At 50.6% G+C, this 71,905-nt stretch overlaps 1 protein-coding gene and 1 pseudogene across 1 annotated transcript; both read right to left on the reverse strand.

The window, feature by feature from the left end:
• Positions 1 to 38,005: 38,005 nt before the first annotated feature.
• Positions 38,006 to 38,704, reverse strand: LOC126456904 (nucleolar protein dao-5-like). Its single transcript, XM_050092808.1, has 2 exons — positions 38,422 to 38,704; positions 38,006 to 38,337 (listed from the first exon to the last, which is right to left on the reverse strand). The coding sequence occupies exons 1-2, from the start codon at positions 38,702 to 38,704 to the stop codon at positions 38,006 to 38,008; spliced, it is 615 nt and encodes a 204-aa protein (XP_049948765.1).
• Positions 38,705 to 39,500: 796 nt separating this feature from the next.
• Positions 39,501 to 39,615, reverse strand: LOC126429482 (5S ribosomal RNA; annotated as a pseudogene).
• Positions 39,616 to 71,905: the final 32,290 nt, after the last annotated feature.

Consider the following 71,905-nt stretch of genomic DNA (forward strand, 5'->3'; position numbering starts at 1 on the left):
ATTTTAACCGTTCCCGTTCTCTTTTTAATCTCCCTGTTTTAAAACTAGGAGACACTGTTCTCCCCTTTATGGAAAAAGTGAAATATCTCGGGCTTATTTTTGATGAGAAGCTCACATGGTTGCCACACTTAAAGGATCTAAAGGTCCGCTGTTTCAAGGCTTTAAACGTCCTTAGATGCGTCAGTCATATATCCTGGGGCGCTGACAGGGCACGTCTGCTCCAACTTTATAAGGCCTTTGTGCGACCTCGACTGGAATACGGATGTCAAGCTTATGGCTCTGCAAGACCTTCCTACCTCAAAATGTTGGATGTGATTCACCATGAGGGTATTAGGCTTTCACCGGGGGCTTATCGCACGAGTCCAGTTGCTAGTCTGTGTGTCGAGGCGGGAGAGCCTCCGCTGTCCTTTCGGCGTCTTCTCGTCGTGGTACGGCACGCGTACAGGACCAGGTCCACTCCTCTTTCATTGGCGTCCGACACTTTTTCCCAGCCGGCACTGGCACGTCTCTTCCGCCACCGTCCGGCGGCGACAAAGCCGTTTGGCATCCGTGCAAAGGAGAGTCTCGAGTCGGTACACCTGGAGGGCATTAAGGTCCTCCACCAGGGATGGAGTAGGGGATCTCCCTGGCGACTACAAAGGCCAAGATTACTTCTTGATCTGGCTGCTTACAGGAAGTATAGTACCCCGGACCACCTTTTTAAAATTAAACTTACTGAGATTTTAGAACGCCATTTCGATTTTACTATTGTTTACACGGATGGTTCTAAACAGGGGGATTTTATGGGCTGCTCTGCTGTGTTTCCCGATACTGTCCATCGGATAGGGCTCCCAGAGCAGTTCTCAGTTTCCTATGCAGAACTGTTTGCCATTCTGCAAGCATTAGAGCATATGCGCCGACATCTTGGCACGAAATTCATCATCTGCTCCGATTCCCAAAGTGCTCTACACGCTCCTGAACAGATGTACCCAGCAGATCGGATGGTGCAAGAGGTGCAGGACGCACTCCTGCTCTTGCAACAGCAGGGTAAGGATGTGATTTTCTGCTGGGTTCCAGGGCACATAGGGATTCCTGGAAATGAACTTGCAGATGCGGCTGCCAAGGAGGCTTGCTCCATCCCACCTCCTGCTCGCTGTTCCGTCCCCCTGCAGGCCATTACGTCTTTCGTGACTCGGAAGGTCATGCGTTGGTCGGAGGCTCAGTGGCTGGACGTGAGGGATAATAAGTTGCGAGCGGTGAAGGATTCTGTCCGACCGTGGCTCACCTCCTTCCGACAACGACGCGCTGAGGAAGTAGCCCTTACACGGCTTCGAATAGGACATTGTCCTTTGACACATGGTTTTCTGTTACCTCGTGAGGAGCCACCAACGTGTCAGACATGTGGGACACAGTTGTCGATACGGCATATTTTAACTGAGTGTGTTTTATATGCAGGTTTGAGGGAAGATTTCAGTTTCCCACCAGACCTACCCTCTCTTTTAACTAATAATGAGGCGAGTGTCACTAGAGTTTTACGTTTTTGTGTGATGTCTGGCCTTCTTCCCAAAATATTGGGATTGAAGTCTTAATGTGCTGTCCAGTGGTTTGGTCACCCATTATTTGTAAGTGGTCACTCAGCCACCGTTACTTATTTTTCCCTGTTTGTACTGCTATTTTATTTTTAGTTTTATCTCCCTGTTTTGATGTGCTGTGTCCAATCTTGCAATTTGAACAATACCACTTCTCTCACGATTCGGCTCTGAATTGAACTTTTGGGAACGGGCGCTGATAACCTCGCTGTTGTGCGCCCTAAAACACTAATCATCATCATCATCCTTACCTCTTCTCTTTACCCTTTACTCCGCTGCGGCGTTTGAGACCTCTCCTCTTTCCTTTCCCTTTCTTTGTTTTTCCCTTTCTCTTTATTCCTCCCTGTGCGTGTCTGAAGGCCGACCCACGCATTTTTGTGCGTAGCCAGTGACGGGGTAACGCGTAATTCCCCGCCCCGGGTAGACAGGTAGGACACGTACGTACCCCCTGGTAACGGCCAGGCCCAGGGAGGGGTGATTACCCGAGCTGATACCTTCCGAAAGTGCCGATTGGTCCCTCCGTCCGTTTGTCGGGAGGTGTGACCTGAGGTGTGAACAATCACCTAAGGCGGGAGTGCCCTCAGAGAGGGCCCCCACAAGGGAGGAGCGCGCCACCGGAGACGCCGGTAATCATGGGGGATTCTTCCGCAATGGTTTCCTCACCTTCCACTATGTCTGCTCACAAGCGTAAGTTCACTGAGTCTCAGCCACAGACAGTTCTTCCATCGTTGCCACAGTTCCTTGTTGTTTCTCGGTCTGACGAAGATCACGACTTCTCCAAGGTCAACCCTTTCATTATTCGGAAAGGTGTCGACGCAATTGCAGGTCCTGTAAAGTCTTGTTCCAGATTACGGAGTGGCAACCTGTTGTTAGAAACAGTCAGTGCCCTCCAGGCACAAAAATTGCTGCGTACCTCACTACTACACACCTTCCCTGTCCGGGTGGAACCGCACCGTACCTTAAATTCCTCGCATGGAGTCGTTTATACACGCTCCCTCGATGGATTGTCTGACGAAGAAATTCAGCACTACCTGTCTGACCAGGGCGTAACGGCTGTTCATAGTTATGAAAAGGGTTGACTCGAACATCATTCCAACCCGCACTGTCTTCTTGACATTTGACAAAGTTCAACTCCCATCCAAAATCAAAGCAGGCTATGAGATAATTTCCGTTCGCCCTTATGTCCCAAACCCTAAGCGTTGCTATCGGTGTCAGCGCTTCAATCACACCAGCCAGTCCTGTTCCAATCCGGCCAAATGTGTTACATGTGGCAAGGATGCCCATGAGGGTGCTTGTCCACCTCCATCCCCTCGCTGCATCAACTGTATGGGTGACCACGCTGCTTCCTCTCGAGATTGCCCCGTTTTTAAGGACGAAAAGCTCCTCCAGGAAATCAGAGTGAAGGAAAAGGTGTCGACCTTTGCTGCTCGAAAATTATTCGCCAGTCGACAGCCCACCGTGCCTCAGAAAGGAAAATACAGCACTGTCCTTGCTTCTCCTCGGCCAACAAAGGAGGCGGCCACGCAGACTTGCGACCTCACCTTTAGTGCCACGGTCGTCAGATCAGCCAGCGCAAAGATCGCCCGTTCAACCTCACCACTTTCGCCTGCCCACTCTATGGCTCACCCTTCGTCGGGTTCTGCTAAATCTCGAGCCCAAAAGTCAGACACCAAGACTTCAGAAAAAGAGCATACTCGTGAAGATTTTTTACGTACCCCAACTTCACAACCATCAGTTCCTCCTTCATCTAAACATCATACTTCCAAGAAGGCTACAAAGAAACCCAGTTCCTCTCCTCCTCCGCCAAGGCGTATCCCATCTACAGCACCACCTGGCGGAAATCGCCCTCGGCCGTCTTCTGTGTCGCCGAGGCGCACTGCTGGCGGCCGATCAACCGGCCGATCGCTGGTAGCGGGAGCTGCTCCTGAACAACGTATGGATCAGGATCTTCTACCTTCAGCTGAATGCCATTCCATGTTGTCGGTCGCAAGCTCTGAGCAGTCGTTGAGTTGACAGCAACCTTCGTCACATTCCTCCATTTTCTGTTCACCCTATGTCCATTATCCACTGGAATATCCGCGGCATTCGAACCAGTCGGGATGAATTGTCGATCCTCTTACGATCCTACTCGCAGGTCATCTTCTGTCTTCAGGATACAAAGCAGCTTCCCCATGACTGCTTTGTTCTCCCTCATTTTCAGTCCGTCCGATATGATCTCCCCTCTGTTGAAGGTACTCCAGCCCATGGAGGACTCATGATTCTTCTCCATGATACTCTCCATTATCACCCAATCCACTTAAACACTTCCTTCCAAGCTGTCGCCGTCAGTCTTTCCCTTTCTGGATACACGTTCTCTCTTTGTACGGTATACATTCCATCGTCCACACCAATGGCACGAGCTGATCTCCTTCATCTTCTTGGTCAGCTTCCACCCCCCTATTTTCTGGTTGGGGACTTCAATGCCCACCACCCGCTTTGGGGATCTCCACATCCTTGTCCACGTGGCTCACTATTGCTAGACGTCTTCCACCAAGCGGATCTAGTCTGCCTCAACACTGGGGTCCCCACATTTTTGTCTGCCTCCACGACAAATTTATCTCATTTGGACCTTGCGGTCGGTACTGTTCCGCTAGCTCAGCGCTTCGAATGGTTCGCCCTTGATGATACACACTCGAGTGACCACTTTCCATGTGTTCTTAGACTGCAGCCTCAACTGCCATATATACGGTCGCGACGCTGGAAGTTTGCCCAAGCCGATTGGACACTTTTTTCGTCTCTAGCGACATTCGATGACCGTCGCTTTCCAAGCGTCGACGATGAGGTCACACATATTACCGACGTTATTCTCACAGCTGCGGAACGTTCAATACCACGCACCTCCGAATTGCCCCGGCGCCCCCCAGTTCCTTGGTGGAACGAGGCATGCCGTGACGCAATACGTGAGCGGCGACGTGCTCTTCGCATTTTCCGTCACCATCCAACTTTGGCAAACTGTATCCGATATAAGCAGCTCCGTGCGCGATGCCGTCGCGTCATCCGCGATAGCAAGAAGGCAAGCTGGAAATTCTTTATTAGCTCATTTCACACCTTCACTCCCTCCTCGGAAGTTTGGAGTCGGCTTCGACGGTTCTCAGGCGCACCTAGTTTCTGCCCGGTCCCCGGGCTCACCGTCGCGCATGATACATTAGTGGACCCCGTCGCAATTTCTAACTCATTGGGCCAGTACTTTGCTGAGATTTCGAGCTCTTCAAATTACCCGCCAGCGTTTCTCCCGAAGAAACGTGCAGCGGAAGTGCGACATCTTGCTTTCTCCTCTCAAAATCACGAAAGCTACAATACTGTTTTCTCCATGCGGGAACTCCAACATGCCCTCTCTTCTTCTCGCTCCTCCGCCCCAGGACTGGATGGTATCCATGTCCAAATGTTGCTGCATTTATCAACCCATAGCCTGCGTTACCTCCTTCGCCTTTACAATCGAATTTGGACCGACAGTACCTTTCCCAAGCGATGGCGGGAAGCTATTGTCGTTCCCGTTCCGAAACCTGAAAAGGACAAACATCTCCCCTCTAGCTATCGCCCCATTTCTCTCACGAGTAGTGTCTGTAAGGTTTTGGAGCGTATGGTGAATTACCGTTTAGCTTGGTGGCTGGAATCCCGCAGTCTTTTAACACCAGCCCAATGCGGATTCCGAAAGCATCGTTCTGCCGTTGACCATCTTGTTGCTCTCTCCACTTATATCATGAACAATTTTCTCCGGAAACGCCAAACGGTAGCAATATTTTTTGATCTGGAGAGAGCATACGATACCTGTTGGAGGACAGGCATCCTCCGCACACTGTTCTCTTGGGGCTTTCGAGGCCGGCTGCCCCTTTTTCTTCGCGAATTTATGGCAGAGCGCACATTTAGGGAGCGGGTGAACACTACTCTCTCCCGTACTTTCTCCCAAGAAAACGGGGTACCCCAGGGCTCCGTGCTGAGTGTTGTACTGTTTGCCATCGCCATTAATCCAATTATGGATTGTCTCCTTCCTGATGTCTCGGGCTCCCTCTTTGTGGACGATTTTGCGATCTACTACAGCTCTCAACGGACCAGCCTGCTTGAAAGACGTCTTCAAGGATGTCTCGATCGCCTCCACTCGTGGAGCATCGAAACCGGCTTCCGTTTCTCACCCAGTAAGACCGTTTGTGTTAATTTTTGGCAACGTAAGGAGTTTCTTCCGCCCTCCTTACATCTAGGTCCTGTCAACCTTCCGTTTTCCGACGTCGCTTGGGTCTTATGTTTGACAGAAAACTGTGCTGGTCCTCCCACGTTTCCTTCCTTTCTTTCGGCTCGCTGTCTGCGTTCCCTTAACACCGTGTCTTGAATGGTACCTCCTGGGGAGCGGACCGAGTGGTCCTTCTCCGCCCCTATCACGCCTTAGTGCGCTCGAAATTGGACTATGGAAGCATAGTCTGCTCCTCTGCTCGGCCGTCTATTCTTCGGCGTCTCGACTCTATCCACCACCGTGGATTACGTTTAGTGTCTGGAGCTTTTTACACCAGCCCTGTGGAAAGCCTTTATGCTGAGACTGCTGAACCTCCGCTGTCCAATCGGCGGGCAGTCCTTCTGAGTCGTTATGCTAGCCATCTGTCTTCCATGCCTGCTAATCCAGCCCATGACCGTTTTTTCGACGCCTCCTTTGATGTAGGATACGCAAGCCGCCCCTCCTCCCTCCTACCCCCGGGAGTCCGCTTCCGTCAACTGCTCCATTCTCTTTCCTTCCGCTTTCCTAAAACCTTCTTGACAACTTGGGGTACAGCACCGCCTTGGCTCCGTCCCCGGATCGACTTGCTCAGAGACCTATGTCAATTTCCCAAGGATGGTACCCCTACACTTGTTTATCGTCGGGCATTTGCTGCTCTATGTGCACAAATGACTGACGCCACATTTATTTACACCGACAGCTCGAAAACATCGTCAGGTGTAGGGAGTGCCTATATTGTTGGCGACACCCCAAATCACTTTCGGCTTCCCGACCAGTGTTCGGTTTATACTGCGGAGCTTTACGCTGTTCTCCAGGCTGTCCACTACATCCGTCGCCATCAGCGGATACAGTACGTAATCTGCTCAGATTCTCTCAGCTCTCTCCTAAGTCTCCAAGCTCTTTACCCTGTGCACCCTCTGGTCCACCGGATTCAGGACTGTCTGCGCTTGCTCCACCTGGGGGGCGTCTCGGTGGCGTTCCTCTGGCTCCCGGGACACGTAGGTATCTGTGGAAATGAGGCAGCCGATATTGCAGCCAAGGCTGCAGTCTCTCTTCCTCGGCCAGCTATTCACTCGATTCCCTTCGCCGATCTTCGGAGCGTTTTATGTCGACGTGTTGTTCATTTATGGCACACGCATTGGTCGACACTTACCCATAATAAATTGCGGGACATGAAAGCTCTTCCTTATGCTTGGACCTCTTCCTCCCGAACGCGTCGTCGGGAGGAGGTAATTTTGACTAGACTCCGGATAGGGCACTGTCTTTTTAGCCATCGACATCTTTTAAGCGGCGATCCTCCCCCACTCTGTCCCCACAGCTCTCAGCTGTGGACGGTAAGACACCTTTTAATTGAGTGCCCCTATTTTAATCCGTTACGCTCCCGTCTACAGCTATCGCCTGATATATCGTCGATTTTAGCAGATGACACGCGCTCAGCCGACCGCGTTCTCAAGTTTATTAGTGCCAGTGAAATGACGTCAGTCATTTGAAGCTTTTTTGGGGACAACCAACCCCTTTCTGTAGTGGATTTTAAAGCCTTCCTTCTGCTTTTAGTTTCTCCAATTTTATGACTTTCGTTCCCATCGCTGCTGGTTTCCATTTTCGGTTTTTTACTGTTTCCTAAGTCACGGACCGGGCGCTAATGACCATAGAAGTTTTGCGCCCTAAAACCAAAACAAAAAAAAGTTCCAGATCAATCAGGGCGTAAACCGTATGTCCAAATAACCACACAGTAGTTGTATGCCTTGCACGTGGAAAATACTTAAAATCAGGGGTAATAACGGAATCGACGGTGACATTTGCCGGTACAGTTCTGTGAATAAGTGCGAGCATGATCTGACAAGGCGACCGCACGTCTGCGACAGCCCGACACTGCAGCCGGGGCTCCCTGGTGTCAGGCGCGCCACACCTGCCACAGTTGGGGGAGGCGAGGAGGTGGATGTCGGCGAGGCGTTGGTTGGTCGATAAGGTGTTGTTCACCAACTTGAACCACAACGCCGAAACGTCGGTTGGCAACACGCTGTCATTGATGTTCGCCCACACCTGTTTCCAGTTCACAGTAGGGAGGCGAACCTCCCCCCAATTTGTGAACCGGCGGCCGTCCGATCAGGTCGGCGTAGAGACACCGAGCCGTACAGTGTGGATCGCTAGCCGTTCGTAAAACGTAACTGCGAGTGAGATAATATTCTCGCAGGAACGACAAACGATACGGGATGTCGGCAACGGAAACGGGGGCGGACTCAGACGCCGGCCGACAGATCTCCAATAAAACAGCCGTGGAGCCACCCGGACAGCTGGTCTGCAGCGCAGCTGTGCGGTTTACAAGCAACGCCGCACATTTACGTCCAAAATCAACAAGTCCTAGGCCTCCCAAGGATCTGTCAAGGACACAAGCCGACGCCCGCACTTTAAAAATTTCATGACGCCACAGTAACTAAAATACAACACGTGAGATGGAACGTGCAATCAATTTCGGGACGCTGAGCAGCTGCGCAACGTACCATGCCCGCGAAAGAATAAACGTGTTAATGAGGTCGACTTTTTGTAGCAAATTGAGCCGTCGGGAAGCATGTGTACGACAAAGAATGCGAATACCCATAAGCAGTGACCGCCAGTTCAGAGCCTGCATGTTCTGCGGCGACGCAGTAACAGCGAGACCCAAAATGGTTTGGTGTGAAACAACGCGGAACCACGGCCTACGGTCGTCAACACCGTGCAATCCCAGTGGAAGGAGCACAGTTTTCCGTGCATTTATCCGGGCACCAGAAGCTCGTTCGTAACATTCCAATAAAGCTCGAGTTGCATCAATATCCGCCGTATGCGCCACAGAAACGCCCACATCATCAGCATACGCTGAACATCGCAACGACATATCGCCAATTTGAATCCCATGGAGTGTACGGTCGAGAACTCGTAGCAGTGGATCGATGGCAAGCACAAAGCAAAACATCGACAACGGGCAGCCTTGCCGAACAGAACGACGTATCGGAAGAGGCACGGTCGGCCAGCCATTTACGATGACGACCGAACGACCGCCCGTAAGTAAGTTGCGTACCACTTCCAGAAATCGGAGACCAAAACCCATGCGCGACATGACCTGAAGGAGGTAGTCGTGGCTGACACGATCGAAGGCGTTGGCGAAGTCAATGGATAAGATTCCTGCGGAGGAACCAGGAGCCGCCGCTGAACAGACAACGTCCCTGTGTGCAGAAGCCGCAGTAAAGATGTTACGACGCCGTACTCCACACGACTGAGGAGCAGCAATAACGTTATCCATGACAGATTTCAACTTGTCAGCCACGCACCTCGCAACGATCTTATAGTCGGCATTCAATAAGGTGATAGGCCGCAGATCTTGGACGCGACAGTCTCCTTCCATCTTAGGAATAAGCACCACCCTACCGTCCATAAAACGGCTGGGTACTGCCACACCACGAAGGACTTCGTTAATCAATGGAGTGAACATGCCCCCAATAATGTCCCAGACGGCGAGATAAAATTCCGTCGGTAAACCGTCGGGCCCTGTAGACTTCCCTTTGGGACACGCATTCAATATCGAAAAAAACATCTTGTGGCAACAACGCTGCAGTTAAGTCGGCGCGATCGTCGTCCGTTAAAAAACAACGTAGCTCGTCTAAACAGGCAGCAGTGGCGATGCCGTCACCATCGTAGTTGGAAAACAACGCGGAATAATAAGCAGTGACGTGAGCAACCATATCCCGTCTGCCACTGAGGCGATCGCCTTCATCCGTTAACAAACTCTGAACTCGTTTCGCAGACGCCAAGCGTCTCTCCTTATCCAAATAGAAAGTCGTCGGATGCTCCTCATCAACGGTGCCCGCAAAACGACTACGGACTATGTGACCTTTCGCCCTTTCGCGATGAATACCCAGAATCTTGCTTTTAATGCGATTGAGCCGCAGACGGAGGTTACCAAATTGGTCAATAGGGGCGTCGAAAGCATCCCTGAGACACTGCTGGTAAAAGTCGAGCGTATGGTTCCTCCAGCACGACGTAGCTGAGGCTTAGCTAACGCCAACCACCAATCAAGCGTCGAGGGGTAATTGCCAACTTTTTGAACGCAAGATTCCCACACAGCCGTAATAGTTAGTCGGAAACAGTCCTTCGGCAAGTGAGTGACATTGAGCTTCCAAACCCGCGGGACAGGAGCCGCAGCTCCACCCTGCAGCCGCACATCACAAACGTAGCCACAATGAACACTGAACGCCACGGGGAGCGCGTCAACACGAAGGACAGCATCCTTGAGGGCGCGAGAAACGTAAATACGGTCAAGGCGACTGCCCCCGGTGGTTTAGAGGTGCGTGAATACAGTGCGACGTGGGTGGAAATGTCGCCAAGTATCACACAAATCAGCAGCAGTAATCAACGCGGCAAGTTCTTGACACAGTGTGGGAGCGGTACTCATAACTGCAGCATCAACAACACAGTTAAAATCCCCCCCTACCACACGTGGACGACCAGTTGTTAGAAAAGGACAAATCTCAGAGCTGAAAAAAAACGCGACCGGTCACGGCGCTTGTCCGCGCCCGACGCCGCATAGACATTGACAACACGGACTCCTCTGATCGTACACGCAATAGCGCGGCCGTCAGGCAACACCTGAACGTCTTGAGGCTCTAACGAGTCTTTGTATAAAATGGCAGTGCCACACTTAGAATCACGGTCCACATTGTAAATAACACCATAGCCAGGAATATCACTAAAAACTCTACCGGCCACCTCCTGAAGGAGAACAACATCGTAACGGCCAAATTTTAAGAGGTCAGTGAATAATAAAACTTTGTACGCAGCCGTTACGGTATTGACATTCAACGTGAAGATCGAAAATAAACTCATTGGTGTAGAGGCGGAGTGCAGAGAAAAACCAGCCGTCCGACGGTAGGCGCGTCACGTAACATGGGAGGAAAGTACACACAACGATATCCATATCGTGGGGATACAAATGGAAGTCAACAGGTAAAAATGTAAAAGTGGAAAGAGACACGACATGCATAATAAAAAATAAAACGTAAAAACACAAGTGGGCAGATACCACATGGCCACCCCGTAAATAGCACAGTAGAACAACTTGTAAAAAAAAAAAAAAAAAAAAAAAAAAAAAAAATGACAGAACTGTGACCGGAATTTTGCCATTCTAGAAGTTGCAAACACGCAGGAAGTTGCACAAAAAGAAAGCGGCAAACAAAGACCCCGCAGCAAAGCAAGACCCACCTGATAATTGCAACAGATAGGACATTAGTCACGCATAATAAAAGTAACACAATGCGAACAGAAAAACATGCACCGAGTTGTGCGTTGAACATGCGCACAGCGCAGACCGAACACAGAGGAACACAACAGCTGCGCGAAATGACGACATCCAACACCACATAATGCAACGTGCGTGTACAATCTTTCCGTAAAGGCGGCGGAAACACGCGACAAACATGGCATGCCAAAGTCATTAATATAACGCGTGATAATTACGCCAAACTGACTACATCGCTGGCACATTACAAAACTTCACGACGACATCAATACAGCAAGGTGGACATGAATATTAAGCGGCAGTGATAAACCGTCGATAGAACAACAGTCATCAGACAGCAAGTAAACCCAGGAAAACGCACGGATTTCTAAAAATAAACTGCTGCAAAGAGGACGCCAAAAAGCAGACAGCAACCGCCCCTCAACATGGCAACATTGCCACAAGACAACGTGACAATAGATCGAAATTTTATAACAGTACAAGCACGACACTGAAGTCAGATTGTAACGGCGGCAACAGGAAGTCAAATTGCGATACTGCACCGTTCAGAGGCCGACAAACACGTCACGGCAAACATTCACAGTAAAAGGTAACACCGTTGCTACACTCTGAAACCTTTGGCAAGCCACTGAACAAAAAGAGCAAAGGGGAGAAAGCTCTATCTCAACCGTAAATTATTGTCCACGTGCAAGACACTGCGTGAGTAGTACAAACACAAATAAACATTGACAGACACAGAAAGGTAACATTAAAACAACTACTGAGTGGTTTGAACAGGAATGCATTTACGTAGATGCGGGTGGGGGGTCCGGAACCACCCCCGACAGTGGGGCGTCCTCCGGCGACTTCCACCAAGCGTCATCCTGCTCCATACGATCCCTGTCAACAACTTGCGAAGATTCTGCTTCCATCGGTTCCGCACGTGCGGGGGAGGCCGCAGTCGCCCCCGAACGCGTGCGTTGCCGTCTCAGTGACTGATCGCCGGGCTGATCGCTTTTCCGTTTAACAGGCGGCTCAGCCTTATCGCCCTGATCGCCCAGTAGCTGACGCAAATGCTGGGTCTGCTCCTGTATGCGCGTCTCCCTCGTGTCTTTCGTCCCACCCCCTGAGCACGACGACAGTGTCTCAGCCCAGATGCTGTATCAGGGCACTGTGCCAGGACACTTTGGAGTTTTTTTAAAAAAAAAATTCTTTATTAAATCCATTACATGATACATAATAACCCACTACCTAACTACATTAGTGGGTCCTAATGATGATACATAGAAAATGCAGCTATTTATTCTACACTACAGGTATCTTTTTATTATTATTGTTATTATTATTTACTCTAATCTTACCGCTATGAGGCTCTAACTACTTAATCTACGAGGAAACTACGTACTACCTGCAGCGTTACAAGTGTGCCAGTGCTACTATAAACCTACTGGTTGTTGGCCAGGCCCACTGAGCTAATCCCAGTAGGCATGCCCCTGGCACTGGGCTGGCCCTTCACTTGGTGTCGCTGCAGTCTATTCTAAGGTATTATCCTATCTTCTACATCTACTCTAATTATATTAGTCATGATCGGTGTGCGTTTAGTCCGGTATTTTTGTGCCCCCCTCCCTCCTAATCCAGGACAAAGGCGGATTCCAGCCGTGAAGCGGCTGACCAGTCCTTACCCGGCGGTACAGGAAGGGTACACTAGTCAAAGTCGGTGAAAGTTTTGGTTTCTAATGGCGATTGTCCCTTAAAAAGTTCTTAATTATCTTTTTTGATATCTCATTTGTGAGTTTGTTTAAGGTTTCAAAGGTGTTGTCATGTCTTAATAAGTGGTACGTGTCATTGTTTGGTAGTTGTCTTAGCTCTTGGGCTACATCATCGAAGAGGTGGCACTCACACACCACATGTTCTGGGGTGCCTTGCACTGCACCACAGTCACACGCTGGTGTAGCCTGCTTCCCAAACCTACATAGGTATGTTGGATATGGTCCATGTCCAGTAAGAAAGTGCAGCATTCCTCTCGTAGGCGTGAAAAACGTAAGTTTTATTCTTTCTTCTATATCCGGTAGCAACTCGTATGTTCTGCGACCTGTATCCTCGTTGTTCCATTGTTCTTGCCACAGTTCTATCCCTCTCTTTTTGATGGTATACTTGTCCCCTGCGTAAACCCCAAGTATCTCCCTAATTTTGTCCCTGTTATCCTTTTTTACCCAGTACCAGGCAGCCTGTTCACGAATTTTTATGTCTAATGGACAGATTCCCATTAGCACTAACAGCGCTCCCCCAGGTGTTGTCCTATAGGCTCCTGCTGAACGTAAAAGCATATTCCGCTGCACTCTTCTTACGGCCATGGCAGGCATGACCCTCGTGAGTCTGTGCGCCCAGACTCCTGATCCGTATCCTACTATTGAGGTCAGTATGCTATTGTGGTATAACTTGATTAGGTGGAAGGTGAAACCGCTTGTGACCAATTCCGATGAGATTGTTTAATAGAGGCAGGGATTTCTGAGATACGGTGTCTATATGTGATGCAAAGTTCCACCTCTCATCGATGATTACACCCAGGTATCGGGCCTCGCGGCGCCGAAGAACTGGTATGCCATTCATTCTTACCGTGGGGTTTCTGACCAATTGGCCTTTGAGGAGTAGGTATGTGGATTTGTTGGGTGCAATCGTTATTTTACTTTTATGGCACCACGATGTAAGGATAGTTAAGGCTCTTTCCACTTTCGGCTCTAAATCCTCGCGGCTTCTGCCGCCGACCAGCAGGAGGAGGTCGTCAGCGTATGCTATGACCTCTAGCACATCGTCACAGTTCTTTAGATCTTCAAGTAATGGCTCCATATTGATGTCCCAAAAGAGAGGTCCTAGGACAGAGCCTTGAGGACATCCTTTGGTAACAGTCTTCCTGACTATGCCGCTAGGGGCCGATAGCCAGAGCTCCCTGTCTACACAATAGCTCCTCAGACAGCCGTATAGTAGCCCTGGGCAGTTCTTCTCCCGCAAGCAGGAAAAGAGTGAGGGCCACCACAGGTTGTCGAAGGCGCCACTGATGTCTACCATGATGCCGACGACATACTTGTGCGGGGTGGAGCCACAGACCTCGGCAGCCAGGGCGATTGCGTCAGACGCAGAACGCCCAGACCGAAAGCAGAATTGCCTGTCACTCATCCCGCACAGCATGCGGTGTGCTGTCAGTCTGTCTGCCAGTAGCCTCTCAAATAGTTTGCCCATTACATCTAACAAGCAGATAGGTCTGTACGATTTAATTTCTGTGGGATCTTTGTCTGGACTCTTTTTAATGATAATTATGTTAGCTTTTTTCCATATTTCTGGGAATTTCCCGAGTTTGACACTCGTTATATAACTTAGTGAGAGGAGCTACGAGCTGGGGGGCAAGGAATTGCACCACTTCCGCAGTAATGCCGTCTGGGCCAGGAGCTTTTCCTCTTTTGAGGGCCTTGATCTGGGCAGCAACCTCCTCCTCAGAGAAAGGGTAGATTCTGATGTTGTTGTAGTCCCTTTGATCTTCTGTCCTTATTCTTTTTTGTTCTTCTGTCTCACTTTCCTCCACATCGTCAGGCAACAGGACCCGAAGTAGGGCCTCAGCAGTTTCCTGCCACGTGCCCGTCATTCGGTCCCCGTCCCTGACGGTGGATAACACCATAGGTGATCTTAACTTTTCTCGAACCAGTTTGTACGGGACTCCCCATGGGTCTGTAGCCAGTTGGCTTTTTACGTAATTTTCCCAGCTTCTGAGTCTGACTGCCCTTAACTTCTGTTGGAATTGTTCCTTGCTCCCTCGATAGATCTGCAACCATCTTTGTTTTTCTCTCCAGACGACACTCCGCTGGTAGTACCTCCTTGCCCTCCTTACAGCCTGTCGCATCTGTCCTAATTCGACCGACCATGGTGTGGGGGTGGCCGCTACGGCTCTCCTCCTGGTTGGTACAGCAGCTCGCACCGCCCTGGTGATCGCCTGTACCAGTCCTTTGGCGCATTCTTCCACGTTTTCGTCACCCTCCAGCAATGTCGGAATGTTGCACTCCCTCGCGAGACGGTCCCAGTTAGTCTTGTTGTAGTTAAGCTGCAGCTCCCACCCCATGTCCCAGCGGCACTCCCTTTCCCCAATGATGAATGTAATTAGGTTATGATGACTGGTGGATGCTTTGTCCCACACTTTCCAGTTGTCAACTTTTGTAGCCAGGTTTGGTGTCACTAAAGTGACGTCAATATTTGTGCCTTCTCCCCCTCCGCCAATATAGGTGGGGGGGTTCCCTTGTTGGTTGGCAACCACCAGTTGCAGTGCCATGATAATCTCCTCAGCCTTTAACCCTCGATCGTCGTGCGTGCCACTGAACCACAGGGGGGACTTTGCGTTTATGTCTGCCGTTACGAGCATTCTGCGTCCCCGCAATGCCGTGGCAACTTGTGCAAGTAACTCTAAAAACTCGTCTATTCCTCTACCATATTGAAAGTATATATTGCAGATGTAAATCACTCCTGTGGGTGTTTGAAGTTCCACGACATTGCAGTGTTCGCCTGAGAATTGCGCAAGGACTGTGGCTCTAATTGATCTATTAATAATTACAACTGCAGCTTTTGGCTCTATATCAGAGTGTATAATTTGCCAATTGGCAGCCATGAATGGGATCCGCCCCGCGTGGGAGTACGGTTCCTGTAAACAGAGTACATCTAGACTCTTTTCCTCCACCACCCTCCGCAGTTCCTGCAAGACTAGTTTGCTATTGCGAGTGTTTATCTGACCCACGTTTAGTTGGCTCACGTGGGTAGTAAGTATGAATGTGTGATTCTGGCCAGTTTTTAGACCAGTCGTGGGCTACTCTGCCATTTGTTATCACTGATTGACAATATAGTTCATCCAAGTCAAACTTCTCATTTCTTCTTTCGAAGACCTTTTTAACCAGTTCTCGCAGGGCTCCGAAGTCGGTGGGGAGATTCATTGTCTTGAGGTGGATTCTGTCCACCGCCTCCATTACTGTAAAGGTGACATCTCTACCATACTCATGGTCGACACGTACCACATGTCTCAGTGCAGTTGAGGATTGCCGGCTCCTCTAGTCTTGATAGCTGCAAAGCATGCTCCAGGTTGGGGTATATTCGTTGGGGATCAATTCCCAGTACACCCCGGGATGGTGAGTCAGAGGGTGGGTTTGAGCTACTCACTTCATTATACTGGACATGTTTGGTGGTTACTACTTCTTCACTGTGTAATTGTGAACTCCCAAGTACAGGATGCCTGTGTGGTCGAGAATGCTCTTGTTTCGACCCAGGTGCCCAGCAAGGAGAGGGAACGTCTTCTTCACATGGGTCAGTCTGTACGCAAACATCGTTTCATAGATATCGGTTTCAGTTAGTGCCACAGGTACGTCATACAATATTACCAGAGGATTTCTTTTCTTGGGAGGTTCACATTTAATGGCCTTACTGAGTTTGGAATTATTTAATATTTTGTCCCTGTCTTCCTCTGTTGCGAGATCTACAACAACATTTTTTGTGGCCTTTACTTTGTTTATTTTTATTTTGTCCCTTGCTGGGTCAATTGTTGTTGTGAAGATCTCCTGTACCTTTTTAATAGTCTGACCAGGCAGGGGTCTTAAAAAGACTGCCGTGTCTGGCTTTTTTGAGATCTTCGCAATTGTTTCTTTAGTTGTTTGGGCTTTTGTGGCGGCTTGCGCCACCACTCCGGCCCATGTCTTGGCTGGCTGTTGTCTTAATCTAGCATTCTCCTTCTCCAGCTCTTCAAGACGCCCCTCAAGCTTGGGGGAGAGATTCAAAAGTGTCAGCAGAGGAGAACGTTTCCCAGTTTGCCTTTCTAAATGCCCATCTAGGCAGGCGCTCGTGGGATCGACGCTGGGGTAGTGAAAGGAAGATCGGAAAATGGTCACTACCACACAAGTCGTCATGGACTCTCCAGTGGACCGATGGTACAAGCCCTGGGCTGCACAATGACAGATCTATGGCCGAGAACGTGCCATGCGCCACACTGAAATGCGTGGCAGCGCCAGTGTTTAAGAGGCAGAGGTCGAGTTGGGAGATGAGATCCTCGACATCTCTGCCTCGGCCAGTAATCTTCGCTCCACCCCACAGGGGATTGTGGGCGTTAATATCCCCAAGGAGAAGAAAAGGCGTGGGAAGTTGGGTGACAAGTGCAGCCAATTCGGTCAGGGAGACTGTACCACCTGGAGGGAGATACACTGCAGACGGTTATGTCCTGGGTAGTCCTTACGCGGACAGCCACAGTTTCCAATGATGTTTGAAGAGGCACAGGAGCATTATATACAGAGGTAAGGACATACACTCAGGCTCCACCTGACACACTATTGTAAGTGCTACGGTTGCAGTAATAACCCCTGTATCCACGGAGGACAGGGGTCCGCATTGCCGGGAACCAGGTTTCCTGGAGGACAATGCAGAAAGCAGGTGTCATGCTTAGAAGCTGACGTAGCTCAGGTAGATAGCTAAAATAACCGTCACAATTCCACTGGAGGATTGTACAAAGCGTGTCCTGTAGGGGCATTCAGGCACTGAAAAGGCAAATTACTTCGCAGGGTCACATGCTGCCACCGACTGAGTGACGGACGTCGCTACGGCCATCGTTTCTGAGGAGACGGCGAGATCCAGGTGTATCAGGGGATGCAAAGAGCTCGACCTCATCCTCAGAGGCTGAGCTGACAGGAAGCTTTGTTGCGGGAACCACTGGGTTCTTATCCTTCTTGGAGAGCTTCCTCTTCTCTCTCGTCTTTGGGAGGAGGGTTGGCATGCTGGGATGGCTTTCCTGATGCATTATCAGGAACAGAGGAAGAGCTTGAAGCCCTTCGACCAGCAGCTGGTGGCTTCTTCAGCCACTGGCTAGTGTCTTGTGAGACACTGGGGAAGTCCTTGGAAGGGACTCCCCTAAGGGATCCCTTCCGAACAAGTGAGGCCGGAGGAGGCTGTTGCGTCTCCGGCTGAGCAGCCGGAGAGAGCTGTCGCTTCCCCGGCCGAGGAGCCAGAGACGGCTGTCGCCGCTCCGGCTGAGAGGTGGGGACTGACTTCCCCGGTTGCTTGGGGCGCACTGCTCCCAAACTGGGTGTTTTGGGAGCAGTAGAAGAGAGAGTGGCCTGTCTCAGCGGTGGGGCAGACGTTACTTGATTTCTCTGTGGGCCAACGGAGAAGGGAGCCTGTGCAGGAGCTGGTGGCGGCAATGTGACGGTAGCATAGCTCCTCAACATAGGTGTGGGGTTGAGTCGTTCTAGCTTCTTCTTTGCCTCTTGGTAAGTTAAACGGTCCAAGGTCTTAATTTCTTGTATCTTCCGCTCTCGTTGATAGACTACACAGTCTGGTGAGCAGGGAGAATGATGCTCCCTACGGTTAACGCAGGTGGGAGGCGGAGCACATGGAGCATTAGGATGCGGAGGTCGTCCACAATCACGACACGTGGGGCTGGCAGTGCACCTGGAGGACATGTGTCCGAATTTCCAGCACTGGAAGCATCGCATAGGCGGCGGGACATATGGCTTGACATCGCACCGGTAGATCATGACGTTGACTTTCTCAGGCAAGCAGTCGCCCTCAAAGGCCAGGATGAAAGCACCGGTAGCGACCCTATTATCCATCGGCCCCCTAAAGACACGACGGACAAAGTGTACACCTCGTCGTGACAGGTTCTCACGTAGCTCATCAGACTGTAGCAGAAGATCTTTATGAAAAATAATCCCCTGGACCAAATTTAAGGACTTAAGGGGAGTGACAGTAACGGGGATGTCACCGAGCTTCTCACAGGCGAGTAATGCCTGGGACTGTGCAGATGAAGCTGCTTGTATCAGAATGGCCCCACTCCTCAGTTTGGAAAGAGACGCCACTTCCCCAAACTTATATTAGAGATTGCGCACAAAGAAAAGAGGCTTAGTCCCCAAAAACGAATCCCCATCAGTCCTGCTGCGTACAAGGTATCGCGGTGAATACGGCTCCTGTCTGTCTGCAGCCCTACGTTCCTCCCATGGTGTGGCTAGGGGAGGGAACGACTTCGGGTTATATGTCACAGCGTTAAATTCCACCTTACCACGCTTAGAGACATTGGCGGTCGGGCGACCACCAGATTGAGATTTCACCTGCTTCATTGCGGGGCATCCGCCCCGATGCCACCCACTCCGACCAGGGGCTCTCCCCACGGGCGACACCCAGCCACAGCAAAGGCCACCTGGCAGGATGCTTCAAAAAATGGCTCTGAGCACTATGGGACTTAACTGCTGTGCTCATCAGTCCCCTAGAACTTACAACTGCTTAAACCTAACCAACCTAAGGACATCACACGCATCCATGCGCGAGGCAGGATTCGAACCTGCGATCGTAGCGGTCGCGCGGTTCCAGACTGTAGCGCCTAAAGCCGCTCGGCCACTTCGGCCGGCCCTGGCAGGATGGTCGTTGCCGGGAGTCCCGATGCCCCAGAGAGACGGATATCTACTTCTTGGCTTACGTGGGGAGGAGTCAGCTCTGGCATCGGCAGTACGATCCCTGTGTTGTCAGGGGGCTACAACCTAGAGGGTACATGACGACCCCACCACAACGGGCTGGCTACCGTGCTGGATTTTGGGTGCCATGGGTAGTCCATAGTGATCGTGGGTGCAGATGGTGAAGCACGAAGGGCGGAACTTACACAATCCATCAGGTGTGAAAGCCCAAAATGAGGGATGGAGGGTGCAGTTACGACGCCAAGACGATAACGAGTGCCAAGGTCTTAGGGCACAGAGGACTCATGGTGCACCACGTAAGGTGTCCTTCCCCAAAAGGCTCGTATTTCTGTTGAATTTGGAAAAATGGAGGTCAAACCCCAATGGGGACCACCACATTAAAGGCCGAAACAGTTGAGACTGCTTTTAGTCGCCTCTTACGACAGGCAGGAATACCGCGGGCCTATTCTTACCCCCGAACCTGCAGGGGGGATGCAAAAATAAAAGCGCTTCACAAGTCACCTCTTGTAAAAAAAAAAAAAGCGACATGAGTTACCATACAAAAATTTTTTTAAAATCATAGCCTTCTGCGGATTGCGCAACTTATTAAGATTGACTGTTAAAATGATCCACTGGCTACAGTCGTTAACCATATACACGTAAAACACAGTTGAAAAACAAGAACATAAAAACAGGAAAATGTTTAAAACACGATAAAACATACCAACGTGCTAGGAGGGGGAAGGACATATAAATAGTCACACTAATGGTGATCACCGGCCTCAACGTCCTCCGAGCAATCCTGTGGTTGACTAGGAGGGGGGGAGGGGGGGAGGGGGGGAGGGAGCGAGGGAGCGGTGGGGTCCCGGAAACTGTGACGGCACCCTCTGTGACGGAATGCTGCACGGCGGGCATTTCGACATCCGAAGAGAAAGGCGGCGACAAGTCGTGGGTGGAAGGGGGGGCACGACGATGGTGCGAATCTTCGGCCTTTCTTTTAATCGGAAAGGGGGAAGGGGGAAGGTGTCACAGACAAAGGCGGATCCACCGCCATGCCGGAATCGGTAGCAGAAGTCGGTTAGCTCAGCAAAGTTTTCAAATGTTGCACCGCGATGTCACGTTGTTGCGTTGCAGTAACGACATCACCCTCCGTCTGAGTGCGGGAAGAGGTCTGCTCCCGCAAGTAAGTTGCGTACCACTTCCAGAAATTTGAGACCAAAACCCATGCGCGACATGACCTGAAGGAGGTAGTCGTGGCTGACACGATCGAAGGCGTTGGCGAAGTCAATGGATAAGATTCCTGCAGAGGTACCAGGAGCCGCTGCCGAACAGACAACGTCCCTGTATGCAGAAGCCGCAGTAAAGATGTTACGACGCCGTACTCAACACGACTGAGGAGCAGCAATAACCTTATCGATGACAGATTTCAACTTGTCAGCCACGCACTTCGCAACGATCTTATAGTCGGCATTCAATAAGGTGATAGGCCCCAGATCTTGGACGCGACAGTCTCCTTCCATCTTAGGAATAAGCACCACCCTACCGTCCATAAAACGGCTGGGTACTGCCACACCACGAAGGACTTCGTTAATCAATGGAGTGAACATGCCCCCAATAATGTCCCAGACGGCGAGATGAAATTCCGTCGGTAAACCGTCGGGCCCTGGAGACTTCCCTTTGGGACACGCCTTCAATATAAAAAAAAATCGTGTGGCAACAACGCTGCAGTTAAGTCGGCGCGATCGTCGTCCGTTAAAAAACAACGCAGCTCGTCTAAACAGGCGGCAGTGGCGATGCCGTCACCATCGTAGTTGGAAAACAACGCGGAATAATAAGCAGTGACGTGAGCAACCATATCCCGTCTGCCACTGAGGCGATCGCCAGCATCCGTTAACAAACTCTGAACTCGTTTCGCAGACGCCAAGCGTCTCTCCTTATCCAAATAAAAAGTCTTCGGATGCTCCTCATCAACGGTGCCCGCAAAACGACTACGGACTATGTGACCTTTCGCCCTTTCGCGATGAATACCCAGAATCTTGCTTTTAATGCGATTGAGCCGCACACGGAGGTTACCATAGTCGTCAATAGGGGCGTCGAAGGCATCCCTGAGACACTACTGGTAAAAATCGAGCGTACGGTTCCTCCAGTACGACTCCTCGCGACTGAAGGCCGGTTCCCACTAGGGCTGCCGCGCATCAAAACGGCGCGTCAGCGGCGTGGTTGCCATGGAAATGGCGTCAGCGGCAAGGCGCGGCGGGCTCTGCGTCACGGTTTGACCATGTCGAACCGCTTCCGCGTGCCGCGCTCCAGGTGCGCGCCGCCAATCGCAGAACGCGCTGAGCGTGACGTCAGGTACGGACCCCCGGGCCACACGAACTTTCGCCGAACCGCTGGCGCGGACGCGGCGGCAGCTATGAAATACTTATCATCAGATTCCAAGGAAACTATTCGGGAGAAAAATTTGATTCTTGGTCATGTTACAGCCTGATATCTTCTCTCGATAAAGGACCGAATTTCTTTTCGTTATTCGTCGTGGTTACTTGCTGTATCGCATTTACGTAAACCTTTACACGAAATTTGAATGAGTGTGCAGAGGTAAAAACGCATTGCGTGGTCTTTGCGTACAGTTCATTTTAGGTAATACGCTAAGCAACTGCGCCATATACCACGCCTTAGAGAGGATGAAGGAATTGTTTAGTTTGACTTTCTGGTGCAAGGTAAGGTTCCGGGTTGCGTGGCTTTTGCAGAGGCCCTTAATGGAGTTGAGAATTCTCCTCCAATTTCGTGCTAGCATCTGCGTATGCCACACATTTAAAGGAAGCATTGTGAATTTGTACACCTTTTGACGTCCTGCCTATTGTTCTGAGAAGCGGGTCTATGGCGATCACGAATAAGAACATTGACAGCGGACATCCTTGCCTGACAGAGCGGCAAATAGGGATCGGTTTAGTTTGCCATCCGATTAATGTGACTACTGATCTTGCTCCCGTGAGAATATTTTCAATAATTTTGATAAATTCTCGGCCGAATCCCATTTTTGTCATGACCTGTAGCAAGTATTTGTTGCTTATGCGATCGAAAGCGTTCGCAAAGTCAATGGATAGAATAGCTGTCAATAATTTATGGACTGCCGTGTGAGCTACTATGTCTCGGTATAAGGACGCTGCGTGGAAAATATTGTGGTGTATTACTCCGCACTTTTGGTAGGAGCTGATAGCTTTGTTCATGACTGGCTTCATCTTTGCTGCAAGGCACCTTGCAACGATTTTGTAGTCGGTATTGAGTAACGTGATGGGCCGGAAATCTTGGGCACGACATGTATGTTGCGGTTTTGGGACGAGCACAACTCGACCTTCCAGAAATTTTGCGGGAATTTCGGTGCCACGAATTACTTCATTTACTATGTCGGTGAGTTTTTGCCCAAAGATGTCCCAGTAGACCTGATAGAATTCGGTTGGCAGGCCATCAGGTCCCGGCGACTTTCCTTTACAGCACGACTGTACAATCGGTTTTGTGTTCTGTATTGTCATCTCTGCTATCAACTGTTCTCGGTCCGCGTCCGAAATGTCAGTCTGCAGGTCGCATAACAAATAATTTAGCGCTACGTCGTCTGTCGCAACGTCTCGAAATAAGTCCGTGTACTGGGCTGTAATATGTTGGAGAATGTCTGTTTTCCGCGTAAGGCGCTCGCCTGACGCAGTCGTTATCGATTCTACGTGTTTACGTCTTGCCCGTGTTTTTTCACGCGCGAGATGATAGGACGACGGTTCTTCGTCGTCCAGAGCGCACAAGGCGCGACTTCGGACCAAAATTCCTTTCGCCTTTTCGTTATGTATACGGAGAATCTTTGCTTTAATACGATTTAAGCGAAGGTGGAGATTTTCATTTGGTCCGACGGGGGCGTTTAACGCGTCTTTGAGGCATTGTTGGTAAAATTCTGTTGTGCGCTGCGTCCAGAAGGATACCTCCTGGCTATAACATTGAGCAATCATCCTAATTTGCGGCTTTGCGTAGAAAGTCCACCACTCTAGTGCTGAGCTGTAGTTTTTCTCTTTCTGCAGGCAAAGCTGCCATACAGATTGCATTTTCGAGCGGAAGTCTCTCGCGGCAAGATGTTTCGTATTAAGCTTCCACAACCTGGGAGTAGGTGTTTCATTTGTACGCTGTAGGTGGATGGCAGCAACATAACCGCAGTGGTCGCTGAACGCGACAGGGATGATGTCTACACTATTTAGGTTCTTTGCAATCTGTTGAGAGACGTATATGCGGTCTATTCTGCTTGCTCCACTATTCTATATGTGCGTATACTGCGTTGTATGTGGGTGGAGGAGACGCCACGTGTCTCGCAGATCTTTGGCGGTCAACAGTTTCACTAATTCAGGACACATAGTGGCCGTAGGGTGCTGGTCGGATGGGTCTGTTACACAGTTAAAATCGCCACCGAGAATTATTGGACGTGTGGTATCAAACAAGGGAACTATCTCGTGGTTGAAAAATGCTGCGCGCATTCGTCTATTATCTGTCCCTGAGGGGGCGTAAATATTGATAAATCTCATGCTTTGTATATTGCACGCAATTGCGCGTCCGCTTGGCAACGTTTGGACATTGTCTGGCTGTAGGGAATTTTTGTATAAAATCGGGGTATCGCATTTTATATTATTGTTAATGTTATAAATATCATATCCATTTATGTTACTGAGGATGTTTGCGGTAACTTCCTGAAGGAATATTACGTCAAAACGACTGAAATGTACAAAATCGACTAGGGATAAAATTTTGTGAACTGCAGAAATCCCGTTTATATTTAAGGTAAGAATAGATAAATCTTTTATTTGCGTATAGCAGACAGGCATTGGAAGTGGAGAAAGAAACAGAGAAACATTAGCTACGGGAGACGGGGTATAAATGGAGATAATTTCATTCTGCGAATGGTTTGTTTTGTATGTGACGAGTATTGCAACTAATTTTCAACCGAGTTTATACTCAAACATCTTCAGACCAAACAGTACTGCGTTGTTGATCTGAGCGGGGAGGATCATTGTTGGTTTCCATCGGTACGTGCATATGTGGCGGATCGATTTGCATGGCATGGACGGCACGAATGTCGTCCGTCGGGACGTGGGCTGTGTGCCGAGCACGACACTCGTGCATTTCGTCTGCTTTTCTTTTAATTGGCGCTGATAATATAGCCTCAGTTACGAGCGGTTGTACGCTGATTTTTCTCTCGCTTATTTAGAAATTCCTTTAGATGTCGAACAGTTGCCTCGCGCCGGCGTTCTGCTTCTGTTTCATGCGACGCAACAGGGACGATTGTCACAGGGCATTGTTGATCGGATTTAGAAGTTGCATCCGAATTTCCGTTTCCACGGCCGCGTCTATGTTTCCTTTTTGAAGATTTATTCGGCGAATGGCTCATCGATATCCTGCTCGGGGATGGACTGGGGTCTTTACGTGAAACACGCTTTTCTCAGGATACAGCAGCAGGGCTGCGTCCACTCTCTGAATTTTGCGTGTTGATCTGAAAAATATCTGATGCAGTATCGTCACTTTTTGGCGGCTCTGGGTGAACGTCAGCCACAACCGTGACGTTTGTCGCATTATTGCCGAGAGAATTTTCTGGAATGGCGGCTTTTTCATCAATTTCTGTTACGTCCATGACATTGTCCGTGTTCGCTGGGGTCGCAGCCGATTCGCACGCAGCCTCTGTCACAGGGAGTGACGAGGGTCGAATCGGAGCAACACCCAACGCTACAGACGCATACGAATTTTTCTGCGTTTGTGCGCTATCACCGCCGAGCGGGAGCTGCACAGGGCGACGTCTGTTCGGACAATTTTGTCGAAAGTGGTCAGTTGCATTGCAGTACGAGCACGTCTGTGGCTGTCCATTGTACGATATAAAAGCCCTGTAACTGCCTATGACAAGAAAAGACGGGATGTGCTGTTTCAGTTCAATAAGAACACTTCTTACTCCGTTGTATACTTGTAGGCGGAAACCACTGCCCCATTTTTCATTCATCACTGAAAGCACATTGCCATACGGCATGAGACCACAATCAATCATTTGGGTCGGTATTTCGAAAGGAAGATTGAAAATACGCACTTGACGAATACCGTAACCCGCGTGGCACACGGTCACGTCGCAAAAGCTTCCGTCACGATATTTAAACTTGCGTTTTCCACCGTTTTCATTTACGATTTTTTCGCACATTTCCGCATCATTGAATTTCATGAAGAGGGTTCCGGTAATAAAGTCCCACTGGACTCCGTACGTTTCGGTTTAGGTAAGACCGAAATCGTCAATAATCCAGTCGTGAGCTTCGTATGCCGTTGGGCGTACAGCTTCTTTGCCGAAAATAACGTTCAGTGTGTTCGATCTGTTTACGTTTTCCATTTTCAAACTGTTACTTAACTACGCAAAAAACGCGCGAAAATGAGAAACTCGACAGCGGAACGCAACGCGGCGAAGCCAACAGAGCGGCCGCTAAGCATGGTATGGCCGTTGGCGTCCTTACACTGTAGCCGCGCCACAGAAGAAGCTTTCGCCCCTTCTCCCAACACACGCGATCGCCGATTTCCGTGGCACATTTGACGCAAAGCAAGTGGGCGAGACACACGACACAGCTGCTCGTTGCACCGCCTGTCATTCGTTTGGTGCGTGCGGCCTCCGACACTCGCGGGCGACGCATCTTGTAGGGCTTGCGCGCGGCCGGGCGCTGGGGGGACTGCGCGGGGTGTGGCAGTGTCGTGCTGGACCGACGGAGGCTTTCTCACCTGCCTGACACGCGCCGCGCTTCCAGATATTTGCGTAATTTGCGCGATGCATTCTCGCCTGACCCCTCCCCTTCAGTCCCGACTTGTCCCAACTGCCGCTCGCTGCCTCTCCGGTCGCGGTCCATATGGCAGCACATGCGCGAGAAACGTCTGCGGGAGGAGGCGAGACGACAAAAGAATAAATTTATGATTACAAATCGAATTTGGAGCTGTACGCCGCTGCAGAACGATAGGCGCTATCGTATTTCGGAGCATACCGCCCGATTCGTACTGTCTTGTCGTTTTCAAACACTTCCTGGCAAACTTGGTTAGCACATTCTCCTTCAAACTGAGATAATTATTGCAGTTTGGTTTCTTACGGCCGTTTAAAATGCTTAAGGAAGTATCTTCGTGACAACAGAAAGACGGTATGGAAAGAGGGCTGGCAGGGGCAGTGAATAAAAAGCAAAAACTGATGACAGCCAGGGTGCCCAGGCGCTCACCCATCTAAGTACTGACGATGTTGCTTGACTTACGTGATCAGACGAGTACGGCTGATTCCTTTTTTTTTTTTGTATTCTAAATTTAAGAAATAAAAAGTAAAGATTTTATTCATCTATTGTATTTAAGTGGGCCTATTTTGGCGAGTTTGCTAAAGCGAAATAGGGAATATACACCAGAGCATCTATGTGGGTAAATTCGTGGTTCAAAATGGCTCTGAGCACTATGGGACTTAACATCTATGGTCATCAGTCCCCTAGAACTTAGAACTACTTAAACCAAACTAACCTAAGGACAGCACACAACACCCAGCCATCACGAGGCAGAGAAAATCCCTGACCCCGCCGGGAATCGAACCCGGGAACCCGGGCGTGGGAAGCGAGAACACTACCGCACGACCACGAGATGCGGGCGGGTAAATTCGTGAACGCAGGAGATTGTTAATGTACTGCCTAAGGGTGGACGCAACAATTTACATGGAATTTGGTGCAAAGAATGTCTAATGTTAATATTTTGTTAGTGGCCAAGAGGCATGCTACGTTTAAGCACATGATGGCCGAAATAATATATATATATATTATCACATTAATAAAACACAACAAAACAAGAAATCAAAACACATGAAAATATGAGAAAGGAAAAACGTACCTTGAGTGGAGAGAGCGCGAGAGCGAATGAGAATGTGAGTGAGAGGACACATTAATGACATGATATACACTGTTTAATATTTTGTTGTTTTCTTGGAACACTTTTTGTATGTTTCACACTAAATTTATGGCTGATTATTTTCTTTTGCCTGCTGTATTTGACTATTGGACACTTTTGACTACGAATGGCACACGTAACTCGCACTTTGGCACTGCTACACGTACCCACTTTCACTTTGTGCGCATTTTCGCAACACTTTCGCAATGCACCACTCTTGCCGTCGGGGCTTTGGAGGGATCAGTGGGTGACGTCCTCAGCGACTGGGGTGTGGGTGTTGTGGGAGGGCGTCGGTCACGTCGTGTTGAAGGCGTCTCGGAAGGCGGCGTCCAGCGGGACCTGCAGGAAGTTCTGGAAGGTCTCTCGGTACTTGGAGCGTTGTTTGGCCCTCCTGTGTTCCTCCCACAGGTCCGTGAGGAACTGCGCCTTGTCGGTCTGCCGTTTGCTGACGATGGCGTGTGCCGTCATGGCGATGATCCACATTGTGGCCAGGCCTTTTGCGTTGGGGAAAGGCTTCGCGTCCGGAACAGTGAAAGCTGAGACACATATCGCCCTCTCGTCGGTTCTGTTGATGTGGGCGATCATTCTTCTCGCTGTCGTCCATATTTCCCCGCTCTCTCTGCAGCCAAAACGATGCTCGATGGTGTCGGTCTGGTTTCAGAGCTCGCATTTTGGGGATTCCCGCATTTTTATGCGTGCCAGTTTTTCATTAGTCGGCACTGTTTGGTGGATGATTTTATACCACGTGTCCCTGGCGTGCTCAGGAAGTGTCCGTTCCGAGACGTTCTTCCAGACCTGTGGCCAGTCGCGATCTGGAAGTCTCGTCTCTATTTTGGACTTTCTTGCCTTCCCCCTCAGAGCGCTGTAGATCTTTCTCGCAGTTCTTTGTTGTGGGTTGGCAACGACTGCGGTGATGTAACTCTTGTCGATTGCCATCTGTTTTATGTGCCGCAACTTGAATGGTATGTGGGTAGTATCTACACGAGGCTCTTCAGATTCAGGTTTATATTCGTTGATCAGGCTGGACGTTATCCTGTTATTGTTCTGGTTCGCCATTTTAATCGCACGGTGTAGGAGCAGTGCTGCGCATTTTGTTTTTACGTCCGTCAGTCCGAGTCCGCCTTCATCCCTCGACAGGAAACACGTCGCCTGGGAGACCTTGAAGATTTCCCGCCTCCACAGCAGGTAGTACGCCGCGCCTCCTATCGCTCGCGCAATTTCTGTCGGAGCACATAGTATTTGGGCCATGTACCACGCTTTCGACAGGATCGTTTCTTTTACCACCTGCACTCTTTGGCTCAGCGTCAGGCTCCGGTTCGCGTGTGTCCTCACGAGCCCTCTTGTGTTCAAGACGCTGCGCCAGTTTTGTGCTGCCATTTTCAGAGGGCACTGCTGTAGTTCCACTCAGTGCCGTGTGGTTGTTTGTCACTCGGTACCACTGTCTCGCTGGTCGCAGTCTGCCGTTGCCTATTGGTAGTAGCACTGTCTTCCTCGGATTCGTTTTGGCACCGGAACTTCTCTCAAAGGATTCCATGATAGGCTGGATTATTTCTAGTTCGTTCTCGTTTTGAATGAAAATGCCCATTTCGTCGGCATAGGCCATACATGTGATGTTTGTTGCACCCATTGTGTATCCTCCGACTTAAGCTGTTAGTTTTCGTAGTGGGTGGTCGAGAGCTATTGTGAAAAGAGCCATCGATAATGGACATCCTTCCCTGACTGATCTTCCCAGTCTGATTGACTTGGAAGTCCATCCGTTTATTGTTACTTTTGAGGTGGCATTTGTGATGACGTTCCCGATTGTTCTTCCGAATTTTGGTCCGAATCCGAGGCGTGCTATGGTTTTGAGTAGGTACCGGTGACTGATCCTGTCGAAAGCCTTGTGGAAATCGACAGAGATTACGGCTGCGGGTCTCCTCGTTGTTGCTGCGTGGGCTATGATGTCCCTGTATGTGCAGACGGCGTCGAAGATGTTCCTGCCAAGCACTGCACAGGTTTGCCATGGGCTAATGGCTTTCTTTAGAGCGACTTTGATGTTTGCAGCCAGGCACTTTGCTGCTATTTTGTAGTCTGAATTTAGGAGGGTTATTGGCCGAAAGTCTTCGATTTTGTTGGCTGCCTTCTTTTTGGAGAGCAGAATCACCGTCCCTTGCAGGAATTTTGAAGGCAACTCTGTCCCGTTCGGAACTTCATTTACTATTTCGGTGAGTATTCCGCCGACTGTGCCCCAGAGCGCAGTGTAGAATTCTGTTGGGATTCCGTCTGCGCCTGGTGCTCTTCCGTTTCTGCTGTCTTTGATGGCGGCTTTGACATCATCTGTGACGTTTTCGTTCAGTAGTGCCCGGTCTGCGTTGGTGAGGATCCGACGGGTTTCTTGCAGGATACTCGCCATTTCTCCGTCGTAATTTTCTTCTCCTCGGAACAGGTCGTTGAAATCGTCTTCGACGTGGCTCATGATGCCTTTCTTCCTCGTTAACCTGTTCCCGTCCTTGTCGAGGAGTTGGCTTATTTGTTTGCTATTAGCCCTCTGTCTTTCCCTGAGCAGGTGGTGCAGCGTGGCAGGTTCTTCTTAGATTTCGCCGTTTGTCTGGCTACGGGCGATGACTCCTCTCATTTTGTCTCTTTTCAGGCTCAGTATACGTGCCTTCAGTCTTCTTATCCGCGGCAGAAACAGCTCGTCGTCCGCGGGGGCCTCCATCGCGTCTCGTAGGCATCTTGTGTAGAAGTCTGCCGTGTTTCTTTTCCAGAAGGCCTTCTCAGCGCTGTGCCTGATCAGTTCCCGTCTTACTTTCGGTTTGGCGTGTTCTACCCACCACTCAGTAGTGGAATTGTACTCGCCTCGCCGCTGTCTGCATGCCTGGATCGTGTCGGCAATTTCCTGTTTCAGCTTCCCGTCCGTGAGGTGGCTTGTGTTTAGCTTCCACGTTCCTCTTCCTGCTGGAAGCTTGCTTCTCGGTAGACGGAGTTTGCGCTGATAGGCACAGTGATCTGAGAAGATCACAGGGCAGACTTCTACTTGTGTCACAGAGGTGGCCATCTCTCTGTTTACGTACACTCTATCGATTCTGCTTCTGCCGTGGTTATACAGGTACGTGAACACTGTGTGGTTTTGGTGTAGTATACGCCAGGTGTCCACTAATTTTAGACGCCTAACTAAATCCTGCAGTTCGGCGCATAAGTTGGGTACCGGGATCTGGTCTTCGGGTGAAATTACGCAGTTGAAGTCACCTGCCAGCACGACGTTGTTGCTGTGAACCAGTAGCTCGCAGATGTCCTCGTTGTAAAATTTGCTCCTGGCGCGCTTGTTTTCCGTTCCCGACGGAGCGTAAATGTTTACAAAATCAGTGTCTTCCACCTTCACCGCTATTCCGCGTCCGTCGGGCATCACTTTGACGTCGCCAAATTCGAGGCCGTGCCTGATTAGTGTGGCAGTTCCGCAGCGAGTTTCTGCGTCGATGTTGCAGATGACTTCGTATCCCGGTACCTGTTCTATAGCCGTCGTGACCACCTCCTGTAACATAGCCACGTCTGCGGCTTTGTGCTGCAGGAAGTCAATTAGTGCGTCTAATTTTAGCGCGGCGGTCATTCTGTTCACGTTACACGTAATTACACTGTATACTGAGCCCGAGCCGTGTTGCATTTAATCGCTTTGTGGAGGCGGGTCTGTGGAGTGCTGTGGCCGCTCTGGCCGCAGGACTACGTCCTCTGCCTTAGGGGTTGTAGCCTTTATGGTTGTGGTTGACGTATCTGACTCCTCTGCTTCCGATACGTCCATCATGTCGTCTTTTTCACGGCTGAGACAACGCCGCTTGCAACGGCGCCTTTTGGATTTCCCCGCGGCCGGGACGTCCACGTTGTTTTCTTTGGGCTCGTCTTCTGATTCCTTCAGAATGCGGGCCAGTTTCGTGACTTGCTTTTTGATGGCAAGCTCACGTATCTCGCTGTGCGGCGTGGCGGCGTCGGTGCTGGACCCGTTGCACCGCCTATCATTCGTTTGGTACGTGCGGCCTCCGACACTGGCGGGCGACGCATCTTGTAGGGCTTGCGCGCGGCCGTGCGATGGGTGGACTGCGCGGGGTGTGGCAGTGTCCTGCTGGACCGACGGAAGCTTTCTCACCTGCCTGACACGCCGCGCTTCCAGACACTTGCGTAATTTGAGCGGTGCATTCGCGCCTCGGGTCGCGGTCCATATGACGGCACAAGCACGAGAAACATCTGCGAGAAGGGCGCGTGCCTGATCGGCGTGTCCGAGACGCCGTGGGCGGCCGTTCGGAGCTACTAGGGCAGCGTTGTGGCGTGCCATGGAAAGGTGCGGAAACAAGGACAGAAGACGCAGGAGGTTCGACAAAGCATCCAAAACAATAAGCCCTGTCGTATTCCGGAACATTTTCGCCGTTTCATACTGTTTTGTTATTTCCAGAGACACTTTGGAAATCTGACTTGGCACAGTCTTCTTCAAACTGAGTTTCTTAATATCGTACCTTATGCTTATTACAACAGTTTTAAATCATAGTGGAAACATCTTTGTCACATCTCAAAGGCAGCATGAAAAGAGGGCTGGCAGCGGTAGCGACTAAAAAGCGAAAAATGAAGACAGCCAGAGTTCCCAGGTGCTCACCCATCTGAGTACTAACGTTGTTGCTTGACTTCGATGATCGCACGAGAACGGCAGATTTTTTGTTTGTTTATTTACTTTGTGGAATTTAGCACAGCTACAAAACAGTAGGCCCTGACGTATTTCAGAACACATCCGTCGATTCGTAGTGTGTTGTGATTTTCGAGGCGTTCTAGCACAAACTGAGTTCATTACTGTAATTTCGTATCTTACGTTTAATACAGTTGTTTAAAATGCCTGTGGAACCACCTTTGTCACACCTGAACGTCAGTATGAAAAGAAGAGTGACAGGTGTAGCGACGTAAAAAGGAAAAAATGAGAGCCAACAGCACTTCTTTTGTAACCAAAATATTTATTTCAGAAAAAAGAAACAACAAATAAATCATCTCTATGGTTGTGAATTAAACGTTTGTTCATCTTTTTGTGGTATTTATTACCCTTATTTATTTTGTAAGACATGCTGTCCATTTGGTAATTTTCCTTTCTATCTTTTCGTTTTTAAGCACTTCGATAAGTTTTTCCTATATTCCTTACTGAGAGTAGTCCATTTTCATTGCTATATGTTTATGTCCAAGTTTGTTGTGGCAAATACTGACACGACTGGCATTTCTCTGATGTCACAGAGTTATTCACTTGCAATGTCCATACAAACAAACAAAACAAAAAATGAGCGTAGTTATTTAGATACTGATTACATTAAGTTATATACATTTAAATTACATATTGCATTTAAGGCATGAAAGGATGGTAGAAACAAAGGAGGTCCGGTTTTAGTTCGGCGTTTAAGCATGCATCACATATTATTTACATGGAAAGACAGATCTGACAGTTGAAGGACGAAGGTGAAAGCAGAGATGAGTGCAAAGTTTATTAGTACCTCTTATGACTTTGTGGCACCTAGGAAGGGAAAGAACACTTTAATATGTACCTGTTATCCGGTGGTGATGGGGAGGTTGTAGCACTGAAACACTACACCCTAGGGTGTTCACACAGATAAAAACACTTTCTTTTTCTTTTTGCTGCATTTCTTAAAACACGTTGGCGCACTTCTACTTTCACTTTCTTTTTGGATTTGTACTATTTCACTTTTATCACTGCACTTCACTTTGGAGGTTGCTGTGGTGCTGTGGGGAGGCTCGCTGGTGGTCGCGTGCCGCCGGGGAAGACGTCGTCGATGGCTGCCTGCAGGGGTATCCGGAGGAAGTTCTGGAAGTTCTCGTCGTACCGCCTGTGCTGCTGCGCTTCCTTATGTTCCTCCCAGAGGTCCATCAGGAAGTCGACGTGGTCCGTCTGCCGCTTCGTCACGATGGCGTGGCCTGTCATGCCGAGGATCCACAGGGTTGCCAGCCTTTTCGGCCTGGGAAATGGTTTGATATCGGGCGCAGTGATGACTGTAGGTGTTATAGCTCGCTGGTCCGTTCTATTTACACTCCTGAAAATTGAAATAAGAACACCGTGAATTCATTGTCCCAGGAAGGGGAAACTTTATTGACACATTCCTGGGGTCAGATACATCACATGATCACACTGACAGAACCACAGGCACATAGACACAGGCAACAGAGCATGCACAATGTCGGCACTAGTACAGTGTATATCCACCTTTCGCAGCAATGCAGGCTGCTATTCTCCCATCGAGACGATCGTAGAGATGCTGGATGTAGTCCTGTGGAACGGCTTGCCATGCCATTTCCACCTGGCGCCTCAGTTGGACCAGCGTTCGTGCTGGACGTGCAGACCGCGTGAGACGACGCTTCATCCAGTCCCAAACATGCTCAATGGGGGACAGATCCGGAGATCTTGCTGGCCAGGGTAGTTGACTTACACCTTCTAGAGCACGTTGGGTGGCACAGGATACATGCGGACGTGCATTGTCTTGTTGGAACAGCAAGTTCCCTTGCCGGTCTAGGAATGGTAGAACGATGGGTTCGATGACAGTTTGGATGTACCGTGCACTATTCAGTGTCCCCTCGACGATCACCAGTGGTGTACGGCCAGTGTAGGAGATCGCTCCCCACACCATGATGCCGGGTGTTGGCCCTGTGTGCCTCGGTCGTATGCAGTCCTGATTGTGGCGCTCACCTGCACGGCGCCAAACACGCATACGACCATCATTGGCACCAAGGCAGAAGCGACTCTCATCGCTGAAAACGACACGTCTCCATTCGTCCCTCCATTCACGCCTGTCGCGACACCACTGGAGGCGGGCTGCACGATGTTGGGGCGTGAGCGGAAGACGGCCTAACGGTGTGCGGGACCGTAGCCCAGCTGCATGGAGACGGTTGCGAATGGTCCTTGCCGATACCCCAGGAGCAACAGTGTCCCTAATTTGCTGGGAAGTGGCGGTGCGGTCCCCTACGGCACTGCATAGGATCCTACGTCTTGGCGTGCGTCGCTGCGGTCCGGTCCCAGGTCGACGGGCACGTGCACCTTCCGCCGACCACTGGCGACAACATCGATGTACTGTGGAGACCTCACGCCCCACGTGTTGAGCAATTCGGCGGTACGTCCACCCGGCCTCCCGCATGCCCACTATACGCCCTCGCTCAAAGTCCGTCAACTGCACATACGGTTCACGTCCACGCTGTCGCGGCATGCTACCAGTGTTAAAGACTGCGATGGAGCTCCGTATGCCACGGCAAACTGGCTGACACTGACGGCGGCGGTGCACAAATGCTGCGCAGCTAGCGCCATTCGACGGCCAACACCGCGGTTCCTGGTGTGTCCGCTGTGCCGTGCGTGTGATCATTGCTTGTACAGCCCTCTCGCAGTGTCAGGAGCAAGTATGGTGGGTCTGACACACCGGTGTCAATGTGTTCTTTTTTCCATTTCCAGGAGTGTATTTTTGCCACCATTCTCTGGCACGTTTCCCATATTCTGACCCCGTTTTTACATGTGAAGCGGTGCTCTAATGTGTCGACACAGTTGCAGGCTTCACATTTATCTGAATCTCTGTTTGATCCGGGCTAATTTTTCGTTTGTTGCTACCGTCTTGCTTACTATTCGGTACCAGCTCGCCTTCACGTGCTTTGGTAGCGTGGTTTCCGTGATGTTTTTCCATATCTGTGGCCAGTTGTGATTGGGGAACTTGTTTTCTATTTTGTTTCTGGCAGGCCTTCCCCTCAGCGCCCTGTACATTTGCCTCGCTGTCCGGTGACTGGGATTTGCCACGGTTGTCAATGCATAGCTCTTGTCTATGTAGTATTGTCTTACGTGGCAAATCTTATACGGGATGTGGCTCGTGTTTATTGGCGGTTCTTCAGATGCAGGTTTCATTCTTCTTATCAGTGCTGCTGTGATGCTTTCTGGGTTCTTCTCCTTGATTTCCAGCGTCCTTTTTAGTAGAAGCGCCGCACATTTCGTTCTTACTTCCACAAGACCGAGTCCTCCTTCCTCTATCGGTAGCGAGCATGTTTCCTGCGCCACCTTGAAGATTTCTCTTCGCCACAGGAGGTAGTATACGGCTCCAGTGATTGCCCTAGCTATTTCTTTGGTTAAGGTCAGGATCTGTGCCAGGTAGTAGGCTTTCGATAGGATCGTTGTGTTTATGAGGTCTATTCTTTGATGCAGGGTTAGTTGCCTGTTTGAATGCACTCTCGTGAGGCCTCGTATTACATGTAGTGCGTTCCTCCAGTTGTATGCTGCCATTTTTTGTGGACAAGGCTGCATGAAGATGCCGAGTACTTTGTGGTTCTCGACTACTTCATACCACTGACTCGCTGCATTTATCTGCTTATTCCCAATTGGCAGTAGCACTGTTTTCTTTTTGTTTATTTTTGCACCTGACGCTTCTTCAAAGGTGTGCAGTACTTCTTCCACCGTTTTTATTTCTTGACGTTGTTGGATGAAGATTCGCATGTCATCTGCGTAGGCTACGCAAGCCTCTGTTTTGTCTTCCACCGTGTAGCCTGCTATGCTATTTGCGATCTTCTTCAATAGCGGGTCTAGTGCTACTGCAAAAAGGGTCATTGACAGGGGGCAGCCTTGCCTCACTGACCTGTTTAGCGCTAGGTATTTTGTTGTCCAGCCGTTCATGGCTATTCTGGATTTGCCATTCTTTAGTAGTTTTTCGACGATGCTGTTGAATTTTGGTCCGAATCCTAGTCTTATTAACGTCTTCATTAAGTAGCTGTGGTCGATCCTATCGAAAGCCTTGTTGAAGTCTACGGATATTATTGCTGCTGTGTTCCTGTTGGTAGCTGCATGTGCTATCACGTCTCTATAGGTGGAGGTAGCGTTAAATATACTTCTACCCGGCACTGCGCATGTCTGCCACTGGCTTATTGCTTTGGTCATAGCAGTCTTCAAGTTGCTTGCGAGGCATTTGGCTATTAATTTATAATCGGCATTCAGGAGCGTGACGGGACGGTAGTCTTCTATTCTTCGGGCCTTTTTCTGTTTCGGTATGAGTATGATGGTCCCATCCGTGAGCTTGGCTGGTATCTCTGCTCCGCCTAAGATCTCATTTACCATCTCCGTCACTTTCCCTCCGATTATGTCCCAGTACTCGATGTAAAACTCGGTCGGGATGCCGTCTGTGCCCGGTGATCTTCCTTTGGCACTGCTCTTGAGGACTGCTCTGACTTCATCTTCGTCGAAGGTCTCCGTCAGTTTTGTTCTGTCTGCCTCCGTTAGCATCCGTGTTGTGTTTTGCAAGATTTTTGTTACTGCTCGTTGTTTTATTTCTTCTTTTTGGAAGAGTTGTTCGAAGTACGTCTCTATGTGTCTTTTAATTTCTGGTTTTGTTTTGAGTGATCGCCCTTCGCCGTCGCACAGTTCCTTAATGGTCTTGCTCGCCGCCCTTTCCCTCTCCCTGTTGATGTGGTGCAGGGTAGCGGGCTCGTCCTCCACTTCGCCGTACGTTTTACTTCTTGTGATTACTCCCCTCAGTTGCTGTTGTTCGATCAGTAGCATTTTTGCTTTGATCCTCCTCACCCTAGGCAAGAAAGATGGGTCGTCTAACGGCGCATTTAGGGCATCTTTCAGGCACTGTTGATAAAAGTCGGCAGTGTTCCTTCTCCAGAACGCTTTTTCGGCGCAGAACCGAATTAGCAGTCTTCTCAGCGCTGGTTTCGTGCGCGTAATCCACCAGTCTATTGTGGTGCTGTGCTCTGCTCTCTGCGCCAAGCATTCTTGCCACGTGGCTGCTATCTCCTTTCTCAGAGCGACGTCTTGCAGGTGGTCGGTGTTAAGCTTCCAGGAGCTTCTTCCCGCCGCCGTCTTCTCTGTTTCCAAACGGATGCTGCACTCGTAGCAGGAGTGGTCGGAAAACATGACTGGGCAGACCTCCACTCGCGATATTTTGTCTGCCAAGTCTCTGCTTACGTAAATTCTATCTAGTCTGCTTCTTCCGTTTCTGTAGAAGTATGTGAACTCTGTGAGTGCGGGATTTTTCACTCTCCACGAATCCTCCAGTTTTAACCGTTTAACAAAGTTCTAGTAATTCGGCGCACACGTTTGCCACTGGGATCTGATCCTCTTGAGCGGTCACACAATTGAAGTCACGACCAATTATGATGTTGTTGTTGTGTAGGATAAGTTCACATATTTCTTCATTGAAGAAGTCGCTCCTGGCTCTCTTGTTGTTTGTGCCTGACGGTGCATATACGTTCACAACTAACGTGCCCTCTATTTGGATCGCAATTCCTCGGCCGTTTGATAACATCTTGGGTTCGTCAGTTTCTATTCCATGTCTGACCATTATCGCGGTGCCGCACCTCGATTCTGGGTCTATGTTTGTGTAGATGTCGAACCCCGGTATCCGTTCTATCGCCGTCGATGCCACTTCTTGCAAAAGCGCTACGTCTGCGGCTCTGTGTCTTAAGAACTGTGCGAGGGCGTCTATCTTTACTGCTGTAGTCATTTTATTTACGTTGCAAGTGATTATCTGGTATGAGTTTTTTGCCAGCCTAGCCATTTCTATTGTCCGTCAGAGCTGTCGTCGGAGTCCGTGTGCTGCAGCTGTGGCCGGTCTGGCCCGCTTTGCCTCCTCTCCTGTGAGGAACTGGAATTTTGCCTTTTCCTTTCCTTTTTGGTTCCTGTTTTGTTTGCCGTTTTGTTTGTCGTTTCTGTGTCTTCTTCTGTGTTCCGCTGTTTCCCCTTGGCTTTTTCTCCGCTCCTCTTCTTGGAGGTGGTTGCGGCGACGTCATCTTCTTGGTTAAATTTCAGTATCTTTTTAAGTTGGTTCACATTTTCTCTTATCTTCTGCTCGCGTGCCTGTTCGTGTGTGGCTGGAGTACCACTTTCATTTTCTGATTTTTCAGTTTCCATCATTTCTATTTCTCGTTCTGGTTCTTTTTCCTTTCTCGCTTGCTTCGCCAGCGTTTTCTGTGTACGCGCCGTCTTGGGCTGTACTTGCTGTTCGGCCTCGTCCGAGCTGCCGTCGCTAATCTTCCTTTTGTCGGCGCTTCCGGGTGCTGGCCCGGCGGCCGGCTCGGGGCCGGGGGTAGCCGTGGCAGCGGGTTCTGTGGCCTCCTCCTCCTCCATTGTGTCCTGCTCGGCTGTAGCGGCGGCGGGGCCCGCGGCGGCAGGCTCGTTGTCGTTACTGTCCTCTTCCTGTGGCTGCGGGGCAGAGTCCGCTGTTCTCAGCGACGGAAAATCTGCGTTGAGATTCATCATCGCGCCTGCGTACGTATTCTCTCTAGGAAGCTGTACCGGCCGTTTTCGTGGGCAGTCATTCCTCATGTGATCCGTGGCATGACAGATGGAACACGTCTGAGGTTGGCCTGTGTACGAGACGAAGCCTCTGTGCCCGCATACGTTGATGAACGACGGAATGTGTTTCCTTAGGTCCATTTTTACGATGCGCACACCCGAGTCTACCTGAATGCGGTATGCACTCGACCACTTGTCTCTCGATATCCCGAAAACGTTTCCGTATAGTCTGCAGGTTTTTACAATTTCTTCGTCAGGGACTTCGAAAGGCAGATTGTATATTTTTATATTCCTGATTCCGTAACCAGTATGCTGGATCGTGACCTTACTTGTGGTTCCGTCCCTATGTTTGAACTTCCAGATGCCCCTGTTTAGATTTACTACTCTATCAATTTCCGCGGCATTCCCGATTTTTACGAACAGAGTATTCAAAATAAAGTCCAGTTGTAGTCCCTCGATTTCCTCTGCTGGTACTTTCACATCGTCAATGACCCAATTGTGAATTTCAAACGCGTTCGGTCTTTCACCATTCTTATCGAAAGTACACTGAATCGTGTCCCTCCTGTTTGTCGTTGATGCCATGTTTTCCAGAAATAACCGGTCAATGAAATAAATTATACTCGCCAAAGCAGCGACGGCGGGGGCTCGCTGTCCACCTCGGGCAGCGGGCAGCGGGCAGCGGGCGCGGGGACGGTCTCGTGGCCGGCCGGCGGCGGCGGGACGGCCGGGAAATCCTCTCCTACTTGCGACGCACAATAGCGAGCCGCACATGTGTTCACAGGCGGGCAGCCAGCCAAGTACTAACCAGGCCCGATGTTGCTTAAATTCGGTGATCGGATGAGAACCGGTGTATTCAACATGGTATGGCCGTTGCTGTCTTTATAACGTAGCCGCACGGCAGAAGAGGCGTTCGTCCCTTCTCCCAACACACGCAATCGCCGTTTTCCGTGGCACATTTGACGCAAAGGACGTCCTTCCACCTCGAAAGCAGCGCGCAGCTGCTCGATGCACCGCCTATCATTCGTTTGGTGCGTGCGGCCTCCGACACTCGCGGGCAACGCATCTTCTAGGGCTTGCGCGCGGCCGGGAGGCGGGGGGACTGCGCGCGGTGCTGCGGTGTCCTGCTGGGCCGACGGAAGCTTTCTCACCTGCCTGACACGCGCCGCGCTTCCAGATATTTGTGTAATTTGCGCGGTGCATTCTCGCCTGTCCCCTCCCCTTCCGCTCGCTGCCGCTCGGGTCGCGGTCCATTTGACAGCACAAGCGCGAGAAACGTCTGCGGGAGGACAAATGAATCAATTTATGATTACAAATCGAATTTGGAGCTGTACGCCGCTGCAGAACGATAGGCGCTGACGTATTTCGGAGCATACCGCCCGATTCGTACTGTTTCGTCGTTTTCAAAGACTTCCTGGCAAACTTGGTTAGCACATACTCCTTCAAACTGAGTTAGTTGCTGCAGTTTCGTTTCTTACGGCCGTTTAAAATGCTTAAGGAAGTCTCTTTGTCACAACAGAAAGGTGGTATGGAAAGAGGGCTGGCAGGAGTAGCGACTAAAAAGCGAAAAATGAACACAGCCAGAGTTCCCAGGCGCTCACCCAACTGAGTACTAATGTTGTTGCTTATCTTTGTTGATCGGACGAGAACGGCTGATTTTTTATTTATTTTTTTAGTTACTTTTTCGAATTTAGCACTGCTACAAAACACTTGGCTCTGACACATTTCAAGGACACATCTGTCGATTCGTAGTGTTTAGTTATTTCCAACGAGTTCCTAGCACTCTTCCTCCGCGCATTCTTGCTCAAACTGAGTTCATTACTGCAATTTCGTATCTTACGTTTGATACAGTAGTTTAAAATGCTTGTGGAAGCATCTTTGTCAACACCTGAAAGTTAGTATGAAAAGAAGGCTGGCAGGTGCAGCGACGTAAAAATGAAAAAATGAGATAGAGCCAACAGCAATTTTTTTTTTAAACGTAATGCACTTTTATTTGCAAAATAACAAATACAGTGATGAGATTCGAAGATACTTTCAATTTCTATTTCTGTTAGTTACCGAGTCTTTTTCTTTTCTGATATGTAACTTTGTTGCAATTGCCTGTTTCGTTATATGTTGTGCGTTTGCAGGTTGATTTACACTGTTGCACTGATTTGTGAGTCAGTGGAGCAAGAATATTTCATTTTTTCAGTTTTGTTTGCATTTTGTTAATTTTATGGGTTGTTGATTCAATCAGTTCTAAGTTCTTGACTTTAGGTAGAGTTATTGGTCTGGTGCCATTATGTGGCATATAACTATTTGTAGAGTTGTCTTATTGGCTAAGGCTTACATCTAGGAGACAAAGGACAATGACAAATATATATATATAGCGAAGTGTCCACGAGATGATGGTTGAGGGGAAGAGACCGAGAGAGCGAGGGCGATAAGGAACACATTTGAGACATAATTAAAAAAAAACTGTAAGTAGACAAACGTATTCTAGGTAAGCTTAACATAGATAGGAATTGCAGAGAGATGTCTCTTTTGTTAGTCTACTCACATAGTCATCTTCGGCGTAGCGAGTGATGTTTCGCACATTTGAATGAACGCTACCTGGATATGCGGTTATATGTGTAGCCGTAGCACTCGTCTAATAATATATACACTTTTTTTTCCGTTGCGGACACTGTGATTGCACTGCACAAATTTTACACCGCACTCGCACTCACACTTAACACACAAAACTTTGGGGGCGTTGGAGGGTCTCTGCATCAGCGACGACGGAGGCGTGGAGGACTGGGGGGGGGGGGGGGGCGGGGCGTGGCGTGGTGTGGCGTGGTGTGGTGTGGTGGCGGAGGCGGCGGCGGCGGCGGCGGAGGCGGAGGCAGAGACGTCGGAGGCGGTCGAGGCGTGTGGGGACGGAGGGCGTCCTTGAAGGCGGCGTCCAGCGCTATCTGTAGGTAGTTCTGGAACGTCTGCCGGTAGTTGTTTTTCCGCTTGGCTCGCTTGTGTTCCTCCCAGAGATCGGTGAGGAACCGCACGCCGTCCGTTTGTTTTTTTGCGATTATGGCGTGCGCTGTCATCGCGAACGTCCACATGGTCGCGAGGCGTTTGGGACGTGGGAAACATTTTGCAGCCGGGATGGTGAGGGCTGTGGCTTCTATAGTTCGGTGGTCCGCCCTGTTCATGAGCGCCACCATTTTCCTGCACGTCTCCCATATCGCCTGACTTGTCGGACATGTGAAGCGGTGTTCCACGGTGTCGATCTCGTTGCACGCTTCGCAGTGCGGCGACTCGCGCATGCCGATGCGCGCTAGCCGCTCGTTCGTGGGTATCTTGTGTACGACTTTGTACCACGTGTCTCTAGCTTCTGGAGGTATGGCTTTCTCGGAGAGATTCTTCCAGACTTGTGGCCAGTCGTGGTCTGGAAGATTCGTCTCTGTTCTGCTTCTGTGTTGTTTGCCTCTCAGTGCGCGGTAGATTTTCGCTGCAGTTCTCACCTCCTTCACTGCTAGGGTGGATGTGATGTAACTACTGTCCATTATTATTTGCTTCAAGTAGCGCATCTTGAAGGGTATTCTGCTGACGTCTACTGGCGCTTCCTCGGAATCGGGCCTGTGTTCCTTCAGTAGAGACGACGTGGTACTGTTTACACTTCTGTCCTCCATTTGTAGAGCTCGATGGAGCAACAGTGCCGCGCATTTTGTCGTGACATCTATCAGGCCCAGCCCCCCTTCTTCTCTAGGGAGGGTGCCGGTGGCTTGCGACACTTTTAATACTTCCCGCCTCCACAGCAGGTAGTACACAGCGCTTCTTATAGACTTCCCTATTTCTATTGGTACGTTTATGACTTGTGCCATGTACCAAGCCTTCGCCAGGATCGTTTCGTTGATCAGCTGCGTTTTCTGATCCAACGTCAGGTTTCTGTTGGCGTGTGTCCTGACCAGCCCTCTGGTGGTGTTCAGGATGTTCCACCAGTTTTCTGCGGCCATTTTGAGTGGGCAGGCCTGCAGCTGAACACCTAGCACCTTATATTTGTCAGTCACCTGGTACCATTGGTCTGGCCTCTGTTTCCCGTTCCCTATAGGGATCAGCACTGTTTTGTTAGGGTTGGTTTTCGCCCCAGATGCCTTTCCAAAGGATTCAAATATTGGGAGGACGCTGTCAATGTCCTCCTTTCCGTCCACGAAAATGCCCAAGTCATCGGCATATGCCATACATGTCACTTTGGTGTCTTTCAGCTTGTAGCCGTTGATGGAGGCAGCGAGTTTCCTGAGGACTGGGTCGAGGGCTACTGTGAATAATGCCATCGACAGTGGGCACCCTTGCCTCACAGATTTCCCCAGTTTTATCGGCGCAGATGTCCAGCCATTTACAGTTACTCGTGACGTGGCATTTGTCAACATGTTTTCGATGACTTGAGCGAATTTTAGGCCAAAACCTAGTCTCCTCAAAGTCTTCAGTAGGTACCGGTGACCGATCCTGTCGAAGGCCTTTTGGAAGTCTACAGAGATGATCGCTGCAGTCGCTCTGTTGGATGCGGCGTGTGCTATAACGTCTCTGTACGTGCAGACGGCGTCGAAGATGTTTCTGCCTAACACTGCACATGTCGGCCACGGGCTGATGGCTTTCTTGAGGGCGAGCTTCATATTTTCCGCGACGCATTTCGCTACGAGCTTGTAGTCCGCATTTAGGAGGGTAATTGGGCGGAAGTCTGTTAACGTTTTTGGCGCCTTAGTTTTCGGTATCAGAGTGATGGTCCCTTGCAGGAACGGAGGTGGTATCTCCTTCCAGTCCAGAATTTCGTTGACAATTTCAGTTATTATTACATCTACTTTGTGGCGTAGAATTCTGACGGTAATCCGTCGCTCCTGGAGCTTTGCCATTGGCGCAGGTTTTGAGGACGGCTTTGACTTCTTCCTCTGACACTGCCTCTGTCAGCAAAGCGCGATCGGTGTCGTTCAGCCGTCTGCGCATTCCTTTTAGTATTTTTGCTGTTTCTGCGTCATCTGGTTCCTCTCCCTTGAAGAGTTCAGAGAAGTGTTCTTCTACGTGACGCAACATGTCCCTCCTAGTTGTTATTTTGCGGCCAGCTGCGTCGCTAAGCTCTCTTACAGCTCTGTTTTGTGCCCTGTCCCTCTCTCTATGCAGGTGGTGCAGTGTGGCAGGTTCGTCTTCAGTGGCGCCGTGTGTCTGGCTGCGGACGACGACGCCGCCTTTCATCTGTTGACGCCTGATATTGAGTAGTCGCGCCTTTATTCCTCTGACTCGAGTGAGAAGCAGGTCGTCGTCTGGAGGACAGTTGAGCGCGTCCTTCAGACACTGCGTGTAAAAGTCTGCCGTGCTCTTCCTCCAGAAAGCCTTTTCCGCACTGTGCCTTATCAGCGTCTTCCTTATGTGTGGTTTCCCCACATGCGACCCACCATTGGGTGGTGGACGGATATTGTTGTCGCGTCTGTAAACTTTCTTCTAGTGTGAGCGCTATCTCCTGCTGTAGTTTGGCGTCACTTAGATGTTCCGTGTTCAGTTTCCACGCTGATCTTCCTCCTGATATTTTATTTGTTGCCAGCTGGAGTTTGCAAGTGTAGGCACAGTGGTCAGAGATGATTACAGGGCAGAGTTCCACATACCTGTATGATACAGAGCCGGCCAACTCTCTGGTCACATAAATCCTGTCAAGCCTGCTTCTTCCGCGGTTGTGGAAGTACGTGAATTCTGTTGTGTTGGGGTATAATAGACGCCAAGAGTCGCGTAGATTCAGTTTTCTTAAGAGTTCCTGCAGCTCTGTGCACAGATTTGGTACCGGGACTTGTTTTCTGTGCCTGACGGCGCATAGATGTTGACAAAGTACGTCCCAGCTATTTTGACCGCTATTCCGCGGCCGTCAGTCAGGTTCTTGATGTCGTCTGTGTCGATTCCATTCCTCACCATTATGGCAGTGCCAGTTCTTGTTTCTGCGTCTATGTTGGTGAAGACGAATCCCGGTACTTGTTCAAAGTCCGTGGTGACGACTTCTTGTAATATCGCTATATCGGCAGCTCGGTGCTGCAGGAACTCCGTGAGGGCGTCTATCTTTACAACCGAATTCATTTTATTTACATTGCACGTGATGACGTTATAGCCAGAGCGTTCCTGCATTTAAACGGTATGTGGAGGCGGGGGTTGAACTTGCTGTGGGCGGTCCGGCCGTAGGACTAGGTCCTCCGGTTCGGTGGCTTGTTTTCGCGCGTTTTCGGGCGAGATGTCCGACGCTTCCCCGTCGGAGGTCTCCATCCTCTCGTCGTTTGAGCTGCTGCTGCGGCTTCTCCGCCTGTTGCGCCGCCTTTTGGCTTTGGACGCCGGTTGCGGCTGCTCGTTCGACTCCTTCGGTTCGTCGTCGGACTCCTTCAAGATGCGGGCGAGTTTGGTCACCTGCTTCTCGATGGCGATCTCGCGCGCCTCGGTGTACGAGGTGGGCGTGGACTCTGCGCTGGGCCCGGCCTGCTGGCTGCCGCGAGTGACAGCCCCAGCTGACGGCTGGGCGGGCGCGGTGGCGCGTGTGACCATCACCCGCCGGGCGGCGGGGGCGGCCGCCGGCTCGGCCTCCATTGTGGTCTCGTTGTCCGAGTCGGAGCTCAGGTGCCGCTTCTCCCCTGCGCTGACCGCGGCGGCCACCGCTGGGGCCGATGTTGCCGGCTGGGCGGCCTCGGCTGACGCGGCAGCCACCGCTGCTTCCGCTACGGCAGGTTCGTTGTTGGCGCGCGGGCTCTGGCGCGACTAAAATTCCGGCGTAGCTTGCCGCCTGTTCCGCTGCGTTGTCCGCGTTTTCACGCGGCAGGTGAGCCACTCTGTTGTTCCTCGGGCAGCTGCTCCTCATGTGCTCCGTGGATCTACAAATGGAGCACGTCGGTGGTTGTCCGCTATATTAGACCACACCTCTGTTTCCCCCTATTACAATGAACGACGACACGTGTTTTCTTAGGACCATCCTGACGGACCTAACACCAGAGTACACTTTATACCGGTGCCCGGCACCCCAGAAGTCTCTCGTTACAGAGAGAACTTCACCGTACAGCTTGAGGTAGCATGCAACTTCCTCGTTTGGCACCTCGAAGGGGAGGTTATAGAGTTTGATGTTTCTCACGCCGTGTCCGGCGTACGTGATTTTTACATCGCTGACGCGGCCATCTCTGTGTTTAAATTTTCTCACACCACCGCTTACGTTTACAAGCGTCTCACATCTCACGTCCGTTTTCAACTTCAGATAGAGGCTAAGCAGCGTAAAATCAAGCTGCAACCCCTCTATCTCGTCCTCCTGAATTTTAAGTTCGTGAAACATCCATTCCTCTATATCAAAAGAGGACGGCCGTTTGTGTTCACAATGTTCCCAGGCGGTCACCCATCCAAGTACTAACCGGGCCCGATGTTGCTTAATTTCGGTGATCGGACGATAACTTTTTTTTTCGGTGGTATGGAAAGAGGGCGGTATAAAAAAAAAAGGAAATGAAGGGGAGCCAACAGCACTTTTTTTTTGAAAAAACTAAATATACTTTCTTGTAAGATCAGGACAGGGTGGCGGCGGAGGCAAAGCAGGCAGGGGTCGCAATCAGAGGCCTGGCCACAGCGTCTCCCGCGCCCCCCCCCCAACCCGAGAAACGTGGAATAACGGAAAGAGTGGCGTGTTGTACTCTCTTTATTAATGTGTGACATAGCATTATTTTTTTTTTATATTAAGGGCGATCCTGTAGGAGAACAAAGGTCCGTTGTGGCCAGCGGAAACATGTCCAAAAAGAAGCGTGGAAAAAAAAACAAATTAATGTCCTCTGAAGGTATGGTAATAACGTAAGGAAGGAAGAACGAAGACGCGAAACACACACAAAAACCATGCTAGGAGGACAATGACCACAAGTCGGCAGCGGTGGCCCACCGCCGCCAGAGAAAGGCAAAACCACACTAAACATGCCAAATATGTCTGGCGCACGGGAATGGTGAAGTCTACGCAATTCCGGCAGCAGCAAACATATTTCGTCGTCTCGAGAAGCTTGATAAGCTTGATTTCCGTGCCCAGGAGGCAACCATTGCAACACAAAATATCTGGAAGCACCGTCTCGCAGTTCAGGGACAAGTCAATGACAGTCCAGAAATAGTCACAAAAATGAAGTAAATGTCAGCAATAGGGAACAAACGTCAAATCCAGGAGAGAAAGACCAATAGGGAGAATCCTAAGGACAACCGTCTAAAATGGCGGGAGAAACGTCGAGCCGGTGAGACAAATTGACTATCATTCCGCATGTCCCGCCAAAAGGAACACTGGAAATGGACGTACATAATCATGGCAGGAGAGAAATATTTAAAGTGGTAAAGGCGGTCCGTAGAGGGACATCTAAAAATCGGGCATAATGGGAAACACACATCGGGTTCTGTTTCTCCCGTCCATAATAGTCCCAAAGATATGTCAAAAACTGCAAGCGATCCATGAGTCGGAGAGAGAAAATCGCATGTGCGGCAATCCACACGGTAGCGTTTCTCTTGGTGGCAGGATACGGCCGCCAGTCGGGAACCAGGATATACAAAGGTTGTACGGCACGCGGGGTAGTCCTATTGATCAACGCAAACATCTCACAGGTGGCATCCCACACCTCTTTAAACTGGGGGCACACAAATCGGTGTTCGATCGTGTCCTCAGCCGCGCACCGCCCACAGAGGCCACTCAGGAGGAGATTGATTGCGTGGAGTTTCGCATTCGTGGCAACGGTGCGATGCACAACTTTATACCAGGTGTCCCGAACATCTGATGTCAACAATGGACTGGAGATGTTGGACCACACCGTCCGCCAATTGTATTGCGGCAACCGCAACTCCCATTTGTTAGTCGGCAGAGTTCCGCGGAGGGCCTCTGCGATCGCGCTGACGTTACCCCTGCGCCGGTCGTCACCTATCAGATAGCTAGTGTGGAGGAAATACTGGCGAACGAAATTTAATTTGTACGGGATAGCCTGGACAGAGACAGGCGCGCGGAGAGAAGCTGGGCGGTAAAGGTCGAAGAGAGCCGACGTGGGGCACTGCCCGGCATTGGCGATCACACAGTTGGTTCGGTGGAGCAAAAGTGCAGCACACTTTGAAGGAAAATCGACCATACCGAGGCCGCCTCTGTCCGGCGGGAGCGTACAAATATTGTAGGCGACTTTAAAGATTTCGCCTCGCCAGACCAGCCAAGAAACAGCATGCTTGATGGCCCGTTCGATCTCCTTCGGCACCGGCAAAACTTGAGCCAAGTACCAGGCCTTGGCCAACATCTGGGTATTAACAACCGAAACCCTCTCCAGCAATGATAAATTTCGTTTGGCGGCAGCCTGAGTCGCCGCCCGAACAGAATACAACACCGCGCGCCAATTTAACACCGTCATCCGTTGTACATTTGGAGTCATCTGGATCCCGAGAATCTTATGTCGCAACTGTACGGTGTACCAATCACGACGGACAGCTCTCATGGTCGCAGTAAGCGGCAGTAAGATGGACTTACGGGGGTTGACAACCGCACCTGATGCCGTTTCAAACTGTTGAAGAATGATACGTAGCGCATCAATATCGTCGGGACGTTGGATAAAAACTCCCAAGTCATCCGCATACGTCCGACAGACAAGCGAACCCGTACCAAACGGTACACCGTGGCAAACAGTCGTTATTTTGCGGAGCAGTGGATCCAAAGCTAAAACGAATAAGCCCATGGAAAGTGGGCACCCTTGGCGGACGGATCTGTTCATCCTGAGGACATCACCGGCCTGGCCATGAAAGAGGATTCTGGAAGTAGCCGATTTCAAAAGGTCGGATATCACATGCGTGAATTTTAAACCAAACCCCAACTTAGACATGACCCGCCGCAAGTACTCGTGACTGATTCTGTCAAACGCGTTGTGAAAATCAATGGAGAGAATCGCAGCCCGCCCGCCACGGCTGGACGCGGCATAAGCGATACACTCACGATACGCGAGGACAGCATCATAAATATTCCGTCCAGGTACGGCACACGATTGAGAAGGGCTAATGACGGACTTCAACGCCGGCCGCAAACGGTGTGAAAAGCAGCGTGCCACGATTTTATAATCGGCGTTTAATAGAGTAATCGGCCGTAAAGTCACCGCACTTGGGGTGCCAGTCGTTTTCGGGATGAGGACGATGAGCCCCTCTAAAAATTCTTCCGGCACATCGAGGCCGTTATGGATTTCATTAACCATGGCAACGAAAGTGTCAGTTAAAAGACCGGAAAATTTGTCATAAAATTCCACAGGGATTCCGTCATTGTCAGGGGCCTTTCCCTTCGGGCTAGCCTTAACAGCGGCAGAAACATCAGCAGCTGTAAAACGCTCATTTAAAAGAAGTCTATCCTGACGCGTTAAAATGGAAGGCAGGTCGTGTAAAAACGTCTGCAAGGAGGCGTCATTCAAAGGTTGAAATTGAAAGAGGTGAGAGTAGTGATCGTAAATTTCGCCCTAAATCACCCGTCGATCTGAAGTCTTAAGGCTGTCACGCGTAATCCAGTCCTTGAATAAAAGTTTTTCGCGCCGCAGACGGGCACGTCGTAAATGATACAATGAAAGTGGTTCCTTCAACGTAGGATCAAAAGGCCTGCTACGGACAACAGAGCCCTGTGCCTTGCGATGCAGATGGTTTAAAATCTTCGCTTTAATTTTCCGTAACGTGGGAAGGAGTTCAGGGCGGTCGGTAACCCGAGTAATTAAATCCCGTAAACAATCGCGATAAAAAGCGACCGTCATCATGTCCCAATGGGCCTTGTCACGACAATAATTAATGAGCAAAGCACGAATAGCCGGTTTAGCGCGACGGAGCCACCAGTCGACAGTAGAACGCGCGTGCGGGCGGCGCTGAAGAAGTTGGCGCCACAACAAATGCACCTGTTCGACAAGACTGACGTCATCCAAAACACTAACATCGAATTTCCAATAGGAGCGCGTACGTTCCGGGCGAACATACGGGACATTAAAAGCACACAAGTAACCACAATGATCCGAAAAAGCGACGGGAGCAACTCCCGCCTGCAAGATGTGAGCAGTGAGATCCGGCGAGATATAAATTCTGTCCAATCTACTATGCCCAGTAGGATAAAAATAAGTAAAACCTGTAGCAGTCGGACTAAAACGAAGCCACGTGTCTTCAAGTTTATAAGTGTCAACTAAAGTTTGCAGTGCAAGACACTTATTCGCCGTCGGCTCCTGGTCGGCATCACGCAAAACACAATTAAAATCACCACCTAAGATGATCCGTCGGTGGTTCCGATGGAAAAGCTGACATACATCATGAGCGAAAAAGGTATTCCTCAGACGTTTATTGTCAGTTCCAGAGGGGGCGTACACGTTAACAAAAAATATGTCGCAGATAACACATGCCAACCCTCGTCCATCCGGTAAAATTTCTATGTTGTTATACTCTAAACCGGGCGTGATTAAAATCGCCGTACCAAAGGCCACTTCCGGATCAATATTAAGAATAACATTAAACGCAGTAAGATGCCGGACGACGTCAGCTGTAAGTTCTTGAAGGAAAACCACATCGCAACGAGCAGATTGCAAAAAATGTAAAAGGGCGTCAATTTTACGGACACTGCGGATTTTATTGACATTAAGTGTGAGGACGCGTAACTGGTGGAATGCACGCGTCAGGGTGGACTCCTTAACTTAAGCGGAACTAGAAAAAATGATCTTCCTCCACATCCTCAGACCACTGCATGGTGTCCGAAGGAGGAGGTGCGGCGTCCGGGACGGCCCGGGAAGCGGGGGTGGCGGGCACCGACACAGGTGGACCGTGCACGAAAGGTGCGTCGCGACGCCCTTGGACCAAGGAATCCGTTAGTCCCTCAACGGCCTGTTCGAAGGAAACGCCGTCGCCCTCAGTGGGCGCCGTTTTCGAACGTTTCTTAGACCTCCTACGCTTCGGTTTTGGATCGGCAGGGGCGGACTGGGTGCAAACTTGGGACACCTCACTTTCGGCGCTGCTAGCATCCGCCTCGCCAGAAGTGGACAGGCCCGGTTGTGACTGCAATTTCCGCCTGTCTGTCGGCGGGGCGGGGACGGAAATCGGCCGGGGGGACTCGACCAACATTTCAATTTCAGAAGACTCCCCAACGTGCACGTCCGGAACACTGACGGCTGGCAAATCAGCAATACTGACCTCGCGAGGGGTGCGTTCGGCAGGTAAACTTTGTTCCGACACAACCGGGGGCACGACAACTGTCGGCGGAGTCACATTGTCGGACACAGGAGCCACAGCCACAGCCGCAGGAGCGGCAGAAGCCTGTCGGTCGGGCGGGGCGAGCGAGGGGGGTCCAACCACCGCGCCTGCATACGTGGTGTTGTCAACAGCTTCGCGCGGCAGCTGTGCCGGCCTGCGTAAAGTGCAGGTTTGTCGCAAATGATCTGTTTTGCCACACACGGAGCACGTCTGCGGCTGCCCACTATAGCTAAGGAAAGCTCGCGTGCCAGCAATGATCAGATACGACGGTATATGTTTCTTCAAATCTACACGCACCGTCCGAACACCACTCAGAACCCGGTACCTAAAACCTGCAGGCCACACATCATTCTCCACACTAAGAACTGTGCCGAATTCGCCAAGTTTACGAGCAATGGCCTCATTGGGGCATTCAAAAGGAACATTATAAACCTTCACATTTCGAATGCCGAAGCCTGCCGGCAGTATCAAAACGTCAGACAAAGCACCGTCCACGTGCTTAAATTTCTTAACGCCACCACTTTCCGTAACGAGCTTGTCGACAAAATCCGCGTTCGGAAGTTTCAAAAAGACAGAGTTTTGAATAAAATCAAGCTGGATGCCGACCAAATCAGATTGGGGAATACGCAATTCGGAAAATACCCATTCGTGAACATCAAAGGGCGACGGTCTAGCCGCGTTCCTATCAAAAACACACTGTACGGAGTTATCACGGTTCATAATAATGCGTCAATAAACTTACAGGAACTAGTAGAGAAGAGAGAACGCTGCGAGGCGCAGCACCAAGCACGCGACGAAGACACCGCCTGCAGCACACGAAGGTGGCAGCAGGCACGACCCTAACACACGTCCGGGCTGGCGCGCGGCCGACCGGCGTATAAAATGAGATAGAGCCAACGGCACCCGGTGTTCCCAGGCGGTCACCCATCCAAGTACTAACCGGGCCCGATGTTGCTTAACTTCGGTGATCGGACGAGAGCCGGTGTACAGCTAATAGAGCAGCTCTGTGCCTGGGAGAGGTGCGAAAACTAGGACAGAAGACACAGGCTCTTCGCCAAAGCATCCATCTCTCCTAGCGGCGAAAGATAGATTTTTGTTTACAAATTTGCAGTTGTACACCGCTACAAAACAATAAGCCCTGACGTATTTCAGAACGTTTCTGTCCTTTCATACTGTTTTGTTACTTAAAGAGACACTCTGGAAACCTTCCTTGGCACTCTCTTCTTCAAACTGAGTTCCTCAATATCGTATCTTATGTTTATTACAACAGTTTTAAATCATTGTGGAAACATCTTTGTGACATCGGAAAGGTAGCATGAAAAGAGGGCTGGCAGGGGCAGCGACAAAAAAGCAAAAAATGAAGTCAGCCAGAACTCCCAGGCTGTCACCCATCTGAGTACTAACGTCGTTGCTTATCTTCGGTGATCGGTCCAGAACAGTTGTTTTTTATTTTTGTTTTTTAATTTATTTATTTCGTTAGTTTTTGGAATTTAGCACTGCTACAAAACAGTAGGCTCTGAGTCATTTCAAGAACACATGTGTCGATTCGTTGTTTCGTTACTTTCAAGGAATTCCTAGCACTCTTCCTCCGCGCATTCTTGCTCAAACTGAGTTCATTACTGTAATTTCGTACCTTACGTTTGATAGAGTAGTTTAAAATGCTTGTGGAAGTATCTTTGTCAACACCTGAAAGTTAGTATGAAAAGAGGGCTGGCAGGTGCAGCGACGTAAAAAGGAAAAAATGAGATAGAGCCAACAGCACCCGGTGTTCCCAGGCGGTCACCCATCCAAGTACTAACCGGGCCCGATGTTTAACTTCGGTGATCGGACAAGAACCGGTGTATTTTTCTTTCTTTTTTTGTTTTTTTTAAGTTGATTAAAACTGGAACCGCATCCTATTACTCAGTTACTCTCTTTCTGTAACTTTGTTCATTTTATTACTTTTTATCCAAAAATGGTCTTATATATACTAGTTTACAGGCTGGCACATAACAAAGATAGACAAATGAATGGAGACTGGTTATATTTCACCAGCTAACACTAACTATATATCTAAACTTATTTTTGGTAGACCTGCGCGTAAGACGCAAATAAGGTCAGTGTGCGTATCATCAAAGCTCAATGGCGAGACTGAAAGACCATTGATACAAATAAAAGGGGCTCAGAATCATCTTACAGTTGTTTCGCATACGCATGATGCAATGCAGATGATCAGAAATTAGCTAAATATTCTTTGTGTTTATTACTATTTTTATCTTACAATATTGGTCCCAAATATGAGTAAAAAAGGTGAGTCCATCGTGAATTTGCCGGTCGACGAGGGCGTAAACAGTGTGGCCCAACAACCACACAGCAGTATTGTGTTTTGCACGCGGGAAATATTTAAAATCCGGTACAATGACACTATCAGCTGAGACGTGCGCCGGAGTAGTTCGCGTGATGAGAGCCACCATTAACTGGCGAGTCCTCCACACATCGGAAACAGCTTGGCATTGCAGACGGTGTTCTCTGGTGTCAGGCATGCCACATCTGCTGCAGTTGGGGGAGGCAAGAAGCTGAATATCGGCTAAACGCTGATTGGTGGGCAGTGTGTTGTTGACTAGTTTGTACCACAAGGCGGACACATCGGACGGCAGAATACTGCTATTGACATTTGACCGAGTTTAAAACCGTAGGCCAAAAGCCAGAATCAACACAAAACAAGAAAATAAAACACAAAACACTCAGATTAAATGGTAAAAACCCCCTGCCCGAATAAAACGTGAAACTAAGCCAGCCATAGCAGGGTCATCAGATAAAAAGGCAGGGAGCGTGTCAGGCAGTGTGAACGGCTAAAAGCGGACACTCCAATAAAATGTGCATCACAGAGAAAACGGAGCCGCAGCGACACAGAGGTGGGTCCCTGGCCGTGTGTCAGCCGAGTGTGCCCAATGCGCAGCCGGCAGAGGACAACAGACTCCTGGCGGGAGACCCGAATGGACGACCGCCACAAAGTCGTCGACGCCTTGATACGACGGAGTTTGTTTGGTACGGGCAGGTTGCGCCATTCAGCGTCCCATAAATCGAAAATTTTGCGGCGTAATAGGGCCCGCAAATCAGTCGCCGGGAGGCCAATCTCCGGAGGTGGTTGACTGGTGGCCTCTTTCGCCAGGCGGTCAACATTCTCATTCCCGGGGATCCCAACATGGCTTGCGGTCCAAACAAAGACCACAGAGCGGCCGCAACGGTCAAGAGTATACAGGGACTCCTGGATAGCCATCACCAGACGAGAACGAGGGAAACACTGGTCGAGAGCTCGTAAACTGCTCAGGGAATCGCTACAGATAACGAAGGACTCACCTGAGCAGGAGCGGATATACTCTAGGGCTCGAAAGATGGCGACCAGCTCAGCAGTGTAAACGCTGCAGCCAGCCGGCAAGGAACGTTGTTCGGAATGGTCCCCTAGAGTTAGCGCATACCCGTCACGACCAGCAACTATCGAACCGTCAGTGTAAACAATTCCAGAGCCCTGATACGTGGCCAGGAGGGAGTAAAAGTGGCATCGGAAGGCCTCCGGAGGGAATGAGTCCTTCGGGCTCTGTGCCAAATCGAGCCGAAGGCAAGGGCGGGGTACACACCATGGGGGCGTGAGCAGAGGTGCCCGCAAAGGAGGTGGAACAGGGAAAACCCCAAGCCCAGAGAGGAGCTCTTTGACGCGTACGGCGATCGGACAACCCGACCGGGGCCAACGTTCTGGCAGATCGACGACTGATTGCGGGAACAGGACACGGTAATTCGGATGCCTGGGCAAGCTAAAAACATGGGCAGCATAAGCAGCCAGTAACTGTTGGCGTCATAACCGCAGTGGACGGACACCTGCCTCCACTAGTATGCTGTCCACCGGGCTGGTGCGGAAAGCACCAGTGGCAAGCCGTATCCCGCTGTGGAGAATTGGATCCAGCACCCGCAACGCAGATGGGGATGCTGAGCCATAAGCCAGGCTCCCATAATCCAGACGGGACTGGATTAACGCCTGGTAGAGCCGCAACAGGGTAGAGCGGTCGGCGCCCCAGCGGGTGTGGCTCAAGCATCTCAGAGCGTTTAGATGCCGCCAACACGTCTGTTTAAGCTGCCGGATATGAGGCAGCCAAGTCAACCGGGCATCGAAAACCACCCCCAAAAACCTGTGGGTCTCCACCACAGCAAGGAGTTCGCTGGCAAGATAAAGCCGCGGCTCCGGGTGGACAGTACGTCGCCGGCAGAAATGCATAACGCAGGTCTTGGCTGCCGAAAACTGGAACCCATGAGCTACAGCCCAAGACTGCGCCTTGCAGATAGCGCCCTGTAACTGACGTTCAACAGCTGCAATGCCAGTAGAGCTGTAATAAAGCCAGAAGTCGTCAACATACAGGGAAGCGGAGACAGAATTTCCCACGGCCGCAGCGAGCCCGTTAATGGCTGTTAAAAACAGGCACATTTAAAACAGAACCCTGCGGCACGCCGTTCTCCTGGACGTGGGAGGAACTATATGAGGCCGCGACTTGCACGCGGAAGGTACGATACGACAGGAAATTGCGGATAAAAATCGGCAGAGGGCCCCGAAGACCCCATCCATGAAGCGCAGAAAGGATGTGATCACGCCACGCCGTATCGTACGCCTTCCGCATATCGATAAAGACAGCGACCAGGTGTCAACGACGGGCAAAGGCAGTACGGATGGCCGACTCTAGGCTCACCAGATTGTCGGCGACGAACGGCCTTTACGGAACCCACCCTGAGACGGAGCCAGAAGGCCCCGAGACTCCAGTACCCAATACAAGCGCCGGCTCACCATCCGTTCGAGATGCTTGCAAAGAACGTTGGTGAGGCTAATGGGGCGGTAGCTGTCCACCTCCAAAGGGCTCTTGCCCGGTTTCAAAACGAGGATGACAATGCTTTCCCGCCATTGCGACGGAAACTCACCCTCGACCCAGAGACGGTTGTAAAGATAGAGGAGGCGCCGCTGGCAGTCCACTGAAAGGTGTTTCAGCATCTGACAGTGGATGCGATCGGGCCCAGGAGCGGTATCAGGGCAAGCGGCAAGGGCACTGCGGAATTCCCACTCACTGAATGGAACATTGTAGGATTCAGAAGTGTTTGTACGAAAAGAAAGGCTCCGACGTTCCATCCGCTCTTGAACGGAGCGGAAGGCCTGGGGGTAATTCGCAGAAGCGGAACTCATAGCAAAATGCTCTGCTAAGCTGTTTGCAATGACGTCGGAGTCAGTACAAACTGCTCCATTCAGTGAGAGCGCAGGGACGCTGACAGGGGTCCGATAGCCGTAGACGAGTCGAATCTTGGCCCAGACCTGCGATGGAGTGACATGGAGGCCAATGGTGGACACATACCACTCCCAGCACTCCTTCTTGCCTTGGCGGATAAGGAGGCGGGCCCGCGCACGCAGCCGTTTGATGGCGATAAGGTGGTCTATGGAGGGATGTCGCTTGTGACGTTGGAGCGCCCGCTGGCGATCTTTAATCGCATCAGCGATCTCAGGCGACCACCAAGGCACAGCCCTCCGCCGAGGGGACCCAGAAGAACGGGGAATGGCAGATTCGGCGGCAGTAACGATGCCGGTGGTGACCGATTGAACCACCGCATCAATGTCATCAGTAGAGAGAGGCTCAATAGCGGCAGTGGAGGAGAACAAGTCCCAGTCAGCCTTATTCATAGCCCATCTGCTAGGGCGCCCAGAAGAGTGACGCTGTGGTAGTGACGGAAAGATCGGAAAGTGGTCACTACCACACAGGTCGTCATGCACACTCCATTGGACAGACAGTAAGAGGCTAGGGCTACAGATGGAAAGGTCAACGGCGGAGTATGTGCCATGCGCCACACTCAAGTGTGTGAAGGCACCATCATTTAACAGCGAGAGATCGAGCTGCGACAATAAATGCTCAACGATGGCGCCTCGACCTGTTGCCACTGACCCACCCCACAGAGGGTTATGGGCGTTGAAGTCGCCCAATAGCAAGAAAGGTGGCGGCAATTGGGCGACCAGTGCAGCCAGGACATGCTGCGAGACATCACCATCCGGTGGAATGTAAAGACTGCAGACGGTAACAGCCTGTGGCGTCCACACGCGTACAGCGACAGCCTCTAAAGGCGTCTGGAGAGGGACAGACTCGCTGTGCAGAGTGTGAAGGACATATATGCAGACGCCACCAGACACCCTTTCATATGCTGCTCGGTTCTTATAATAACCACGATAGCCACGGAGGGCGGGGGTTCGCATTGCTGGAAACCAAGTTTCCTGAAGAGCAATGCAGAAGAAAGGGTGAAGGCTGATAAGTTGGCGGAGCTCAGCTAGACGGTGGAAGAAACCGCTGCAGTTCCACTGCAGGATGGTGTTGTCCATGGCTGGGAAAGGTGTGATGGGACTGGGAGGGCAGATTACGCCACTGGGTCACCTGCTGCCTCCGATGGAGCACCCGTGGAAATGCTATCCATTGCGTCCGAGGGACCGGCGAGATCGAGGTCCTCAGCGGACGCGAGAATCTCCACCTCGGCCTCAGAGGCAGAGCTTGTAGGAAGCGGTGGGATGGGTGCCGCCGCAATAGCGTTGGGCTGGGGGACGTTCTTCTTTTTCTGCTTGTCGCGCTGTGCCTTTGGTGGTTCAGGCTTCATGGGCTTCACTGGGTCAGTCTCGGGGACAGACAACGACCGTGAGGCTCTACGACTAGGGACTGGTGGATGTTCCAACCACTTGCGGGCGTCCGCTTTTCCACAGGTCGGAACTTGTGAAGGGAAGTCCGCAAGGGATCCCTTCCTGGCGAGAGTAGCCGAAGAAGTCTTACGCTTCTCCGGCTGGGAAGGGGGAGCTGATGTCCCTGATGGTTGGGAGGGTGTTGCTCCTGAAGAATATGGAGCAGGAGCAACAGGGTGTGAAGTGCCCCCCACAAGCAAGGGGGCTTTTGGATGGTGACCAATCATAGAACCAACCGTAAGGGATGACACAGGAGGTGGAAGAACCGTTGTTGCAGCAGCGGCGTACGTTGACGTCATTGGCACAGGATGTAGCCGCTCGTATTCCCGTCTGGCCTCGGGGTAGGTCAGGCGGTCCAGGGTCTTATCTTCCATTATCTTCCGTTCTTTCTGGAATATCCTACAGTCCGGCGAGCAGGGGGAATGGTGTTCTCCGCAGTTAACACAGATGGGAGGCGGGGCACATGGAGTATCGGGATGCGAAGGACGTCCACAATCCCGACACGTGGTGCTGGAAGTACAGCGAGATTACATGTGCCCGAACTTCCAGCATTTACAACACCGCATCGGAGGAGGGATATATGGCTTCACATCACAACGGTAAACCATCAACTTAACCTTTTCGGGTAAGACATCACCCTCAAAGGCCAAGATGAAGGCACCGGTGGCTACCTGATTATCCCTCGGACCCCGATGGACGCGCCGGACGACGTGAACACCTCGTCGTTCGAGGTTGGCGCGTAATTCATCGTCAGACTGCAGAAGAAGATCCCTGTGGAATACAATACCCTGCACCATGTTGAGACTCTTATGCGGCGTGATGCTAACTGAAACATCTCCCAACTTGTCATAATTGAGCAACCTCCGGGACTGGGCAGACGATGCCGTTTTGATGAGCACAGAACCAGAGAGCATTTTGGACAAGCCCTCCACCTCCCTGAACTTGTCCTCTAAATGCTCCACAAAAAACTGAGGCTTAGTTTGCATAAAAGATTCACCATCGACCCGCATACAGACAAGGTACCAGGGTGAATAATTTCCACTGCTGTCTTTAGTCATGCGGTCCTCCCATGGAGTGGCCAGGGAGGGAAATGATCTTGGATTGAATTGCTTGCTGTTGAGGCTAGACCTCGATCGCTTAGAGACTGCTGGGGGAGGCCCACCAGCGAGAGATGTTGTACCACACTTCATTGCGGGTCATCCACCCTGATGCCACCCACTCCGACCAGGGGCTCTCCCCACGGGCGCCACCCAGCCACAGCAAAGACCACCTGGCAGGATGGCCTTTGCCGGGAGTCCTGATGCCCCAGAGGGATAGGCATCTACTCCTCGGCATACGTGGGGAGGTAGCAGCTCAGGCATCAGCAGTGCAATCCCTGTGTAGTCAGGGGGCTACCACCAAGAGGATACATGACGACCCCACCACAACGGCTTGGCTACCGTGCTGGATGTCGGGTGTCGAAATATCCATGTACATCACGAGGGCAAAGATGGAAGTGCACAGTGGAGGGAATGTATGCTACCCGGAACACACTGCAGTGGGTGTGGCTGGAAGCTCGATGTAAGTCCAACTCCATTAAAAATCAGGTGTGCCAGATCTTAGGGCAAGATGGATTTTGAGATGCACCACGTAAGGTGTCCTTCCCCACATGGTACGTACTAACGGAAGAATTTAGAAACTGAGTGGTCAAACCCATTAGGGGACCATCACATTCTAGGCCGAAACAGTTGACTCCTTTTAGTCGCCTCTTACGACAGGCAGGAATACCGCGGGCCTATTCTTACCACCGGACCCGCAGAGGGGACATACGATAAGGGATGTTGGCCACCGATACTGGGGCGCTTTCAGATTATGGCCGATAGATTTCCAGCAGGGCTGGTGTCGATCCATTGGGAAAGCCGGCCTGCATTTCAGCGGTGCGGTTTACGAGCAATGCTGCACATTTGCGACTGAAGTCTACTAGCCCGAGTCCTCCACGTGACGGGTCCAAGACACAAACTGTTGCTCGCACTTTAAAAATTTCGTGACGCCAGAGTAACCAGTATACTGCTTGAGATACAGCGCGTCCTATTTGTTTTGGCACGCTAAGCAACTGCGCCATATACCACGCCTTAGAGAGAATAAAGGAATTGATTATTTTGGCTTTCTGGTGCAAGTTAAGGTGCCCGGTTGCGTGGCTTTTGCAGAGGCCCTTAATGGAGTTGAGAATTCTTCACCAATTTCGTGCTTGCATATGCTGCGGGCACGCAGTTATGTTTAGATCCAATACTTGATGGTCTCTCACGACTCTGTACCATGGGCGGACAATATCGGTGGCTAGCAGACCCAGTGGAAGTAGGACAGTTTTAAAAGTATTAATCGCTGCTCCAGACGCACGTTCATCCTGGTGAAGGGAGGCGCGTATCGAGTCTGTCTGCTGTGTGGTCAATGAAAGCGCCTACGTCATCTGCGTATGCCACACATTTAAAGGAAGCATTGTGTATTTGTACACCTTTTGACGTCCTGCCTATTGTTCTGAGAAGCGGGTCTATGGCGATCACGAATAAGAACATTGACAGCGGACATCCTTGCCTGACAGAGCGGCAAATAGGGATCGGTTTAGTTTGCCATCCGTTTAATGTGACTATTGATCTTGCTCCCGTGAGAATATTTTCAATAATTTTGATAAATTCTCGGCCGAATCCCATTTTTGTCATGACCTGTAGCAAGTATTTGTGGCTTATGCGATCGAAAGCGTTCGCAAAGTCAATGGATAGAATAGCTGTCGATAACTTATGGACTGCCGTGTGAGCTACTATGTCTCGGTATAAGGACGCTGCGTGGAAAATATTGTGGTGTGTTACTCCGCACGTTTGGTAGGAGCTGATAGCTTTGTTCATGACTGGCTTCATCTTTGCTGCAAGGCACCTTGCAACGATTTTGTAATCCGTATTGAGTAACGTGATGGGCCGGAAATCTTGGACACGACATGTATGTTGCGTTTTTGGGACGAGCACAACTCGACCTTCCAGGAATTTTGCGGGAATATCGGTGCCACGAATTATTTTATTTACAATGTCGGTGAGTTTTTGCCCAAAGATGTCCCAGTAGACCTGATAGAATTCGGTTGGCAGGCCATCAGGTCCCGGCGACTTTCCTTTAGAGCACGATTGTACAATAGGTTTTGTGTTCTGTACTGTCATCTCTGCTATCAACTGTTCTCGGTCCGCGTTCGAAATGTCAGTCTGCAGGTCGCATAACAAATAATTTAGCGCTACGTCGTCTGTCGCAACGTCTCGAAATAAGTCCGTGTAGTGGGCTGTAATATGTTGGAGAATGTCTGTTTTCCGCGTAAGGCGCTCGCCTGACGCAGTCGTTATCGATTCTACGTGTTTGCGTCTTGCCCGTGTTTTTTCACGCGCGAGATGATAGGACGACGGTTCTTCGTCGTCCAGAGCGCACAAGGCGCGACTTCGGACCAAAATCCCTTTTGCCTTTTCGTTATGTATACGGAGAATCTTTGCTTTAATACGATTTAAGCGAATGCGGAGATTTTCATTTGGTCCGACGGGGGCGTTTAACGCGTCTTTGAGGCATTGTTGGTAAAATTCTGTTATGCGCTGCGTCCAGAAGGATACCTCCTGGCTATAACATTGAGCAATCATCCTAATTTGCGGCTTTGCGTAGAAAGTCCACCACTCTAGTGCTGAGCTGTAGTTTTTCTCTTTCTGCAGGCAAAGCTGCCATACAGATTGCATTTGGAGCGGAAGTCTGTCGCGGCAAGATGTTTCGTATTAAGCTTCCACAACCTGAGAGTAGGTGTTTCATTTGTACGCTGTAGGTGGACGGCAGCAACATAACCGCAGTGGTCGCTAAACGCGACAGGGATGATGTCTACACTATTTAGGTTCTTTGCAATCTGTTGAGAGACGTATATGCGGTCTATTCTGCTTGCTCCACTATTGTATATGTGCGTATACTGCGTTGTGTGTGGGTGGAGGAGACGCCACGTGTCTCGCAGATCTTTGGCGGTCAACAGTTTCACTAATTCAGGACACATAGTGGCCGTAGGGTGCTGGTCGGATGGGTCTGTTACACAGTTAAAATCGCCACCGAGAATTATTGGACGTGTGGTGTCAAACAAGGGAACTATCTCGTGATTGAAAAATGCTGCGCGCATTCGTCTATTATCTGTCCCTGAGGGGCCGTAAGTATTGATAAATCTCGTGCTTTGTATATTGCACGCAATTGCGCGTCCGCTTGGCAACGTTTGGACATTATCTGGCTCTAGAGAATTTTTGTATAAAATCGCGGTGCCGCATTTTACATTATTATTGATGTTATAAATAACATCATATCCATTTATGTTATTGAGGATGTTTGCGGTAACTTCCTGAAGGAATATTACGTCAAAACAACTGTAATGTACAAAGTCCACTAAGGATAGAATTTTGTGAACTGCAGAAATCCCGTTTATATTTAAGGTAAGAATAGATAAATCTTTTATTTGCGTATGACAGACAGGCATTAGAAGTGGAGAAAGAAACAGAGAAACAATAGCTACGGGAGACGGGGTATAAATGGAGATAATTTCATTCTGCGAATGGTTTGTTTTGTATGTGACGAGTATTGCAAACTAATTTTCAACCCAGTATGTACTTAAACGTCTTCGGACCAAACAGTATTGCGTTGTTGATCTGAATGGGGGGGAATCATTGTAAGTGTGTGTGTGTGTGTGTGTGTGTGTGTGTGTGTGTGTGTGTGTGTGTGTGTGTGTGTGTGTGTGTGTATGTATGTGTGTGTTTGTTTGTTTGAGGTTTACGGGCGCAAAACAGCGGGGTCATCAGCGCCCAAACGCATAAAAACAGGAACACATGCAGTGAAGGGACTATGATGGACAGCGAACAAGGAGAACGGCTAAAAGACACAGACCTGACGCAGTTTCAAATCCTCACAGACAGAGGCAAAACAAGAGAAGGAACACGCTAAAAGGGAAGGGAAACAAGGAAAAGAGAACAGAAACCGAAGGGAAACAAGGAGGTAATCATGACTGGCTGACCGCTTACCTAAATCCTGGGTGAGCCAGTCACCCAGCAGCACATTAAAATCCTCTCCCTAAAATCCGATGCAACAATTTGCACAGGACACAAAACCGTAAGACCTTAACTACAGTCGTTGCGTCATCTTGTAAAATGGAGGGCAAATCCGGTGGCAAACAAACCACCGCTCTCTGGTCAGAGAATAAAACACAGTCAAGTAAAATGTGGCGGACAGTGATCTGGACGCCACAAGCACTGCAGATTGGGGGGTCCTCCCGCCGGAGTAAAAAACCATGCGTTAAGGGACTGTGCCCGATGCGGAGGCGAGTGAGGAGAACCTCATCCCGCCTGCATGCCTGGTAGGACGTACGCCATGGCCGCGTGGTGGCCTTGACCAGACGCAGCTTATTTTCACCGACTGCCAGCCACTCCTCTTCCCACTGACGCATAACGCGAAAACGCAGGAGGGAGGTAACAGCATGGAGGGGGACAGCACATGCAACAACGTGAGGGAGGGAACACGCATCTTTGGCAGCCACATCCGCCAGTTCGTTTCCCCGTTCGTTTACCCACGTGCCCCGGCACCCAGCAGAAGGAAACCTCCTTCCCCTGCCGTTGCAGGTGGAGTAGGGCATCATGGATGTTCTGGACGACCGTATCCGCTGGGTACAAGTGTAGCATGGTCTGAAGGGCACTCAGGGAGTCAGAACAGATGAGGAACTTAAGACTGGGAACACATCTCATCTGCTCCAAAGCCCGCAAGATCGCAAACAATTCGGCATCAAAGATGGTAAACGCCGAAGGAGGTCTTAACTTGACGACTCGATCAGGGAAAACAACAGCACAACCAACAGAGTCCCCCTGTTTAGAGCCATCCGTAAATACTGGTACATGGTCGGGATGCTGGTGTAAAATATCGGAAAATAAGGAGGTAAAAACAAACGCAGGAGTGCAGCTCCTCCGGTACTCCAAGTCTAAAAGGACGCCGGGCCTCTGGAGCAACCAGGGAGGCAGCGGGTAAAACCTTGTCGTTGGGGGGCCACACGCTCCACACCAAGGGACTCAAGCAAATGCTTGGCACGAATCCCAAATGGTCTCGTTGCCCTGGGACGACTGGAAAAAGAGACGTTCCATAGGCGGTCGGGCAACGGTAGGGTACGCAGGGGAGGTAGGACAGGCAAGGAATTGACACACCCGCCTCACCATGAGGAGTTTCCGCCGGATGGCGAGCGGCGGTTCCCCTGCCTCAGAACACAGGCTGGGGATGGGACTGGTACGGAAGGCACCAGTACTTTTTCCCTCCCTGCAACCTTTCGAGTGGGCGAGAGCCGCACGCCGCCTTGGCTCCAGGCTCAGGTCCGCGTTCACCTTGACCTCAGCTCGCTCCCAAAAGAGGTCACCCCCGATTCGGTCTACCACTCCCGTTTTTTGGAACTTCGTTCGAAGTTCATCGACATGACTTTCATTTATACAGATGGCTCTAAGACCAATGACGGGGTCGGGTGTTCCTTTATTGTCGAGGCACAAAGTTTCAAATACCGGCTCCATGGCCATTGTTCGGTCTTCACAGCTGAGCTCTTTGCTCTCTACCAGGCTGTTCTTTACATCTGCCGCCACCGACATTCTGCTTATGTCATCTGCTCAGATTCCCTGAGCGCCATCCAGAGCCTCAGTGATCCGTACCCGGTTCACCCTTTCGTACACCGGATCCAACGCTCTCTTCAGCAGCTGGTGGACGTCGGTTCTCCAGTTAGCTTTATGTGGGTTCCGGGCCATGTCGGTATCCCTGGGAACGAAGCTGCAGATGCCGCGGCCAAGGCTGCGGTCCTCCAGCCTCGAACAGCTTCTTGTTGCGTCCCTTCGTCCGATTTTAGCAGGGTGATTTGTCGGCGCATCTTATCTCTGTGGCATGCCGATTGGGCTGCACTTACCGACAACAAGCTTCGGGCCTTAAAACCTCTTCCCGTGGCTTGGACGTCCTCCTCACGCCCTTCTCGGCGGGAGGAGGTCGTTTTAGCCCGGTTAAGAATTGGACACTGCCGGTTCAGCCATCGCCATCTGCTGACGGCTGCGCCGGCGCCGTTCTGCCCATGTGGGCACTTGCTGACGGTTAGACACATTTTAATGTCCTGTCCAGATCTTAACACACTGCGCCTCGATCTTAACCTGCCAAATACTTTCGATGCCATTTTAGCGGATGACCCACGAGCAGCTGCTCGTGTTCTTCGTTTTATCAATTTGACACACCTCGCTAAGGACATTTGCTGATGCTGTTTTTTAATCCTATGCCTGTCAGTCTGTCTTTTATCGTGTTTTCCCTTTTAGTTGTTGTGGTCAACTTGTGCCTCGCGGTGCATTCTTAGAGTAGTCAGGGCGCTAATGACCATTGAAGTTGTGAGCCCTAAAACCACAAAAAAAAGGCACCAGTGGCTAGCCTGAGACCCTCATGGTGTACTGCGTCAAGAATCTTCAGATACGAAGGCCTTGCTGACCCATACACGGTGCAACCATAGTCAAGACGCGATCGGACGAAAGCCCTATAAAACTGCAGCAGACGCGCCCGATCTGCTCCCCAGGACCGATGGCTCAGAAGCTTCAAAATATTCAGTGCCTTCAGGGCCCACAACTTGAGGTCTTTAAGGTGAGGCAACCACGACAACTTGGAATCAAAAGTGAGGCCCAGGAACCGCACAGTGTCGCTAAAAGGAAGAATGGTGTCCCTCAGACGCAGTTCAGGGGAGGTAAAACGACGTCGAGAACGATTAAAATGAACACACACACACATTTGTCTGCAGAAAAGGTAAAACCCGTCTTCGCAGTCCATGCCTCTAATCGCTGTATCGTAAGCTGCAACTGCCGACTAGCAGTGACAAGACTGGAGGAAGAACAGAAAACAGCAAAATCGTCCACAAACAAGGAGCATTGGGCAGGACTCCGGATAGTGGACGTGATACTGTTAATGGCGACGGCAAAGAGGGCGACACTTAAAACGCTTCCCTGAGGAACACCATTCTCCTGCACATACAAATCAGATAGCACATTACCAACCCTATATCGAAAGAGGCGGTGGGAAAGAAAGGACCGAATACTGCGTCAAGAATCTTCAGATACGAAGGCCTTGGGGAGACGGCCACGAAAACCCCACTCATGGAGTTGATTGAGGATATGGCGGCGCCAAGTAGTGTCATACGCCTTATGAATGTCAAAGAAGACACCGAGACAACGCTGGTTACGTAGGAAGGCCTGCTGGATGGCCGCCTCAAGCAGGGTCAAGTTGTCTATAGTTGAACGACATCTCCGAAAGCCACACTGCAAGGGGCTAAGGAGCTGCCTGCTTTCGAGCAGCCAAACCAGGCGACGGTTGACCATGCGTTCTAACGTCTTCCCGACACAGCTCGTCAAAGCAATACTTCGGTAACTGCTGGGATGCGTTCGGTCCTTCCCCGGTTTGAGGAGGGGGCTCAAAATCGCCTCCCTCCACGAGTCAGGGTATATGCCAGATAACCATATCATATTAAAAAAATTCAGGAGAACTTCCTTGGAAGGCAGTAACAAGTGCTGCAGCATGCCGTACCGGATTTGATCATGGCCAGGCGCAGTATCATGAGCCTCAGACAGCGCCGAATCCAGGTCCCACATTGTGAAGGGGCAGTTGTAGGGTTCAGAATTTGGAGACCGGAAGTCCAAGTGACCCCTCTCGATGGCAGTGCGGTAGCGGCAGAAATCTGGATCACAGTTAACAGTAGCGGTAGATTCCGCAAAATGCATGGCCAGTGTCTGGGCAATGTCTCTCGGCGCCGTGAGGAGACTTCCCTGATGCAGCAAGGCCGTGACAGGCAGCTGGCCGAGTTTCCCGGAAATCCTCCTGATGGCTTCCCATACTTTCGTAGAATTAGTGGAACGGGAGATGGAGTTCAAGAACGATTGCCATGACCGTCGGTTGCTCTCTTTAATCACTCGCCGCGCTTTGGCCCTTGCCACCCGAAAGGCCGCAAGATTGTCAGCTGAGGGACGGCACTTGAAGTGGCGCAGAGCTGCACGGCGGGCACGGATGGCTGAGCGGCACTCAGTGGTCCACCAAGGGACAGGGCGCCTCTTGGGATGACCGGATGACCGTGGGATTGACAATTCAGCAGCATGGGAGAACACGGCTGTAACATGGTCTACCCATTCATGGACGCTGGCACGGTGTTCCAAATCAGCCAGTTGGCTGAAGTGTCCAGTCAGCTCTGTAGAGGTGCCACCGGGGCGGCACTGGTAATGCCATAGCCTCAGCCAGGAGGCGAATCCAAAGGGGGAAGTGGTCACTAGAATGGAGGTCTGCAGAAACCTCCCACAGAGTAGAATCCGCGAGTGCTGGAGAGCAAAAGGAAAGGTCAATAGCTGACGACTACCCAGAAGCAGTACAGAAATGAGTGGGAGCACCAGAGTTGAGGATGCATAGTTCTTCAGACATCATGAGGTTTTCCAGAATGCGACCCCTGGGGCAAGTAGTCGAAGAGCCCCATAAGACATTATGAGCATTGAAGTCTCCCAGAAGAAGAAATGGGTGGGGGAGTTGGCTAATAAGGTCTGTGGGAGCCTCAGAGTCTATCGCATCCTGAGGTGGTAAGTAAAGTGGACAGACGGTGAGCCTCCGACCCACAAGGTCAACTGCAACTGCTTGCAAGTCTGTAACAAGAGGGAGCTCAGATGAGGGGTGGATGTCACGGACAAAAACCGCAACACCACCCTTTGCCCTTTCCCCCATCAGATCATCTTTCCTATATACAGTATAGCCCCGTAAAGGAGCATCAGTGGCCCGAAAATGTCTCTCTTGGAGACATAGGCACAAAGGGCACTCTCGTACAAGGAGTTGTAATTCGGCCACATGCGTCCTGAACCCATTCAGGTTCCACTGTAATAGGGAAGCCAGTGATCAGGGTGGATGAACTTTCACCCTGCCTCTGTTTTTTGGAGGAGAGCCTGTACTGGCCGGAGATTTATTCCTGGGGCGAGAAGATCGCCCCCGGTCGACATCAATGTCCATCAGCTCCGATGACGACCCACGGGAGATGTCGGACAGTACGATGGCCTCGTCATCGGACCGACCCTGACCAGTCTCCTCAGGTGGCAAAACCTTCATCTTCGGCGTCTTTGTCTTGGGGGGCTTAGAAGGCAGAGCCTTGGCAGCAAGTGGAGCTGTACCCGCCTGGGCAGAAGGCGCCATATGGGAAGAGGCAGGAAGTACCCCAATGTCAGCAACCACGGCCTTTTCCGACGTTGCGGGGAGAGCCGCAGGTTTCAAAACAACCGCAGCAGCACAAGTCCACTGCCAAACGCAGGTATTAGTGCTAACACTAGCAACCTCCGTTTGCGTAGCAACAGTGGCCATTTATACCGGTTTTTTCAGAGCGGAAGCGAAAGATGTCGTAAACACAGGAGGTTGCATGGCCTTAAAGAGCTTCTTGGCCTCACCATAGGGGATCCGCTTAGATGTTTTGATCTCCTGGATCATCCGTTCGTCGAGATAGATGTGGCAGACCCGGCTCCAGACAGGGTGACTCCCAGAGCAATTCACGCACTTCGCAGGCGATGAACAATCGGCTCCTTCATGGGCAGGCTGACCACATTTACCACAAGTGGCTATCCCATTGCACCCCAACGTAGTATGCCCAAAGCGCTGACATTGAAAACAGCGCATTGGGTTGGGGAAATATGGCCTTACTGGCAAACGTAAGAACCCCGCTTTAACATGCTCTGGGAGTCGTGGGCAACTGAACGTGAGAATAAACGAGTCGGATTTGACTAGGTTCCCATCGACTCGTTTCATAATATGCTGCACGTCAACAATATTTTCATCAGCCCATTCAGATTTTAACTCGTCTGTCGGGATATCCACCAAGTCCTGACATGTCACAACACCCTTACTGTAGTTCAGAGTGGAGTGGAGCTCGGTCTCGATAGCGTACTCACCGAGACAGGTTGCTTTCCGAAGAGAAGTGACCTGATGGGAACTAGATGTCTCAACTAACAGAGTGCCATTGCGCAGTCGCTTCACAGATTTAAGTGTTCCTGCAATTCCCTGAAAACCCTTGTGGATGTAAAAGGGAGAAACCCTCTCAAAGCTACCCTCCTTCCGTTTAAAAATCAAAACCACATTCTGATTATCAGCATGTGCTCTGTTACGACAGTCTGATATATCTCGATCAACACTAGGCGCTGGAGGACTCGCAGCACGAAGTCGCTTCTTCGATGGGGTGTGTTTTCCTACCAGTGGCCCACCCAAACCACTGGTAGGGGGAAATGTAGCGGTCGAAGGGTCCATTGTGGTCCCACGAGCAGCTAGGGAACTAAAGGTCCGCTCAGACAGAGCCCCGCGTGCCAACTGGGGCGCGGCAGGTGCCCCAGAGGTTGCCCGCTTGCGACTGTTCCACCTCAACAGCCATGCATCTCATAGGCGCGGAGCACACCGGAAGATTGAGGGGTTTTTAGAGAGGTCTGCCTTCCTCGCAATCCAGGCGGTCAAGCCCAGATTACCATTCCCCGCAGCACACAACATTCCACTGCCGCGCCATGCGGTGGTGGCTGAAGCATGTCCGGAGGTTACGGTGACAGGAGACTGGCGGCGCCGACCAGTCCCCAGCTGAGGACCCCGGTGTCGCCAAGCCCGTACTCAGCAAATGAATGCTGAGCCCCTGGGGGCTCATTTTTAGTTTTCATCGGTACGTGCATATGTGGCGAATCGAATTGCATGGCATGGACGCCACGAATGTCGACCGTCGGGACGTGGGCTGTGTACCGAGCACGACACTCGTGCATTTCCTCTGCTTTTCTTTTAATTGGTGCTGATAATACAGCCTCAGTTACGAGCGGTTGTACGCTGATTTCTTTCTCTTTCTTATTTAGAAATTCCCTTAGATGTCGAACAGTTGCCTCGCGCCGGCGTTCTGCTTCTGTTTCATGCGACGCAACAGGGACGACTGTCACGGGGCATTGTTGATCGGATTTAGAAGTTGCATCCGAATTTCCGTTTCCACGGCCGCGTCTATGTTTTCTTTTTGAAGATTTATTCGGTGAATGGCTCATCGATCTCCTGCTCGGGGATGGACTGGGGTCTTTACGTGAAGCACGCTTTTCTGAGGAGACAGCAGCAGGGCTGCGTCCACTCTCTGAATTTTGCGTGTTGTTCGGAAAAATATCTGATTCAGTATCGTCACTTTTTGGCGGCTCTGGGTGAACGTCAGCCACAACCGTAACGTTTGTCGCATTATTGCCGAGAGAATTTTCTGGAATGACGGCTTTTTCATCAATTTCTGTTACGTCCATGACATTGTCCGTGTTCGCCGGGGTCGCAGACGATTCGCACGCAGCCTCTGTCACAGGGAGTGACGAGGGTCGAATCGGAGCAACACCCAACGCTACAGACGCATACGAATTTTTCTGCGTTTGTGCGCTCTCACCGCCGAGCGGGAGCTGCACAGGGCGACGTCTGTTCGGACAATTTTGTCGAAAATCATCGGTTGCATTGCAGTACGAGCACGTCTGTGGCTGTCCATTGTACGATATAAAGGCCCTGTAACCGCCTATGACTAGAAAGAACGGGATGTGCTGTTTCAGTTCAATAAGAACACTTCTTACTCCGTTGTAGACTTGTAGGCGGAAACCACTACCCCATTTTTCATTCGACACTGAAAGCACATTCCCATACGGCATGAGACCACGAGCAATCATTTGCGTAGGTATTTCAAAGGGAAGATTGAAAATACGAACTTGACGAATACCGTAACCCGCGTGGCACACGGTCAGGTCACAAACGCTTCCGTCACGATATTTAAACTTGCGTTTTCCACCGTTTTCATTTACGATTTTTTCGCACATTTCCGGATCATTGAATTTCATAAGCAGGGTTCCGGTAATAAAGTCCCACTGGACTCCGTAAGTTTCGGTGTCGGTAAGACAGAGTTCGTCAATAATCCAGTCGTGAGCCTCGTATGCCGTAGGGCGTACAGCTTCTTTGTCGAAAATAACGTTCAATGTGTTCGATCTGTTTACGTTTTCCATTTTCAAACTGCTACTTAACAACTACGCAAAAAACGCGCGAAAATGAGAAACTCGACAGCGGAACGCAGCGCGGAGATGCCAACAGAGCGGCCGCTAGGCGTGCACTCAACATGGTATGGCCGTTGGCGTCTTTATACTGTAGCCGCACGACAGAAGAAGCGTTCGCCTCCTCTCCCAACACACTCAATCGCCCTTTTCGGTGGCACATTTGACGCAAAGGGCGTCCTTGCACCTCGAAGGCGTCGCGGAGTGCGCGCCGCGCTCGGCTCGGCGTCTCATAGGCGACTGCCGGACGTAGGTGAGACACGCGACACAGCTGCTCGATGCACTGCCTGTCATTCGTTTGGTGCGTGCGGCCTCCGACACTGGCTGGCGACGAATCCTTACGGCGCGCGCGCGGCCGGGCGCCGGGGGGCTGCGCGGGGTGTGGCAGTGTCCTGCTGGACCGACGGAAGCTTTCTCACCTGCCAGACACACGCCGCGCTTCCAGATACTTGCGTAATTTGCGCGGTGCATTCTCGCCTGTCCCCCCTTCCGTCCCGACTTGTCCCGACTGCCGCTCGCTGCCGCTCGGGTCGCGGTCCATATGACAGCACAAGCACGAGAAACATTTGCGAGACGCCGTGGGCGGCCGTTCGCAACTATAGAGCAGCTCTGTGCCGGGGAAAGGTGCGTAAACTAGGACAAAAGACACAGGCGCTTCGCCAAAGCATCCATCTCTTCTAGCGGCGAAAGATAAATTTCTGTTTACAAATTTGCAGTTGTACACCGCTACAAAACAAGAAGCCCTGACGTATTTCAGAACGTTTCTGTCCTTTCATACTGTTTTGTTACTTACAGAGACACTTTGGAAACCTTCCTTGGCACTCTCTTCTTCAAACTGAGTTCCTCAATATCGTATCTTATGTTTATTACAACAGTTTTAAATCATTGTGGAAACATGAGTAAAAATTTCTCGGTGTACATGCCGCGTCAAATCAGAATAAATCTCCGAGCTTTCGACCACTACCTCCATGGTCGTCGTCAGGGCTAAAACTGACTGGCGTGAACTAGCGAGGTTCCCACTTTTATATGTAAAGGACGGCTTCTTATTGGCTGGAATACGTCAGCGATATGGCGCGTAGCGAAGTGGTGCCCTCTACTTCCATAGATGTACGAGTAGTTGCTATCCCACATTGC

This window comes from Schistocerca serialis, chromosome 1 (assembly GCF_023864345.2).
Source record: "Schistocerca serialis cubense isolate TAMUIC-IGC-003099 chromosome 1, iqSchSeri2.2, whole genome shotgun sequence".
NCBI lineage: Eukaryota > Metazoa > Arthropoda > Insecta > Orthoptera > Acrididae > Schistocerca > Schistocerca serialis.

What these genes read in the sequence shown, in the direction of transcription:
- LOC126456904 (XM_050092808.1), bottom strand. Translation starts at nt 38,704, where the DNA reads ATGATGAATCTCAACGCAGATTTTCCGTCGCTGAGAACAGCGGACTCT. An exon ending in AGTACAGCCCAAGACGGCGC is followed by an intron (nt 38,338 to 38,421) that starts GTACACAGAAAA and finishes CTGAAAAATCAG; the next exon opens with AAAATGAAAGTGGTACTCCA.